Here is a 72089-nt window from a genome sequence, read left to right as displayed (position 1 = left end):
TGGACCAATCCTCTCCGGTTTTATTGTTGTCCTTCAAACGCCATAGTCTGAGAATACGAACCTTCAGTACACAGTCGTTGTTGGAAACATCCAAATCCTTGAATATGGTAATGTTTGATACTTCCATGTTGCTGTGTCAGAAAAATAAAGATTAAAGATTCAATAACTCATATTTATAATTTGAAGAAAATTAAAAAACCTTGAGAATGACACAAATATGAATGTTCAGGAAGGAAGTGAGAAATGTGAGATTTTCTTTATTCGGTTTTGTAGTATTTATAGATGAACATATTCTGTTTCAAAATTTGAATTGTTAGATTAAAAGGAAAAGCGTAATTATAGTAAATTTATGGAATAAAATTAGGGATTTCAAAAATGTAATTGATAATTCATATTTAGTTAATTTGAAAGTAATAACCGATTCTAATTAGGGGTTGATTAATAACACAATATCAATAATAAGTCATAACTCATAGCATACGAACGAAATGATATTAGAATTCATGTTTACAAAATTAGACATATTAAGTTGATTTTAGAATCAGTTACACATTAAAAATTGAATATTTAACAAATACCATAATTGCCCGAAATAAACATAGGAAACATATCAATATGATCACTATGAATTAATTAAATAAAATGGACGATTCATGTTTACAAAATTAAACAAACTAAGTTGAATTTGAATTCAAATTCAAATCCGTAAAAAGTTGTAAACTTATAGTAATGATATGATTTAATAAAAAGCAATTACTGTCAATCAAATTTGGAAACAGTTACACATTAAACAATTTAAAATACTAAGAAATACCATAATTTATTAGGAAACATGCCATCATAACAATTACATTCAAAATATAAGAAATATCATAATTTAAATTTTGTAACATTAAACATTACACATTAAACAGAGGAAACATATAAATTTACATAAACAATTAACAATTCAATCTGATAACCTAAGAATGTAAAATACTAACCTAGGTTAATAATCTAAACTATAGGTTAAAAAAATTTACATTAAACATTAACCATTAACCATAGGAAACATATCAATTAAACATTAAACATAGTAAGCTAAGAATGTAAAATAATAACCTAGGTTAATATGTTAATGTAATACTAACCATCGATGTGAAGATACAAACCTAACAATGTAAAATACTAACCATTTATGTGAAGATCTGAGTAACAATCGCCATGGATCTTCTAAAATCGTTTCCAGGATCGAATCAAAGCAATCGTTATTATCCAATACCGTCACTTGCCCAATTTATAATCTGATATCCGGTTTCGATTTTATATGAAGAACATAATGAAATCATTATCCGATTGATATACAATAATGACCGATTGAATGGAGGCTTTGGTTGATTAGGTTAAAATGTTTGGTATGAAAGAATGTGTGTATTGAATTGAAGATGAAAGAAAACAAAATTGGAAACCGGGTTTCTCTTTCATGGTTACATAACTATTTTAATTAAGTATTTTAATTATTAGTATTTTTGAATTATTTAACTGGTAAGAAAAATAGAGAAGTGGTAGTTATATTTGAAAGATATGGAAATCGTCCAATAGGAAAGGGCCATGTGGAGGCAAACTAATTTGTTTTAATTGTATAGCAGGATTTAAATATGTACTTGCTACGATGTTCTTTTTCCGTAATTACCATTTGACATAATCAGCTAAATCCTACTACGATACTCGTTATAAATATGTTCTTTCTAAACGATACATAAGGGGAGGCATGATCTTGTCACACATGTACGCACATTCATTACTTTTTCACTTACTCATATGTACATTATATACAAGTCTTATTTTATCACTCTCTATGATTTACTTTACTGTTGCACATGTTATGCCCAAGTCAAATCATGTGACATATCCTTGTAACGAGGCTAACAATAATTTTGTCACCATGGCCATTCGCGGTATCCAAAATTAAGGTCCATGTGTATCCATTGCAACAACCATAGTTAAACTTAAGGTCATACTTGATAGCCTTTTAATGATTTTATTAAGAGGTTTTATCTTAATAGGTAGGTTATAAAACATACTGATTGATACAGAGGCTATCTTTTAAAACATTATGTTTAGGGTGCGTTTTAGCAAATAACAGAAGAGATGTAAATGAAGAAATGTGGGACATTTCAACAACTTGGGAGATCAATGGTCAACATCACAATTTTAAAAGGTTTTAAATGTGAAATACTATTCATATTTGCTTGGACAATATAGTGCCATCTAATTTCGTACACATGCGGCATGCCTTCCAAAATAATATATTGCACGGTCTATGACAAATATAATATTTTTGTTTTCTAATAATAACAAGAGAAATTAATGCCTTCAATTATTTAAGATTCTACTATTTACTAGCTTATACATAACGGTTAACCATGTAGTTATGAGTTCGAGTCTCATAAACGGTATCAATTAAAGTTGCAAGAATTAGCACCTAAGGATACAAGATTCTAGTGGCTCTGATGTATGACAACAGTGAAATGATCGAACTTGGGAACCTGTAAAACAGAACACTGCCAGAACCCGTTGAGAGAAAGATGGCCTCTTTCTCCAACCACCATACGATGTCAGAATAAGAAATTGAGTTTGAGAGTAAAAAAAAACACAGGATTCAGATAGTAGATTGCAATTACCTCACTTTAGTTACATGCTTGGGTATTAATACCCTTTTTGGTTAGAACTCCGTTTTCAAATGTGTCAGTATTCGTTACGAGTGGTCCCTACTGAATATTATCTGAAACATGATGTTGAGCATATGGATCCTACTCAAATGTTAGGTTTGCATTATTGACGATTGTACTTTGAAAGTCACGCCTTGCACGTAACTTTTGTCAGGTTTGTTCGTCTTGGGATGCAACGTACCATTGTATATTTTGTGTTTCGTCCCAGATGGGACGTAACCTCTTGGTAATGGTACTAAACGATATATATCGAAGTAAAAGTATCTTGTTATTTACTATATTTAACTTAATAAAAAAAGTGGTTGCTCCTGATAAGGGTCTAAATTTCACAGTGATCGGTAAATAATATAAAGGACTACATAAAATGGGTATATGCTTATACACTGAAATATATATAAAAAATAAATGAAAACACAACTCACATTCAATGTCAACCACTTTAATTTATCCAACTGATTAAAAGTCAAACCAGTAAAAAACATTATTTTTAAGCAGCACCTGCACCATCATCATCGAAGATTCTAACAACTCTTGTCACGTTGAAGTTGCATCATGTCAATATTTCTTTTAATCTAAAAAGTTTTTGAGCTTAGGAGTTAGGTAGGTGGTCTCAATGTTGCGGACATGAAATGTGTAATTTAGAGGTGTTCACGGTCTAGTTTGGTTTAACTGGTTATGCTTCGATTTAAACGGTCGACATTTAGTTTCAATAATTTATGAAAAGGTACCGGTGATTCTATGAATATGTTCTTGTTACAAACAAAATATGTGTTCGCTAAAAGGCACGTATTTGATTCAAAACTTAGCTTGACATGTACAAATTTGATCTTGGTTGGTCAAAATCTGGTCAAAATCGGTTTGGCCACCGAATATGGTTGGGAACCGATTTGGAGGTGGGGGGGGGGGGGGATGTTCAGCCCTATCCGAACCAGTTTAGATTGGGTAGAATCCGATTTGGGACAAAAAAAAAACCACGTTTTTTGGCATGCATTTCAAATCGGGTTGGGTCCAAAACCGGTTTTAGGAACGGGACTGCGAACTGGTATATGAGTTGGTGGGTTGGCTTGGTCGTGTCAAAACTAGTTTGAGCCAAACTGGTTTTTTTGTTAAGGGGGGCAGGTTATAAACCGGGTTGACGGGCCCAAACCCTTTCTTTCGTACAAGCTCTACACTTAGCCACTTACTCAACTAGGAAAACAATGTGTGTTACTTTGGAGTTGGGCCGAAAAATGCAGATGTGACAAATCTATATCTAAAGCATGAGAAGATTGGGCCCATACTAGGTTAAATGCCATATCGGCCCAGTCGAAAGATTCACATTTTTTAGGCCTATTAAGATTTAAGAGCATTATTCATTTATTCATAGTTGCTTTCGTATCTTCATTCATTCATAACCTGAAATTAAATAGGTTCATGATACCGATTTAATTTTCTCTAAAATTTCGAGATAGAGGACGTTTAGAGACCCTTATGGGCATGCTTTGAGGGAGGATGGGGTGCGATCGCACCCCTAGTTTGTTTTTTTAGAAAGACCAACAAATATTATTAATTCACTAGCCACGAAAAAACATTACATGAGTCCATCAAAATACAAATACACAATCACCAAAAACAGGAACAAAAAAAACCTCGCACCCCCTAAATATTAAAAGTTCTCCACTCTTACCAAGTCACATGGCCAAGTTTCCCCTTGGTTCTCACCCAAATGTTGCTAACATTTTATTTCCGCCTATCGAATCCATTAACCGAACCTACAAATTATCATGAACCACCACATTCTGGGTCTTTCATAAGCTCCAAATAGTAACCTGAGTAATAGCATGGAAAACCTTAGCCTTCTTTTTAGATATCGTTGCATATTTCATATTTGTATGCCTCAAGAAGGTCACAAACTTGAAACACATATATATCGGACACTTTACACCATTGATAAATAACATGTCACATATCTTGAGCAAGATTACATGACGTGAAAATATGTTATGTAAATTCATTTTGTTCACCACAAAATGAATCTGCATAAAACATCCTTTCATATGTCAGATAGTCTTACTCAATAAGTGTAGAATGTTGTTTCTCAATGATAATTTGTTTTAGTATATATGCGATTTATAACGTGAAGCAATCATGTTTTTAATAAATGCTTAAAATAGACGTGGTTATTATAATAAATAAAGTTTGAATACAATATATAAATCACAAGTAAAACGTATTTACTAGAAAAAGATAGACGCCATGTTAATGCCGTTATAAACGTATAAAATGTCACATTATTCAGGCTCGAAAAGAGATGCAGAATATTAACGAGATACTACAACGTGAAAAAAAATGGGTCATCTACTTATTACAACATAAAGTTGACGTGTCTAAAAGAATCAGAATTCGTAATCAAAAGGGTGATGGTATTAAAAGTAGTTATTCTTGTACCTTAAGAGAATATTAATTAATTTAGTGTGACAAGTTGGTGTATATTATAGGATTATACTAGAATATAACTATTTAAAAAACTGAAAATAAATTATTAAAAACCAAACTCTCCGTATCTTCGACGACTGGAGATTCATATCGTAGGTCGAAATTTAAAGATGACCACTTTTGTCCATTAACGGTTATCAAATGTTTTTAACTAATTCAAATTCGATGCCTAATGGAAAACTAAAATAAGTTGCTCTAGTGATTAAAAAACTATATAAATTTATTCAAATTCTAAAAAGCTTTAATTTTTTGTGTTTGTAACTAGTTTGAATTAATGAATTAAGCAACTGATAAGAATATCATAACAAGTTATTTTCTAGGTGTCTTATATTCATATAAGCATAACCCATGTCTTAATTGATCTTATGATGATTGTGTATTTATCATTCTATCTTTTGATAGTACATGTAAATACACAATCTACATGTGCAGGACTCGCGTTTTTCTCATTTTACTCATAGCTCATGTAACATAAAAAAACCTGTCTCTTTGGGTCCTTTAAATTATCGAAACTCGTCCTTAAAATTGTTGCAACATACATGGCTAATGTGTCTGTGACAAAAATCCGTTCATATATCGATGTTATTCTCCTGTCACTGAATTTGAAAGAAACACAAAACATTCATGAAACTGATTAGAGACGAGTTCATCATTCACGCCAGCTAAAACCATCGAAAAATGCACGTTTGAGACTATATAACATATTTATGTTGTTTTAATCATTGCAATGGTTAACAATGCATAACGTGTTAACATTAAGACAATCATCATTAAGATATCAAGAGTATTTACAAATTTAAGTATGAAAATATAGAAGGATATCCTGACATTACGTTCATATTATGGGTTTGTAGTAAATCCATAAAACGAGTTACTGTTCAATTTGACACGTTTTTTGGTTTGAAATGAATTCGATAAATAAGCACTTCTTCAATATGAGACTTACTGACTTGTCCTATCTAATTTTGTACAGCAATTTCGTTTTCATGTCCATATTTATAATTTCCTTTTCATATTTTCTTGCAACATAATTTTTTGTAAAAATAAGTCGACAAACTTTTTTGTTTTCATTTGTCTAATAATATTAATAATTAAAATTAAATGAATGGTACTATAAAGTAAAAAGGGTCCACGAGGAAGTACGAAGGAAGATCGAAATGTAAAGTGGTAGTTTTGACCACATTTATGGCACAATAATCTCTTTTCTATCTTTTGCTACTATCAAAATTATCTACTACAAAAGAGAAATATATGTTTTTTTTTAATTTTGATATTTTCTTGCACAAAAACGTGTTAAATAAAATATTTTTCAAATATTAATATTAGAACATGCATCGAATAGACGAATATAATTCAAATAGCATGTGCTGTAAGTTACAATAATAAGCTATTAGAGTGTTTGTTATGAGAATCACCACACGCCTCGTGGCCCAAGTTTTGGTGGTACAACATCACTGACCACCGTGAAACTGAAGGGGTGCTCTCCATTTGCTCGTGAAATCTGTCACGTGCGGTGTTCATTTGCTTTGTGATTATTTTAATTTTAATTAATTATTAAACCAATTATTTCACTCAACCTCACTTTATAGTAACGCATATTTAAATTTCGAAATGTAAAAACCCCTTTGCCATATCAATATTTACTTTACGTGCGGAGATTTGTAACTTTTGCATTATCTTTTACATCCTCTCCTGTCACATATCCTATGTGAGGTTTTATAATGGATGTATATGTTTATTGTTTGCTAGTATTCCAAACAAAAACCCAAAAAATTGTGTCATGCTACATCACAAAAATATTTATTATTTAAAAATATTAGTTTTTTTTTTAAAAAAAGTCACTCGAACCCATTACATAATAAAAATACCACTCTGAAAACAAACTAAAACCAATCCAACCGCTAAAGCGAGCTAGAACATAACATCATCATCAAAAACACTAAAATAGTCTTAACACCTCTATTTGGGTGCTCTAAGCCTCTTTAAGTATTTGATCAATATAATTATTTTTACTCACCCCTTGTTAGAACCATCTTATCACAAAAATGAACTTCAAACAAAGAATTCCAACTAATGCTCAAAATTTATACACATGATTCAAAAAGCGAGTACAGATAGTGTGCATTCCGAAAAAGACTTAATCAAAAACCAGAGGTTTGATTTTATGTTTTGTAAGTCATACCAAATCGAATATAAAATTTTATTTATTTTTGAGTAATTTATCATAATTCAATAAAGATGTAGTTTAAAAATATTTAGCTTAAATATATATTTCTTAATTAACAAAATAATTAAAATTATGAGCAAATTTGTTTTCACCCCAATATATTCAAATTCAAATGATAAAAAAAAAAAAAGTAAAAAACCCAAGCAATTTTCAAAATTAAGGGGGTGTAAAGGGTGTTTGGGATTGCTTATTTTCATAAACTTATAACTTATAAACTTTTTGAAAAATAATAAGATTTTTGGGATTGCTTATATTTTGAAAGAAAAAGTTCCATAAATTATACCTTTATAACTTATTAACTTAATGAAAACTTATAAGGAGCCAAAATAAGAAATCCCAAACACCCTTTAAAACCTAAACTACAGATTAATAAGCTCAAACCCGACTCAAAGTAAACCGTGCACATCTAAGATCTTACCCGATTCACTATTGAACCAAACAATAAACATAAAATTCAAAAAATCTCATTTTTGATTTAATCTGGAACAAACCCAAATTGCGGATTTTGTCCCTCTTCACTCGTACAAATCATAAGAATATCTAATCAGTAACGAGGGTAAATATGTACATTTTACATTTCAAAATCACATTTACGGATTCTTTCATCTCCATCTTCACAAATTCGTACAGTACAAGCACAAACAACAATACGCCCCAATTCAATCAATCAAACCCGTTGAGACAGACTCCTCCAAAACCCGGTCCCGTAAAACGTCTCCCACATCTCATTCTCCAACTCCACAAACTCCTCATCCACAGTCAACGCTTTGACCGCCAACAACTCCGCCGGATGTATCGCAAACTCCGTCCCGTCCACGCTGACGTCACCTCCGATCAACATCCTCCGCCGCCGCCGCTTCCTCAACGCCTTCCGGCACAACCCCGCCGGAACCTTGTACACCGCCAGAACGATAATATTCACCACCGTGCACGGGAAACAGCAGATCACCGCCGCGCACTCCGCCGTCGTTCCTCCGGCCACCTCCGCGAACCGCCGGCCACCGTTCAATCGTTGTTCTGAATCTAACAAATACTGCCGCCGCCGTTCCGTCGGAGAACGGTAGAACACGATCTGTTGCTTCGTCATTAATCAAACCCTAACCCTAACAATTTGTTTGATATCTGATATATCCTGAATTTACGGATCCACTGTGAGTTTATATTATTATTATTACTTAATATTATTATGATTTATGAGTGTGAAATATATATATATATATGTATATATTATGTGAAATGAAGACGTGTGTGTGGATATATAAATAGAGACGAAGGGTGACGTCAGAGATGAGTAGACGGTGGGGCCCACAGTGTGTGTGATTGGTGTGTGAAATGAGGGATTTTAGAGGAAATGGTTGGTGTGGCGTAACGGAATGGGATTTATTTAATAAATATTTTTGGATGAAAAATATTTAATAAGTCATTAATGTGGAAGTATTATTATTATTATTATAAATTTATAACTATTTGAAAGGAAAGTTAGTGGTATATGATGATTTCTATTTTGAACTTGAATTATTAACATGTATAGCCAAATACGTTGGAATTCAAATATCGGGTATTTTTGGAAAGAAAAGGTTTTATTAGTTTTATTAAGAAGTAAGGATCATTGACAGGGCCGTCTCCGAGAATTTATATGTCTTGGTCGAGTCAAAATAAAAAGGTCCGTAGACTCTAACGAGTAACAAAATATTATAAGCAAATAAAATAAAATAAAATAAAAAATTAGGCCTTATGTAAATGGGTTTTTTGTTTGGTTAAAACAATTAAATTTTTTAATAGATTTACTTGGTTATGATTTAGGTTGTGTATAAAAATAAATTTAAAAATGTCTCAAGTGAGAGTAAAACTTGCAACCTTTTGATTGGAACATAGATCCCTTTACCACTAGACCAACATAGTTATTTTATAATTAGAATAAAACATTAAATATACAGATTTCTTTTTCATAAAAATAGATATAATTTTTTTTTGCCCCTGAAAATTAAGTGCCCGGCCGATCGCCCACATTGCCTTATGCCCGAGCCACCCCTGATCGTTGATGTGGTTAATGTGAAAAAAGTAATCTATATGATAATATATCCAACATGAAATTTAAACAAATTTCTGGTGGATGAGCGTTACCCAGTTTTGCTGCTATTTATGTTTTGATTCTTTCGTCAAACATGCGGTTCATTGAAAGAAGTTATTGGGGTTTAAATACATGATTTGGTTAGGGACGTTCTATGTGGTGTTCTTACACAAGCATTTTTTTTTTTTTTGCTAAAATGGAGGCTTCTTGAACTTTTTTACGGATTCATTAGAAGAGAGATCTACTCTACGGTCGGCTGATTTCCTGGTGTTTGGGTGAGTAAGAGGGAAACACACCTGTATGGACCTTACAAGGGTGCTCCCTCTTGTTGGGCTCAGAGACAATGAGTTTCTTGCAGACCAAACGGTGTTGAAGGCGGGATTAGGCAAAGTTTCTAAACATGAGAAAACTTGTTTAGAGAATCAACATGTGTTTATTCCTTTCGCTTTAATACATCTGGTTTACTAACCTTAGGGGTTGTGGACCTTTCAACTAGTATTCAACGAGTTGTTTAATTATGAATGGTGAAATTCTAGGCATTTGACCCGTTTAAGTTAAAAGAATATGCGGGTAATGAGTCTCACCGAATTCGAATATTCGTTAAACGAGTTGTAACGTCTCATTAATTTGTGAAACCACCTCACCAACAAACAATAATTTCGCAAGTCATGGGTTTCACCAAAGCCAGATAGCTCTTTAACGGGTTATAACATTTAATTTATTTGTAAAACCCTTTGATCGTCAAACAATAAATTTCGCGAGTTAGGGGTCTCATCAAACCCGAATAGCCCTTAAATGGGTGTTACTGTTAAATGACTATTCGGGTTTGATGATACCGATAACCATTAATTTTTTTATCTTAAACGGTCAAACACATAGAATTTCTACACATTAAATGTATAAAATTATTTTATGAACTAAATGTTTAATTATTTTTTTAGCGATTGAAGTGACACAATACGATACCACAAATATAAAATTATTTAAAAAAAACGAAACACTTGTAAAACTTCAAATTCAATGCGTCAAGAAAATAGTTAATATTATCTGGCGCCAACACATCTATGTTGTTTTATTTTATCGCTTTTCAATTACTGACCTGATCAATGTTTGTTAAAGAAATTGGTACGTGAAGAATTCGGATATAATGACGAAATATATGTTATTGACTTTTCTTAACAAATGGTAACCATTTATTAAATATAAGCCGACATGGAGTCCTGGACTACGACCCTTCAATTATTGTGAAGCATAAGCTGATTATATAAAATGCATTTAAAAACAAGAACAATGACGCCAAGCTTTATAATTATTATTATACTATAAAAGTTATTGCCTTATTAATTATTTCGTTTAAAAAATATTGTGTCTTTGAACCAAAGACCTTTGGTCATAAACAAAATCACCTTTTCGATTTTAATTTGAACTTCGGCTTATCTGCTATTTGCCTATTTTATCCGTTATAGCTAGTGTATTAGTCCAAAAGAACTTCACTACGTGTTTGATGGTCTAAATATATATCTCAATATAACATTATAATTTAAACACGTTTACGATAACGATAACGATGTGAGGTGTCTCGTCTCACGTCGTACCTCATCGGCATAATTTGCCATGTGTCATTATTTAAACTAGCTACCACCTTTACGACGCTAGAGCACATTTACAAGCTTAACACTACACAGATTTAGACTTATAGCAATGATGTAAGTGATGTAACAAAGGCCTATAGCAAAAACATGTTGTACCTACATTGTTTGTCGTCATAGGTGAAAACATTCTCATTATTAATTAATCGGTAATAAAAGACAATCAAAATAAAATATAACCTATAGCAACAATGCTATAGAGTTTCACTAGTTTTAAAACCTATATAGCAACGATATGTCCTCGCTACAAGGCTGTCTATGCTGACAACGGCTGTCGTCAAGGTGTCGTCGCTATAGAGTAAATTCTTTCAGTTAATATCCGAAATGATCAGTAATCAGTTAAATAACAAAAATGACCGGTTTGATATCCGATCACGTTCTAAATCATTGGTTGTAGCTGTTGGCTGCAACTCCGATCACTAACTATTTTAGAGGTCGACATCTGATTTTCTAATAATATTGCTAATTGCTAAATATTCATTTGGCAAGAATATGCACACGTATAACTTATTATTCCATGAAACAAAAACTCGTGGTAGTACAGCATAGAAAAAAATTAATTAAGTTGAGGTTGACGTGGATGTATGAGTCATCAAATTATGATAAGATGGACACGTAGTTTTGGAAGCTACGGAAACAGTGGTCCTATTTGGTCAAACGTTTGCAAGTGGTTTGCAAGTAGACAACCGAAAGCCTGCAGCATACGGATTGTAGTAGTAAATACTAAATATATCTTTGTCAGTTTTCACCAAACCATAAAAAATAAAAAAGATATTACAAAAAGGTGATATAGTAATAGTAATAGTGTAATGGCCTTTAGAGCCGACCAAGTGTTATAAAATATAAACAAATGAAAATGTGCTTTAAGACAATATTTAAAGTTAACTTTTTATTTTTCTAGATTTAACAAATGATTAGGCTCATTTTTTTTCTTATTATTATTTTAGGGTGTGGTCCAAGATTCATTATAGTTTGTCAGTTTCCCAAATACCGGTCTCCACGTATGCGATAATGTTTTTTTTTTCTTTGAAGTGTGAAGTATGACGAAGAAAAGAAGAAGCATGGAACCATTGATTAGATATAAAAGCTATTGGTCTGGTTCATGCATCAAAAGGTTATTCTTTTCTAACTTCCATTACCTGCTTTTTTGTTTTCATTATCTGTTGGCTCAATTCTTGTTTTCCCCGAGTGTATGGTCCAATTCAAGAATTAAAAGAGGTTATTAATGAGTTGCTTAATCATCAAGGTGCTGTTTGTTTTTTCAAAGGTAAAATGTCTGCAGTCTGCGAACCATATCTGCAGACATCTGTAGCAGAAGAGGTGGATCAAACATCTGCAGACTGTAACAAGAAGACTATTTGTTTTTTAACATCTGCAGACTTCTAAAATAAACTGATATTTAAATAAAAAAGGTCTTCAACATCCAAATTTAAATAATAGTCAACAACACTAAAACAATATTCATAATACCACAAGAACATCTGGGCTTTGTAAAAGAACACGTCTGAATTAATACTGATTTCCAGGTCTTTTTCTTTTTTGATGTGCAGACCCCAAATAAAAGAACATAAATCTATTCTAGCAATTCTTATGAGAATCAATCTTCAACAATTCTGAACAAGAAACAACCTTAATGGTTTTGACTTTGCCTAATCGATATCGGCCTTCTTTCCATATTCTCAACTTTCTGATTCAGTAGAATCAATTCAATTAGAAGGTATCTGACTGCAGAAAACATACAAAGCCCAGATGTTCTTGTTTCACCAACACAAGAACACAATCGCTTGTTCCAAAGATGCGGCGGATCTGTGGTGGAGAGAGAGAGAGAGAGACAGATGCGGCGGCGTTGAAGGGTGGCCGGCGGTGGAGGTGAAGGAGGGAGCTAGGGTTTGAGAGGAGGAGGAGGGAGGATGAGTTGTTTTGTGTTGTCTAATGAAAAAATAAGAAGAAGATGAGAAGAGGTGGGAAGTGGTATGTACAATGCTTCTAGGAGAAGAGGACGCGCACACGTTTTTAAATGAAATGTCTTCCAAAAACAAACGCACTGCAGAGCAAAACGTCTGCGCGTGGTCTGCGCGACGCAGACAAAAGAGGTAGGGAAGTGCTTTTAATGAACAACAAACACCCCCCAAGTTAAGGTTATTAGGGGGTGTTTGGTACAGAGAATTGAATTGTAGAGAAATGGAATTGCAGAGAAAGGGAATTGGTCTGGAGAATGAGAATTGACTGTTCTGTTTGGTAGTACAGAGATTTCAGTAGAGAAATATAGCTGAGAATCATTTCTCTTGTTTGGTACATAGGAAATAAACAGAGAATTATATCAACTTTATCATTAGCACAAATATTTTTTTCATAACAAATATTTATTAAAAAATAAAAAACATATAAAAAGATGCATAAATTCCAACCAAAATATGCATTGATCAAACCAATTCACATACAAAACATAGTTTTTAAGCAAAAAACATCAACCATAGTTAAAACCAATTCACATACAAAACATACTTCAACCATACACAACTATCCCATTGAACCATCGGTATACAACTCGACCATCTCAATTTTCTCTTCTATTGTCAACGCAAGAAAAGAACGTCCTAGATCCACATCTTTACCAATCAAATGAGCTGCTTTGAACCGTTTTTTCGTAGTGATACCTGGTAAAGCTTTCAACTCATTACTAACCTTTTCATAGATTTCACGAGCCTCCATACCTTCTTTGCTAAGTTGTTCACCCACCATCTCCCCAAATCGAAGCAAAACTTCCTTGATATCTTTGCAAGACTCTCGATATATCTCATCTGCATCCGTGCTTCTACCTCTTTTGCGCTTGCTTGTTACACTTTCTGTTTGTCCTTCAGATCTATCAACATTTGGAACGGCTTCATCAACAAAATCAAAGTCTTCAATATCAACAGGTGAGCTTTTTTGCGTCTCTTGAACAACATCTTCTTCTCCAAGGTCAACTGCTTTACTACCAGTAGCTCTATCCTTACCGAATATGGTACACAATTTGTCATAGAAAAGAAATGACTTGTCACGAAAATTCACAGCACCTTTGTGAGACTACAAGACAATTACAAATAAATTAGACTAAAATTTTAAAATCTAAAAAATATATTTTTTAGAATATACCTTCACGTATTCATTCCAAACACTATCATCGGCAATAATACAACATTTTTGTTCATCCAAACCAAACCCACTTGTATGCACCATATCATATACAATGCTAAAGTGTGTCTTCCCTTCATCCTAGACTTTATATGTGGTTCTGCTTTGAGGCCAGAGTTAGGAAGACTTACATCTAGCAATTGTTGAACACCATTTAAATAACCTGGTTTGAATCCATTGTCAGCACCAGCATACTTTCCGGATGCATGTATCTCCATTAATGCATCAATTAGCTTTGCATCTTCATCATTTGTCCAGGTATGTTTGCTCCGAGTAACTCCTCTCACTATATTTGAATCTGCCATGTCTACGTACAAATGCATAATTATACAATTAAAAATCATAATTCATGTAACTACAAATACAAATATAACAAGAAACATTAATAAGAAACAAATAAAGTGCATAAATAAACATTAATAAGAAACATCCTTGGTTCTACAAATAAAAAATACATAATTGTCAAACATAATTAAGAAACATTGTTGGCACGCTGCGCACGCATCGCAATCCAACTATTAAACATTTCATTAGCAAGAAGGTCTCTACGATCGGTCCATTCTTGTGAGGGCTCGATCATAGAAATAACATTGTCATGGTCATTTGCAGGTTGTGTGTGATTTACTGGGATTTCGTTATCAAGAGGGTCTTCACTCATTGTTGTTCGTATGAAATTGTGCAATAAACAACAAGCAATGATGATACGTGGCATGGACTCTATGGGATGATATGAGTTATCACGCAAAATAGCCCATCTATCTTTAATCATTCCGAAACATCTTTCTATAACATTCCTGGCCGATGAATGTCTCATATTAAATAACTCCTTAGCATTCGTAGGAGGACGAGACCAATCGTTAAGATGATAACGTTGACCTCGATATGGAGTTAAAAATCCTTCACCATTTGTATAACCGGCATCACAAAGGTAGTATGTTCCTACAATTAACCATAAACTCTATGTTAATTATCATACTTAAATCTATGTATATTCTTTGAAAATTGTCTATCACATACCCGGAGTTATTTTAAGACCATTGGGTCTACTGATTGCATCACGCAAAACTCTACTATCAGCTGCAGAACCCTCCCATCCCGCTAAGACATACGTAAATAAAAGGTCTCTCGTACATACTCCGAGTTCGTTAGTACAAATCTGCCCTTTTCTTGTCCTATAAGGTTTTCTATCAATAGCAGGGACTTTAACTTTAATGTATGTTCCATCTAATGCTCCTAAGCAACCCTGAGTTAAAAGAAAACATTACTTACTAATTTATGTTAGCAAAAAATATCTTTAATAAAAAATGTGTTTGACTAACCTTAAACCATTTCCATCTTTCATCAGTTTCATTATCTGGCACTGGCACGGGTGACTTGTAGAGTTCTTTGTGTAATCGACATATAGCATTTAAGACTAACTTGAAATACTGACTTACAGTTTCCCCGGACCGATGAAATCTGTTGACTAGTATCCTATTCTTTGCATTATGAGCAAGGGTATGTAAAAACATAGCAACTTGCTCATCGACTAGCATGTTTTTACTATTCTTTAGTCCCCCTCTAGTTTCTAGCATATCACAAAGTGTTGTAAATGCATGTATATTCATTCTTATGTTAACAACACTCGTAACATCACTTTCATTAACCATCCTCACCATGTTTTCACGCCTATTATGGTAACTCATTAAATATTTTGTACGTAAAGTCATTGACTCAATCGACCGACGCAAATGATAAGTACACAACATCCACCAACGAATCGTAACATAAATGACATAAAATGCACCTATGGCAACTATTCTTTGTCTGGAAGGTGATCTTGCCATCTACACATAAAAATATAAGAAAATTCAAGAAAAGCAAATAACTCCAAAATATAATCCAAATATTAGCAACAAAGTGATCATGAAAGCAAGAAAAATGATTACAGGCTACTTTATTCACTAACTTGCTGAATGTTGTTTAATTGCCAATGTTTACATCAATATATATGTTATTTTGGATGAAATTGAACATCCAAGTTTCCATGTGAGTTACAAGTCAATGTTATACAAGATCCCTAAGGTTTCCATGTGAGTTACAAGTCAATTTCTAGATAAAAATGGTGTAAAAAGTGATGATTTGTTGATATGTAGAAATCTGAGTTTTTTGGTCAGATTTGAGTTTGTAAATATAGATTTATTTATCAACAAAACAATTAAAATAAATTATGAAAATATTTTCACAGAAACTTCAACATCTCTAGGTGTTTATATATTTTTCTCAAATTTTTAAAATATGCATAAGGTTTTCAACTAAAATGCTAATTATCAAAGGTATCTAAAACTTACTGTTCAGAGTTTGTAAATGTCAAAATTTCTCAAAAATTGACTACTCAGGATTTGCATACAAGGCCAATTGGGAAATATTCTAGACACTTAAAATGTTCATTAGAAAGAGGAATGAAGTCTAAAACTTCAAAAACAAGAGAGTTATGCTCTTTAGAAGTGGACCTAAAATCTGTCAGTCAAAAACAGATTTGACCTTCGGTTTTATTTTTCACGTTTGGGTAATCAAAACTTCTCTAAAAATTACGAAACCAGTGGGGTTTGAAACTAGACTCTTTGAAATTAATGTTAGACTCAAGAAACGATCAATTTGCATCTGTTATGATCAAAATATTGTTTGAACAAAACATCAGCAACAGCATTCAAGCAACTCATGTAAACATTCAATTTATCGGTTCCAACATTCAACCTAGCATCTAAATATCATTCTACATAAAATTCATGATTCAAACTCATCAATTTCATACCATATAATGTTCAATTCCCAACTTAGACATCTAGGGCACCAAAGATTTCATCAAGAGTCGAATTAAACATAAACCATTGAAATCTAACATATCTAAATCGATTACCAACAACATACAAACATCCCACGATAACAATCGACATCAGCAGCTGAGTTTGGATCGAGGTTTAGGTCTGGTCGAGCATAAGAAAGTCGAAAAAATGAAAGTTTCATACCTAGGATCGTTGGAATCGAAGCAAGGATCGCGAATACGAACTCGGTTCTTGGATTGGAGATGATTTGTGGGTGATTAGAGGCTGTAAGTCGATCGAACAGCAGGGAGAGGCGTGAGTTTGCTGCTGTAGATCGAACAGCAGGGAGAGGCGTGAGAGAGTGAGGCTGAGAAATGAAACCCTAGAAATCCAATTCTCCGCTTTTTTTAGAGAAACAAAATCAGAGAAATGGAAATGGTTTATTTCCATTTCTCACCTCTTTCTTTCATAAACAAACAAGAGAATTCTTTCAAATTCCATTTCTCACCCCTCAATTCCCTCTACCAAACACCCCCTTAGTTTTCTCGTTAGTTAAGTTAGAGTCAATATTATAAATAGGGGCAACCGAGTTAGGGATTGTAAGGAAAAAACAAGAGAAAAACCGAGTCGGGGTTTAAGATATATTGTAATAAGTTTTTTGCGTTATATTTTCTAATTAATATTAAAGGAGAGTTAGTCGTTTAGTTAGTTTTTGTTTATCGATCGGGACTTGAATATCATTGTTGTAAATAAGATTGTACATATTAGAAAGCTGAATTGATTTGTTCATCAATTATATGTTAGAAAGCTATTATATCATCTTGATTCCTGAAATTAAATTAGAGAAGGAAATATAGACTAGTTTAAACTATGGATAATGTATCTAGTTTCCATAATTCCATGCAACTTTTATTGATCATCCTTGCCATTGCGATCCGAAGCATTTTCGATGAAGCATCTTTAAGTCGGCGTTGCTTTTTAGATCCACGAGGCGCTAGCCCCTAAATTTCTGCGAGGGAGCTGTCCTAGGCCCCGCCAAGGGGCATTGCCACCTTGGAACCCAGAACTCTGCATGGTCTAGGGGCATCACCGCACATAAATGTTGAACGGACGTGTATTCCACATCTCCACACTTGTATAAGTGGTTATTATAATTTATATGTTGATGTTCAAGTTAATTACGATTCCTCAAAATAGCCTGATGATACTAATATCACATTATCACCAACCCCTTCGTAAATGCGTAAGGAATTTCTCAATATGTATTTCTTTAACCATATTCTCTTGAACTTTTTCCATTGTTATGTCTATAATGTTTACTTGGTTTTATAACTTTTGAGAGCCCTTATGTTTTGTTGCACTTGCATCTAACGATCTTGTGTTCCAAAGTAAAACAATAATTGGTTTTTCTTTTCTTTTAAATTTAAATGTATTTACAACATCAAAACACAATGTTTAATACATACACTCATTTAAAATAGAAAACACAACACTATATAATAAAATAAATATACAATTTTCCCTGTCATTGATATTCCACCACAAAAACCACCACCTTCTTTAACGATAAAACATTTTACTGAATATAAATTGAATTCCTGTAGTTTATGATCCCTTTATACATAACCTGCCAGTTGAGAGGCATCGTCTTCCTGCATTTCTTATTGTTGCCGCCATGCTCCATGGTGGAAACCACCAAGTTTGGCGTCAACTTCACCGAGTCTACTTTTTTTCCGGCCAATAATTCTTCATCAAAAAATCTCACTTTCTTCTTTGTTTGGCTCTTGCATGGACCTATAATGCATGCAATATAAGACTTTTGATACATTTAAATAGTGGGTGGGTGGGGGGGGGGGGTTGGAATAAATATTAATTAAAAAAAACAATTTAACTTAAAGTAACTTAAGCCTATTTTTATAACTATTTAACCAACTTAACCTCAATCGTTTTATAACATATATGGGCAACTATTTATTCAGAGCTTGAATTAACTTAAGCCCACAGTAAGAATTTTGTTTATTGTTATCACAATTGTCATTGATATTTAAACAAAAATATATAGGGGCCTATATTTTGGCATAAGTGGCTTAAGGAGTAGTGAAATAAAATATGGTTTTAGGCCCACACCTATTTAGGGCCTTAAAAATCTAGAAAATAAAATATTATACGTAGGTAAGTATGTTTTTAAGATTGTTTAACAATAGGCTTTGTAGTCTTTAATTATATATGCACATAGAGACATAGGATTCACATGATCAAAAGTAATTTTTTTCTTATAAAAAGGCCCTAATTTATTATGCGGTTTAATAGGCCTCCTCCAAAAAAATTAAGACGACCTTGCTTTTTTGTACTTGTATGGGACATCTAAAATCTCTAAGATGACCGTGGATTCAACAATCATAATTAAAACCATAAAAGCGTGTCATAATCATGCATGCAAGTCAAGAACAAATGACCTTGTCTAGGAACCCTCCCTTTTGAAAATAACGAGCATATGTATATGATCATAAAGTGATAATGAAATTGGTCATAAAACCGAATACCCAGTTCAAATTCTATCTTTCTCATGAAATCGGATAGAAGACGTTTATGAATTTGATGAGCAAGAATCACAACACTTCCGGATACAACGAAAACCGTCATGAATCCTGTTCGTATATCCATTTTTTTCGACTCTCAAATAACCCGTCAAATCTTCGGGTATAAACCTACAAAAATGGAAATTGTTGGGGTTTAAAGAAATAAAGATCAGGGAAAATCATGATTGGGAATTGACGAACTTGCATTGCATTTAAATGGAGAATGGAGGTGATGAGAGGTTTGAAAGAACATGTTATAGGTTTATAAGGGGTGGTGGTGAAATGAGGGGTGGAGGTTTAAGAACCAATAACTTTTATATTAAATCATAGAGGTTTAAGAACCAATAACTTTTATATAAAATCATTTTTTGTTTTAGATATTGGAACACTATATGTTTTTGATTTGGTGGTCTTTTTATATAAAAAGCTTGTTTTATAAGGAGAACCATGCACATTGTTGAAAAACTGGATTGTGACCCTTCTATTACATTATGAAGAACTCCATTCTCGTAATGGTTGATCCACGTCCTATCCTAGTTCTCAGAGAACCACGATTACTTAGCTTACAAAGCTTGCTTAAAACGGATTTTTTTATTGATCGCACGAGCTAGCCATCGATCCAATATGTAATTTTTTATTACATGTATTTTTTATCTAGTTCATTGCTAGTGTCTTAATAAAATTCCTTTCACCGTTTTTAAAAATTTTCTACATGTCGTCAACATCCAATATCTAAACATAAATCGGTTTGATATATATAGAATAATCTAACTGGCTAGTCAAGATATTATCAATTTTAATCACAATACAATTAGATTACTTTTATTGGTTAGAAAATATAACCAACTATGACCTACTTGTTAATATTGGTCCATCAAGTTCATCATTTTGTAACCTGGATACCGAAATTGAAGCTGCAGTTGTGGTTAGATATTGCAAGTACAATAATGTTCAAAATCATTGCCATTGGCTCCACACGAGAACTTGAAAACCTCATGTATTCATACTAATTAATATGCAATATCAAACTCAAATTGACAAACAAACAAACACACAAATAATAGTAATACATTATACGTGTTCAATGCGCAACAGAGAATCAACATCAAAACAAAACGTTAAGGAAATATAGAAGCATCCGAGTCACCACCGCTGGAGAAGAAAAGTGCAGTGGGTTGATATGATCGGTCATGTATCTCATGTATCGGTGAAATAGAAGACAGGCTGGAGGGCAAGGTGGAGTAGCGTGAAGAAAGCGTACGAGGCTGAGATGAACGCGACAACATACACAACTCGGAGAACCATAGCCGATTGCCGGATTGTTGTTTTGGTTGTTCGAATATAATTATAATGTGAGGCAAGAGTCATGAGGAGTGAACCACTTCCCAATTAAGTAGGTTCCGGTTAACCACACATGTGTCGTTCATACATTTCATGTTTTGCCAACTTTCTCGTAAAAGAATTACTAAATTTAAGAATGAGTAGTTGAGTACACTTCTTAGTTCTTATAATATAGGTTTTAAATATTTATGAAGAAAATAAATCAATATTGTGATGAAACAATAAAAAAATTGTAAATGTTCTTGCAACATCTTTTGAACGGATACTCGGGTACGGTGAAAAATCGGCTACAAATCCTTTTACGAGTTTAGGATGTGTATGATATGAGGTGATATTCGTCTTTAAAACCGACACATACTTATTTTCCTACATTAAAATTAAATATATTAATATATTTTGTAATATTTAAAATAATCCAGGAGTCCTTTAAAGTTGTTAAAACTTAAAATTATTAAATGTATGGTTGTGGCTTATGGTAGAGCACTTACTTTATTAGTGAGATGTAGGAGGTTTAAACCTCACTATCATCAATTTATATGAGAGATATGAGGGATGACCTGGCTTGCCAGGGTTCGAGTCCTGATCTCACCCGGTTTTACCGGCTCCTCGCTGTCATGCCATTTGGAGGGCGTGGGGGTCGGGTTTTATCCGGTGAATCCCTCAATAGGTGGATTGCTAGGGGCTCCGTCCGTTCGGACTAATGGCTGGCTCTGGCTACCTTTAGCCAATGGGGGCCGTGTACGGAGTACCTGGCGTTACTTAGTTGGTCGTTCAAAAAAAATGTATATGCAGTATGTGATTGCTAAATTAGTAATTATCTGATATTTACCGGGCCAGCCCAATAGCGTTTAGAAATACGCTAAGTGTCATGGCTAGGGCCGTATCCGAGAAACTATATACATCGGCCGAGCCGAAATAAAAAGGCCCGTAGATTCTAATAAGTAACGAAATATATAAGCTAATAGCGTAAATTTTATTCAATGGATTATGAATAAAATTTTTTTTGGGCCCGATGATTTTAAGAAGGATTGAAATCCAATTATAATACATAAAAATTACCTTTTTAGATATATATTAAAATTTTTTACCCTCAAAAAAATTGTGCCTCGGCCGAGGGTGCCGCTCGCACACCCTCAAGGCTGGCCATGGTCATGGCCGGAGTGATATATTTGACTCGCATGCGGCCTTAGATAATAAAACTTTCATCCCAAAGATGTGATTCGGAAGCGATCAGGTGTGGAAATGAAAGATTCGTAACCATGTAAACATTTATCGAGTACAAAAGAAAAATACAGGCCATTATACAAGGTGAAATACGAATTTGAGAGGTGGTGAGTGCAAATGCGGGTTCCCAATTATATACATATGATGCCTAACAACAACACCATTTTAATTTAGAAATTTCGCATATAAAATTATCTATACAAAGTCTTGTTGATCTTTCTGGATTCCTCTTGGTTTGATATTTTGATGGAGTATACTCGGTCTCTCCACACCCTTTTCGTTTAGATTTAACCTATATCCCTATCCCGTTCTTGGAGTCTTGAACAACCCAAATCTGTCCAGAATTGTCTGCAATCGTGTTGGCTATAATTTTCCTGAAGACACCGCTTTTGACCATTTCATGAAGAGAAGACTATATTCAACATCGTTTTATCATCAATGGCTATGGAGGGTTGCGACTGAGAAGAAGCTCCATCGACATGACCTAATAGTTATTGATAGGTGAAGAGAGGTATAATTTTGATGTGGGCCCAAGTATAGAAGACCGGGCCATGACGTTTCTGGAGACCCAAGATCACACTTCCAGATGGGCTGCACGAAAATGAGCATAACTTGGGCTACGGCCTCCGTTACAATAAAAACTCCTGGAACTTAAGGAATTTAACAAAAACAAAGTTTATAAAAGATATATATTCTAATATTATCTAATAATTTCATTCATATTCTTCTCTCAAAATCATTTCAATAGTTACAACAGAACAAGTGTCAAAACACAAGCCAGGTTCTTCTTCTTGAAGAACCAAAGTTATTGAAAATCAGCCTAACATTAAATAAAAAAAAAATACATATCTTGACAACATTAAAGACTCCCATAACTTAGCCTCCGGGTTTGATGTTCTTTCCGAACTCACTCTCTTCCATCATATCCACAAACTCACTGTAATCAATCCTCCCATCCTGAAACAACAAAAACGGGTTAATCAAACTAGAAATTGAATAGATCATAACATATGTCAGACCAAGTAAAATATTTACATTATCCTTATCGATTTCATCCATAACTTCATTCATTGCTATATCATCCAAGCCGAATTTCTCACACGCTTGATGAAGTTCTTCCGTAGTGATGTATCCACTACCATCTTTATCAAAATATGAGAAAGCGGCTAGCAAATGATCCTCTTTCTGGACTTTGTTTAAATGAAGCATTGCTGCTATGAACTCACCGTAATCTATGGTACCATCATTGTCAATATCCGCCTGAAATGTTGGCATATATGAATTATAATGGATAGTTGTATAATAATAATAAGATAATAATTAAGCGTGTTTGTTTAAAGAATAAATCGCAAACCGCTTCCATTAATCTTGTCATTTCTGCATCTTTGATATTGGCACCAACTTTCTCCAAACCAATTTTTAACTCCTCTAATGTGATTTGATTACTTCCATCAGTGTCCATCATCTTGAACATTTCTTTCAAGCCCGCAATTTCCTCCTCGGATAGACTCATAGCAATAACCTGAAGCCAGATTAAAGAGTTGTAACTTAAAACTTATGAATATGAAAAGAAAAAAAAAAAGAAAGAAACGGAACCTCACAATATAGTAACCAAGTTTCCTGGGTGTTCTACTTACGTCACTCAGCTTTTTGTTTATCAAAAGTCACTTAACTTTCGTTTGATGTTCCAATTATGAATTTTTTAATAAGTACTATTTTTTAAAAAAATATAAAGGAGACAGATGAAACATAATTGCTTATTAGTTGCTAATAAATGATATTTGTTTCCAATTGACTTGAGGGAAAATCACTAAATAATAACCAAGTTTCATAATTGTTAAAAGAATCACTAAATAAGAACATTTGTAGAAACATTACATAGAATTGTAACAACTTACATTTTTGTTGAGAGTTACCCCTAAGAAAAATTGAATATGATGTGTTATTCGTACACAACTTACATTTATGGCTATCTTCTTGATCTTGTTCATGGCGGAGAATTGCTTCAAGCGCGACAATACAGCAGAATCAATAGGGTTATCTGGTGCCACGCCATCAGCCACAATCCAACGGTGGTCTAGGACATGTAACATGATATAAATAAGAGTTTGTGATCAAATAGTTATGAAAATAAACCACTAAACTCACTTAGAACTTCTTGTGCTGTCATTCTCTGTGAGACATCTCTTACAAGCATTCCTCTGATAAGATCTTTCGCGCTTTCAGATATACGTGGCCATGGCTCGGATTCAAGGTCAAGTTCACCTTCCAACACCTGTTCATATACCCCTTCTTCAGTTTCTGATTCAGATCACAAACATGCAATTTTAGTATATAACAATATAATCATATCCCATTTATAGAAGTTTCATAGGATATTTAAAATCTCACCATCCCAGAAAGGTGGAACGCCACTTAGTAAGATGTATATGATCACACCAGCACTCCAAATGTCACATAGGTTATCATAATGTTTTCGTAGCACCTCGGGTGCCATGTAATACGCGCTCCCAAGCGTATCATAGAAGATTTCACCTGTAATATAAACAAACAAACGTACTAAGTCTCACTCTTAGAAAAAACTACCGTACTAGGAGTGTGCATGGGTCTGTTTTGGGTTATGGAATACGAAAATTCAGTTTTTGAGTTTTTTAAAAACGTTCGTTTGGTTTTTTGTTTTCCATTTTTATAGTATCTTCCTTTTGGTTCCGATATTACCATTTGGGCTTGAAAACTATGGGATGAATAAAATAACCTTAGATAATGAAATTGATCCTAAAACTTTAGGCCTAATTTTTTTACTTAATAATCAATTAATTAATACACATTTACATAAAAAAAAATTGGGCTACTTAAAATCAATTTTTCTGTACGATTCTTGGTCGATAGCTAAACTAAAATTGAATTAAAAAACATAAACCAAAACTAGTAGGATACCGGAAGAGTGAGATAAAGACAAACCTGGTTTAAAAAATGCAGACAATCCAAAATCGATTGATTTAAGCGGCGAATCCTCTTCCTCATTAACAAAAAGAAAATTTTCGGGCTTCAAGTCTCTATGCATAACTCCTAAACTATGACAAGCTTCCACCACCCCAACAATAACCCGCGAAAGATCCGCAGCTTTCTTCTCAGTATAATGCCCTCGTTCAATAATCCGATCAAACAACTCGCCGCCAGCACAAAGCTCCATAACCACATAAACCGAAACCGCATCTTCGTAAGCACCCACGATCGATATCACATTCGGGTGTCCCGCCATATGGTGCATTATTTGAATTTCACTACGTACATCTTCTATCTCCTCTTGCAACACCAACCTTCTTTTCGGGATCATTTTACACGCGTACTCGTCTCCAGTACTCTTTTCGACACATAGAACCGTCGTCCCAAACTGGCCGTGACCCAATTCTCGTCCCAAAGTATAAAACTCCTTTATGTTCCCAGTTTTTGTTTGTAAAATTGTGAGAACATTTGGATTGCCGGCTTCGGGTGGTACTTCGGAGCCTTTGGACTTGCTTTTTCGGCTCTTTTTCGTGCTCTGACGTGGGCGGGTTTTCCGGGCACCTCCTCCTGTGATTGATTGGAAGAAACCGACTTTTGGAGGGCCAGAGTTTTTGTTTCCCATTACAAAAATATGTAGAATTTGATTAAATGTTGATCTACATTAGCTATTGTGGCCAGGATATTAAATTTGGTGATGTGGTTTTGATCAAATGGAATTAAGATCATTAATGTCTCAATAAAGAAAGTGATGATTTTACCTTGACTTGTTATTGATGGACCTCCAAAATTTATGGGGTGATGGGGTGATGAAAGCCATTGGTTTATTATGTTTAAAAATGAAAATGAACCTAGTCAAATAATCCTAATTTCTCTCGTGAAAACTGAAAAGAGGAGAAATGTTAATTACTTGGAGGAGAACATGGAGAAGATGACCGAGTTAGAAGCTGAGTTGACTCGGAGAACCTGACGTTGACTAGGTTACATAGGTAGGCAAAATGTCTATTTGACTGGTTAACATCGACAAAATGTGAATTTGACATGTCCACCCTAAAACTCGTTGAACTCCTCACTTTTTAATCAATACTCGATGGGATACGTGTCATCAGAAGCCAAAATAATCTGGTCTAACAAAAAAAAAGAAAAAAAAAATCTTGTTGTACCCAAAATAGATCTCGTGAAGTCAAAATAATCTCGTTGGACTCCTAAATAGTCCCTTTGCTCCAATAATTTAAAGAAACTAGCAACCTAATGTTTATATGACGCGTGGTAGAATTTGGTTGGTTAAAAATCCCGTCAAATAATGATTAAAGAGTGATCAAGTTGATTTATGTAAATAAAAATGTAAACCCGACTCAACAAACAAGTTAACTAATAAACCCTAAAGCCCGTTAAACTAAAACGATCTATTTAGTTCCTTAGGCCTGCAGGCTCGGTAATTATCCAACATGCCGGCATCCAAATCAAAATACACATAAACTTACAAGATCACAAAATTTTACCATATTAAAAATGTTTCAGATTGCAACCCTTACAAGAATGCTATTTATTCAACTAATTAAAGCTGGAAATCAAACGTAAGTCATGGCAGAGATATATATTCATATATTGAATAGGCCACAAATGTTGGTAATCTGGTCCGATTAGATATCAAATTTAAACACTTTCATATACTTATATCAACACAAAATTAAGCAAAATAACAATTGGCCCAAAAAGTAACAAAGATGTAATGGTGACGTACACCATCTCGGCATCTCCTAGATGTCGTTTCTTTTTAGCTCGGTAATGCACGCTGGGTGTAGACCTGAAATGTGAATATATGCTACCTCTATTTATAATCATGTGAAAGTTATCAAATGGGGCTAGTAAAAACATAAAAAGTAAAGAGTATTACAACTTTCAAATATGTTGAAGTGTACTGAGAATATGTTACAATTCATGTACAACATTTTTCATATCCATCCGTTGTGATGGGGAATCCACACTGCATGATACTCCAATCTTGATCATTGAAGTCAAACATTCCTCAATTTTCTCCACATTTACTTCCATGTTTTGCATAAAAATTCCATCCTCTTGATAAACATTTAGAATGTTAACATCAACAACATCTGCTATATGGTCTGGCAAGGCCATAGAAGCAAATTTATGAAGACTATGGCCTTCACTAAAGATGTCGTCGGTCGGCATTTTCCATGTCATCACCTCCAATAATAATATTCCAAAACTGTAGACATCCCCACTACTTGTCATCTCATTCCCGAGACCATACTCTATAATTCATAAGCATTTAATAAAGTTAACATTATAAGCAATTAAATATGAATGTTTATAAATATATAATTTATTACCAGGTGGAGCATAACCAATTGTTCCTCTAACCCCGGCCACTACTAGAAAAATGACCTTTAATGACACACATTGCATGTCATTAAAGGGGTAGATGACACATATATCCGTGTCAAGGAAGGCCCTGTCAAGAAAAGTTTATGACACGTATTTGTGCGTCATCTTTTTATGACACCCTTATGACATGTATTTGTGTGTCATCTTTTACATGCTTATGACAGGGATTTGCGTGTCATGAATTTAGGGTTAAAAATATATTTTATATAGAATTATTGATTTCCCTATCAAATGAGAATTCTCATAACACAAAAAAATATTCATATACAGAAAAATAATGCATTTCATACAATATTTAATAAAATACTAATATTTCATACAACATTCAAAATTAACTAATATCAATACATAATTTTAACAAAAAACAAATGGTGTCACAAAAGTCGACCAATCTTCACTAATTTTCTTCAATCCCGGTATCCTTCACTTTCATAATTTTGTAATATGTTCATTTTCCAGAATAAGAAATGCATACCTGAAAGCAATGAACTCCATTGATAAATATGAGATAAGAATCTAAAGACTTAGACAAGAGAATTTAACAATCGTATGCTCGATAATAAAGAACGAGGGGAATATTTTGTTTCTACAAATGTCATAGCTGACACATGTTGATAATCAAAAAACAGTGTTTTAAGTTTGTAGTAAAGAATGTTACCTTAATATATTTTCCAGTCCCGCCATATTGACTCCATGTAGCCTGCATTTTAAATGCACCATTTTGATTGTTTATGCATAGAGTTTATAATCCAAATCCTGAATATGCAAACTAACGGTTCTGGAATTAGAACCGGGCCCATCAAACTGAAGTGGGCCCGGGTTTCTGTACACATCTTCTATCAAGAACTTTGTTGCATTTTGTCTAAGCACCCTACAATAAGCAATAACAGTGATTCATAATAAGTTATTTGACTTTTCAAATTGTCAAAGTTGACTTACTACTTTGCCTCTTAAATCCACAGCAGCAGAATGAACAACCGCTTTTCCTATAGTCACGGAGCCAGAAGCCCGACCATATTCTTTTACAGCCATCATAGCCTATAAATTTCCAAATTGATTAAAAAAACAATAAATGTACGTTATATTTAAAAAAACATACAGTTATTGAAGCATCACCACATCGCCAAAACATGGTAACAAATATGTCCAAGAACCTAATTAATCATTACCTAACAGTTACATGACAAACATTTAATGTTCAACATAAAAATATAAAACTTAGTAGAGCTGAAAACATACATATGCATAGTCGCAATCAAATTTTGAAGGTCAAAAGTAAACCAACCCCTTGGACTGCTACGAAAAACACCATCAGATTTCAAAGTAGCACGATCTAATTCAAAAATTTCCCCCAATTGAGCGCGTCTAGCATATTTTTTGACAGTAACAGGATCACTATAACTGACTCCATTGAGTTCACCACCGTAGAACTCAACAGTTACACCAACTTGTTCGACACTATACTTAGATTCTGCCCTTCGAAACGGAACATCTGCCCTAACAATCCCGTCTCCGTCTACCAAAACGACCGGAAATGTTTCAAAAAAGGTAGGCATACGACGTACAAAAAGTTCACGGCCTTCTTTATCTCTAAAGATAGGATGTCCTAACCATCCAACCGCTATTCCATCCCCGTTATCCATTGAACCCGCCCTAAATAATCCCCCTTTTGCCGGATTATTTCCGATGTAATCATAAAAGGCTAATTTTTCAGGAATTTTAGCCCAAGCTTCTGATAAACTTTGATTTTCGGCTAATCCAGCACTGACTCTTCTATATATTTCTTGTTGGAAGTATCCCTGATCCCATTGATAACGAGTAGGCCCAAATAATTCGATAGGAATAGTCACTGAACCATACCACATAGTTCCGGCAACAACAAAAGCTGCAAAAAAGACAGCAACGATACTACTGGAAAGGACAGTTTCAATATTGCCCATACGCAATCCTTTGTATAGACGTTGGGGCGGGCGGACGCTAAGATGGAATAGACCTGCTAATATGCCTAAAGTCCCTGCCGCAATATGATGAGAGGCTATTCCTCCCGGAACAAAAGGATCAAAACCCTCCACACCCCACGATGGATTTACAGATTGTACTTTTCCTGTTAGCCCATAAGGATCGGACACCCATATGCCAGGACCATACAAGCCTGTTACATGAAATGCACCAAAACCAAAGCAAGCCACACCTGCAAGAAATAAATGTATTCCAAAGATCTTGGGCAAATCCAAAGAGGGTTTTCCTGTACGTTCATCACAAAATATTTCGAGATCCCAATATACCCAATGCCAGATAGCTGCCAAAAAGCACAACCCAGAAAACAAAATATGCGCTCCAGCCACACCTTCGTAACTCCAAATACCCGGATTAGTTATAGTCCCCCCCCCTCCCGTGATACTCCAACCGCCCCAGGAATTGGTTATTCCTAAACGAGTCATGAAGGGTATAACGAACATACCCTGTCTCCACATTGGATCAAGAACAGGGTCAGAAGGATCAAAAACTGCTATTTCATACAGGGCCATCGAACCGGCCCAACCAGCAACCAAAGCTGTATGCATTATATGAACAGAAAGCAACCGTCCGGGATCATTCAATACAAGGGTATGAACACGATACCAAGGCAAACCCATGGAAATACCCCTTTATGAAAGAAAAAAGACACTATGTAACTTTATTGCATTGTAAAAGACTATACTATGACTATGTTATGGACCCCCCTATTTAGTTTTAGTAAATTATTTCAATGCAAGGGTTCATATTTGTTCTATTCTGTTGGTAATAATGGAACAATTTTGTTCGTAGGAACAAAGAGAAGCAGATTTATTCTATACTCGATAAGTACCAATACGCAATGGGGAAGTGAATGCCATTTTCTATGAGCGAATGTGCCCATACTTGTTCATCATTAGAGGACACTATTCGTAATAATTTTCCCTTTTTTTCTTGCTTTCTTTATCAAATTTTCATAAATGATGAATAAAATCTTATGAATTGAATAAAATCTGATTAGGATAAAGTACAATATTATAAAGAAAAAGAAAGGCTTTGTTACGTTTCCACATCAAAGTAAAATATAGTACTTAGTTCTTTTTTATTTCATTTAATGCCTATTGGTGTCCCAAAAGTACCTTTTCGAAGTCCTGGAGAGGAAGATGCATCTTGGCTTGACATATAGTGCGACTTGTCAGATATATTTGGTCATATGGGATTTCCCCGTTTTCTCCTCAATCGAGATATCCTCTGTTTCGCCCACGAAAGATTCATTTCATCATCAAAATTTTGGAGCGTGAAGTGCAATTAGATCCGTTTTGGGGGGGATTCGGATTACTATTATCAATTAGAAGAATTTATGGTTGTCTTAGTTGGACTACTACATTGAAGTATCCAGGCTCCGTTAAAAAAACCAAGTGGTAATATATCTATTTCTATTTTATTTTATATCATAAAGTATTCCTTTTTTTAAAGAAAATTTTTTTTCAAACTATTATGTTAATCAATTGAGTAATATGCATGAATCCGTCAACCTTTTTTACGGAATGCATGAATTGAAAAAAAGGGGGGGATAACAAAAAGAAGTGGTAATGGGAACATTTGTACTATATGTGCAAATCAAAATCGGGCGGATCTTTACCCGGAGTAGAGCATAAACCTAAAAAGATTAAAGAGGCCCATTTAAGAACAAGAAAATGACATCGTGATTTGGAATGGATCTCGATGAAACAATCCATCAATGAGAAGTTAAGTGGATAAGTTTAATGAATTCTTTTTTTTTTACATTCGTTATAAGGAAAGGAAGACAAACTCATATTTAGTGAAAAAAAATCCTTTTATTATAAGTTAGAAGGAACTTCCTATGAAAAAAGAAAAAGTATTGGAATATACACATTGATTTTTTTTGAACCGTATGCGTTAAAAGGCGCCTGTACGGTTCTTAAGGGATACAATTTGACCCTAATCAACCGACTTTATCGAGAAAGATTACTTTTTTTAGGTCAAGAGGTTGATAGCGAGATCTCAAATCAACTTATTGGTCTTATGATATATCTCAGTATCGAGGATGATACCCAAGAGCTGTATTTATTTATAAACTCTCCTGGCGGATGGGTAATACCGGGAGTGGCTCTTTATGATACTATGCAGTTTGTGCAACCAGATGTACATACAATATGCATGGGATCCGCCGCTTCAATGGGATCTTTTATCCTGGTCGGAGGAGAAATTATCAAACGTCTAGCATTCTCTCACGCTTGGCGCCAATGAGGCTTTTATTTATTTGAGAGAAAAAAGAAGACTATGCCTTCGCCATATGAAATATGAATATGAATATTAAGTAATAATAGCATGGCACTTTGAATTCGATATAAAAAAAATTTTTTGTTTTCACAACATTAGCTTATGTATCGAGAGAGTAATATGATAAAAACGTATTTCCTATTTTCTTATTTTGGAAGTCCAGTTCAGCGTCACAAACTTTTTTCACACCAGAGGTCTCTTAACAATATTTCTATTTATGTTATGGAGCGAAAAAAAATTCTTTTTTCCTTAGTTTATTTATTATTTGATCAAATAAAAAGCAACTTTGGGATTGCTGAATGACAGACAAATCACAGACAAAAAAATATAATAAATATATATAGCAACGGAGCCATCATAGTATTTTTGAATTCCTCCGAAAGGAAGGGTGGTAAGTTGATCATTTACCGATCGGGGTCTGATCGATCCTATTTTTTATTTCTTTGATGGAAGGTAAGGGTCAATTTTATTGTAGAGCCGTATGCAATGTATAATGCCCGTACGGTTGTTCGATTCTATCTTTTTTTCTTGTTATTCTTTTATCTTTCTTTTATCTTCCCCTCATCATGAAAAAGAGAGAAACCTTTTATTATCTTATATCATCAGGGTAATGATCCACCAACCTGCTGGTTCTTTTTTTGAAGTAGCAACGGGAGAATTCATCCTGGAAGTGGGAGAACTGCTGAAACTACGTGAAACCCTGACAAGGGTTTATGTACAAAGAACGGGCAAACCCTTATGGGTTGTATCCGAAGACATGGAAAGAGATGTTTTTATGTCAGCAACAGAGGCCCAAGCTTATGGAATTGTTGATCTTGTGGCGGTTGAATGACAATAACCTGGATTTCGCGTCAATTCTGAAATGAACCCTGCTGAGTTGAATATTATTATTCTATGGAATCTTTTTTATTATTCTATTGAATAAAAGTAATTGATAATCATCCGGTTAGGATCGATCTAAACCAGCCCATTATGTATATGATTCAACATGCCAACGATTAAACAACTTATTAGAAATACAAGACAGCCAATTAGAAATGTCACAAAATCCCACGCGCTTCGGGGATGCCCTCAGCGCCGAGGAACATGTACTAGGGTGTATGTGCGACTCGTTTAGATCATGAACTAGAACAAAGGAAAGAGAACAATGTTCGAATATCAATGATCAAATAGGATATAACGGAAAAACAAACTAGAATTCCTATCTAAAAATGGATGATCCCTTTTATTTTGTATGAAATTTATGGTTTCTGTTGGTGTAAATCCACTCACCTCAATTCAAAATGAGAAGCAATTCTCCATTGGTAGCAAATGGTTATCTATTAAGCGGAGGAAATCTTAGTTAACATAGACCCCTCTTGCAAGAACGGACTAACAGGGTCAGTTACCCAGCCAACCTTCATAATTAAATACCGTTACTGTATAGGTAGAGCTTGTTGTGAAAGACCTATTACTGGATAATTCATGAGTAGAGCCGAAGAATGTGAACTATACAAGTTAGCAATAACATTGATTAAATGAAGTAAAGGCTCTGGTGTATAGAGAAGACCTCACCGTTGAAGAAGTAACCATAGAAACGATGGAATCCACTATTTCTTTATTATTACTTTGATTTTTTAATACCTAGTATAGTCAAATTTCGTATTTCGAGGTGAAATGTCTAGAAAAAATCAAAAATTGTGGTTGGGAAGGTTATAGTAGCCAAAGCCATTGAAATTCTTAGTTTATACATTGGAAAAATCAGTTTTGTTATTAATATACTAGGAAAGGGGCAAAAGAATAACTGAAAGAAAGGAAATCTAGGAAATCTATTAGTTATTCGTTAAAGTTTCATTTATTCAATGACCAGAATTAGACGGGGATATATCGCTCGGAGACGTAGAACAAAAATTCATTTATTTGCATCAAGCTTTCGGGGGGCTCATTCAAGACTTACTCGAACTATTACTCAACAAAAAATAAGAGCTTTGGTTTCGGCTCATCGGGATAGGGATAGGAAAAAAATCCATTTTCGTCGTTTGTGGATCACTCGAATAAATGCAGCAATTCGCGAAAGGGGGGTATGCTATAGTTATAGTAGATTAATAAATGATCTGTACAAGAGACAGTTGCTTCTTAATCGTAAAATACTTGCACAAATAGCTATATCAAATAGGAATTGTCTAAATGAGATTATAAAAGAAGTAAGTTGGAAGGAATCCACCGGTTAAACGGAGTTGCCCGGAGAATGAACTCCGGGAAGGTCGAATAAAAAAGAAAATAAAAATGAATAGAATATGAGAAAATATGAGAAAAGAAAGTAGTCAAAATAAAAATGAATCAACGCGTTCAAAAAAAATTTTTCTTCTTCCCAGATTCTTCTTTTTTTTCTTATGACACGAGAATTCAATCCGGATTCTTGGATTTTGACCACAAAATAGAAATCCGCGTTTGAGTTCGGATGGGGGAGAGAACCCCGAGCTTGATAGCCCAAAAAGTGACAGATGGCAGTAAATTTCTTCCCTTTGTATCTTCCTTCTTTCTGTTAATATGTTGCATAGATAATGAGTTTTTAGAAAAATTATGATGATATACAAAGTTAAATAATATTGTACCAGTTGCTTGCTCAATTCTGCTTCTACAAGTACAGCAAGAAGCTTTTCTGTTTCAATGAACGTTAAATTTCAAGAATCAATTGATACAATGCCATAATATACAACCTTTTATAATGATGCTAAACCAAGTACCTGTGACTAATTATATGCAAACCTTTTATAATGATGCTAAACCAAGCCCAGTCATCTGTTGCAGGATAAAGAAGAAGCTGTGGTATCAAAGATCATATATGACTAATTATATGCAGAGTTTAGAGTCATCTAATCAGACTTTATATTTAAAAAAAAGTTCAATTACTTACTATAAATCAAAAAACAAGTTGAAATTATTATTTACCAAAAGGAGATCAAGCCCGTTTGCATCCAGATTAGGTACAACAGTTGAAACCTTCTGAGGTTTCTATTGAGGATACTCATGCCAGTCCTTGAGCTTGCTTACTCCTGGCCAAATTTCCTCGTTCGGAGTACCCAATAACCTGATCAAGAAACCAGAAATTGAATATGATTTTACATAAAAAGAAAAGTTATCATTTATTAACCTGAAAATATGCAGCAACTATACCTCAAAAGACGCAATCTTTAGTTTGTGTTAGTTCCTTCTGTGTCTCCATAAACAACTTTCATATTTCCTCCTTTCATTTTAGTAGGAAGCTGCATGAATAAAATAAGCAAGGATTTAGTCAAAAACTTCGAAAAAAATAAAATTAACTAAATCAACCTTGTAATCAAAACATGATTAGGTGATGCTAACGGGTCTTGTTTGCAGGTCAAATCCAACACGAGCCCAGACTTGACAAGAATTTTAGTGAGTGGACATTAACACAACCTGTTTAAACCGAAATTTTATTCATTTCTTTTTTTTGCATATTAGTACTCTAAAATTTCAAATTGACAACCAAAATTAAAAACATATTTAAAATAATACATTTATTCGCATTTCTCTATAATATAAACTATTAGCAAATAATACCCAGTCGGTGTTAATTTATGGCATAAAACTCATTAAAAAACTAGTAAGTATAAAACTAAACATGACAACTTGGATCTGACCCGTTTAGAATAAATGTGTTTGTGGATTCGATTTGAAACCGAACCGATGAGCTATAAAACTTTATGGCATATAAAACTTTCACCTTTAAAGGAAATTGTTACTATATATCAGACATCAAACATCAATCTTAAATGAGCTATAACAATAATATGCTAAAGCATAGCCTTAATCATTAAACATAACGTATATTATACTTGCATATTTAACAATGATCTAATGACCAGTACTTGAAACTCAATTATAAACCTCACTATTGTACTAAAAATACCTAATCTAACAATCAATCAGAACATTCACATTCCAAAACTTAATAACAACACACAAACAAACCTGATAACAAGAACAACATGATGATTATGTGGCTGATGAATATCATGTCGCAAACCTTCGTCTTAGCGGAAGCTGTGCCACTAGAAACACCTAAAGTATATTCAAAATAGCAAAAATTAAACCTAAAACTGTAACAAACTAACAATTGAGTAGCTGAATGATTGATTAATCGATTTAATCAACGTTAATGAAGAAAAACGTACCGATGACGAATGACTGTTTGATTGAGTCGGCAAGTAGAGAGGAGGAAGAAGAAAGAAATCGGTAATTCTCCGGCATTCGGAGTCATCGGAATCAAAGGCTCCGTTGAAGTAGAGTTTTGTTCGTGTTTATAAATCGAAACTTTAATTCAAAGGAGCAGTAATTGAAGGAATCAGAGCTTCGATTCATAATCGAAAGCAGTAGTCGAAGAAATTAGAGCTTGTTCTTCGTGATTTGAGCTCATAATCGATTGGATCTCTAGGGTTTTCGCTTCCAACTAGTGTGTTGTAGTCTGTATTGTATCCCGTGTTTATGGCGTCGAAAAATTATAAAGTGACAGTGTTTAGTGTCTTCAGTGTTTAGTTTTTTTTTTCAACTTTTTATGATAATGACATCCAAAACTATGTCATTATTCCTTTAAATTTTAATAAGATGACGTTATATTATGAAATATTTTTTTTTATGTCATTTATTCATAGAGTGTCATTAAAAGCGTGTCATTAAAGGTTCATTTTCTAGTAGTGGGTTGAGCTGTTTTGATGTACAGTTGTTCCAAGAAATCTAGCTAAACCGAAATCTCCAACATGAGCCACCATTTCATCATCAAGTAGAATGTTGCTTGGCTTCAAGTCACCATGAACAATGCTCGGAATGCAATGATTATGAATATAATCAAGTGCAGATGCCACATCTATAAGAATATTTATAATTTGAAGAAGGCTCAATCTCGATGTTGGATGCAACCAATCATGTAAACTTATTTCAAATATTCTAGCTTAAGCCGTTCTAGAAAACTAGGAATTTTCCCCGATAAATTGTTACGAGAAATATCTAGTTCCATTAATCCTTTCAAAGAACTAAATGATGGTGGTATCGTACCTTGAAATAAGTTTCCTTTAAGGGACAACGATACCATGCTACCACAATCACCTAGGCTACTAGGAATATTACCTGATATATTATTATCAGATAAATCCAAAGCAGTCAACATCTTGAGGTCTCCAATGTTGGCTGGAAGTGAACCAGATAGATTATTTTGAGAAAGATCCAATTGTATGGATAGAGATGCAAGTTGAAGAAGTTGTGCGGGTATTTGCCCGTCAAGTTTGTTGTCATTAAGGTACAACTCTATAAGATTATGACAATTTCCCATGCTTGATGGAATAACCCCTTCCAATGTGTTTGAAGATAAATCGAGTGTGATCAACGATGATAAGTTTCCCATGACATCAGGAATAAGTCCTGAAAGTTGGTTACTATTTAAAAAAACAGATTCTAGATTTAGAAGGTTACCAATGGTTGAAGGGATGTTTCCTGTGAATTGGTTACGTCTTAATGATAACCTTTTCAAGCCAACCAGATTACTAATTGAGATAGGGATGCTTCCATGTAGATGATTTCCTTCTATATATAAATAAGGGAGTTGACTAGAAAGATTACCTATTGATCTAGGGAGTACTCCTTGAAACTTGCAATAAGAAATATCCAGCATCTCTAATGTTTGGTTTTTTAAAGAATCAATGAACTTCATTTCGTCAGATTCATTGCTTCCAAAGTTGTTAAAGCCGATGGATATAAAACCAATATCTTTTAGTTTTGCAAAGTCGATTGTCAACTTCCCACTCAGCTTATTCCTTGCCATTTCAATATCTTCTTTCGGCTCATGATGTTGGGGTTTACGCTTTTGTAGCGTCGAGGGCTCAGTCTTGGAAGCTACAGAATCACATCTTAAGGAATAGCGGAGTTGTCGACCTGGACTCAGACTACGTGCATGCCCTGGAACGCCTAAATGGCACTCTCCCAGACTTTGACATTGGCGGTTTCTCTAATATGGACACCGTCCCACCAAAGCCTCAAAAAACTTTGGCGAATGCCCTTTTTGGCAAAATCGCTCAGAGCCTGGGAGAAGTTTTTGAATTGTCCCCCCGACAGAAGGCGGTTATTGAATGCTTACAAGGTCCTCATGCCCAAGATTTTCTGACCGTTATCCCGATTGATGGCTTGGGCCAAAGCATGTATGCGGTCGAGTATAGGGCCATTCTTAAGTACCGTTTGATGGTCCCAATGTACCCAGAAGACGAAACATGTCCGATCTGCCATAAGGCTTGCCTGGATAAATTCGGAGAGCATGCGGTTCATTGCAAGGAGATGCCTGGGTTCAAATACCGACATGATTGGGTGCGGGACGTTCTTTGGGACATCTTAAGGCGAGCTGGGATATCAGCTAAAAAGGAAGCCCCCCGTAAACTTCCTTACAGACCCCACGGAAGGGAGATCCACTCTACGACCGACAGATTTTCTCGTCTTTGGTTGGGCCGGGGGAAAACATGCTTGTGTTGACCTCACAGGGGTATCTCCCTTAGCTGGTTTGAGGGATAATGGGTTTGTAGCTGGGCAAGCAATGAAAAGGACTGAAACGAAGAAGGTGGAGAAACATGCTAAAGCCTGCGAAGAGAACCAACATGTTTTTATCCCTTTGGCTTTTGATACCTTTGGCTCATTGGCACCGGAAGCTATCCGTTTTCTAACCAGGGTCCAACGGGTTGTGCATAGCAATGTGTCAACTCCAAAGGGGCAGGGGTATGTCTTTAGCAGGTTAGGGTTTGCAATTCAGAAAGGGGGTGGCGGCGCAGCTTGTTACCCGCCTACCTGCTATGTTGATGTAATATCTATGTTTCTATATAATGAAAGAAGTAAATCTAATTATTACTCAAAAAATATTAATTCTATAATAGATTCATTTAAATAAATGAAATTGTAATTAATGTGGTGTAAATTAAATACAACGGTCACGTTCATGAGACAACTTTGTGATGAATAAGTCTTGTATTCATTTATCTCTATTCCATTCACTTGTCAAATACTCAAATATATTGAGTTATATAGAAATTAATATGTGTATATGTATGTGTCAAGAATCGTTGGTATATATGAGAGAAACTTGTATTTTAATGTTAAAATCTAAAGGATTTGAATAATGAGAAAGGTAAGAAGGATGAGTGTGTATATATTAAAGCAGAATATATAATTAAAATAAGATAATGTTAATTGAGATGGTAGATGAATATACGTAGATAGCGTGATCTGAATAAGTCGTTTTCATGTATCAATTTTTTGGTGAGGGTTTGGTTTTGAGTGGTTAGACTATATTATTATGATAACTGTTCTCTTTTATTACCACTAAACTAACTATACATATACAAAGACACAACTCCAATAGTTTTGTCTTTGAACTTTTGTCATCACACCTTGTCCTTTGAACTTTTTCCACCAAACATTTACACATTTACCGATTTATATGTAGAAAACATATATTTGCTCTTTTATTAGCTTTTTACCAAAAACCTGTATAAGCTATGTATGTATACAAAATAGTTACACCGTATATATATATATGTATAATCCTTGTAAAATTATAAAATCTAAAATTAGAATCAAAATCCGGAAAGTAATTTTTGGAACTACCAAAAATTACAAACCATAAAATTTGAATTGTAGTCAAATGCTAATTAAGGCAGGACATTATTATTAAATAAAATTGACTAATCATTACATTTTAATAACCAAATCGATAAAATTAAATGACGATCAAATTATAAGAGGAAACAACATCATAAATACAGTTATTTTAAAATTTAAAATTTATAAAAATACTTAAATTCTAAAAAAACATATAATTGGTTTTAATTTACAATCTTTTAATATAATTGAGGTTTTAATTTACACACCTTTTAATATAATTGGCTAACATAATTGACTAAATTAAAATTGCAGTAAAACAAATAGGTTTTATTTATAAAGATTCTAAAATTCCAATTAAATTAAATTATTTTATATTAAATAAATATTGACACAAATTTCAAACAAATATTAGGTAAATAAAAATGAATAAAATATATAAAAATAGAAAAATCAAGAATTAACATACATTCGAACACATATTTGATGGAGAAGATGGACATTTTGAAAATGGAGAAAACGATGATCGTATCTGCATCAATTAATCGGAATAACAAATTAGGCTTGTCTATGTACCGAGGAAGACGAAAATCGTTGTTGCATCCATTGGGAGGAGAAATTAATACAACAGATGTATTGAAGATGACAGTCATCATTGACGCACCAATTTCATGGATAAACAATTTACGAACAAGAGTTATTGAAGAGAAGATGATCATGAATGTAAAACAATAGTGGCCAGATAAACAAATTAGGGTTGATAGAGCGATAACAAAACAACGGGTGTAATATTTGTGGGTATCAGCTAAAACGGAAACGGGTCGCGCCTCTTTTGGATTTAATATTTAGAATAAAATTAATAGTGTATATGTGGAATTAAAATAAATGGAAACATGGTGAGTTGGATGCATAGGTGGATAGACTAGTTAATTGACATGTGAATAATTATAATGCTTTAATAGTATTGTTAGATTAGATTAGATTAAGGGGCAGTTTGGCTGAGCTTATTTTTTTTGCTTATTGCTTTTTGGAGGAGCAAAATATCCAAAATACCTCTCAAAAAGCACCAAATTAAAGCTTTTTTGCTTTTTGGAAGGGATTTTGAACATTTTGCCCCTCCAAAAAGCAATAAGCAAAAAAAATAAGCTCAGCCAAATAGCCCCTTAATATGAATACTTTTTACATTCAAAGCTTCACAAGGCTTGTATTTGGATTATTGTTGGGTGTTCTATTTAAAGAACTTGATATGTGACTTTCTGTAAATAATATCTTTATTTGAATACGAATAATTTTAGTGACTTTCCAATACAACCCGATCCATATCTTTTTAATGTTTAGTTTTGTGAAATCTGACCATAAAAAAAGATGAACATACAAGAAAAAAAAATCATGAATGCTTCAAAAACTAAAGACTACATAACAAAATCTTAACAAATCATATAAGGGAAAAGACAATAACATACCCGCACAAATAAACAAAAATACGATTGTCTAAAATTAAACAGTTGTATTTTAAATCCTGCACAATTTTAATATTCTTGCTACACAGTCATACTTTGCAATACTGCGGTATTAATTTGGATTTCGCACGGTTTTAATTTTTAATAAAACATAGTTGGAAATAATGAAAACAAATTAAAAGTAGTCAAAATCATGCCTATTTTGGGCTTTGCCAATGAGCTGTGATGGAGTGGTAACGAGTAAGGAAGATACTTGGTGTTTCATGTGACTCTTGTTTGATTCCTGTCTGCATCATTTAGTTTCAGACTTTCAGTTGTATCAGGTGATGGGTGATGATGGGAGAGACCAGACAAATAGTTAGATTCTTGAACTGAACATGTTTGATATCAATGTACTGTCATGTTTTCAGGTGAATGTTCATGGACATTGACCTTATGTGAGGATTTTGCCCACCCATAAACCGTAACTACTGGATTGCCCAAAAGAATTCCTCGTAAAGTTATAAGTGGATCTTGAACATCCTAAGTTTCCTTCCACCAAACTTTTACACAAGCAAGTAGAATAACAGTTTATATAAATAGAAAAAAACTTTTTGCTTTATAAAATATTCAAAACTTTGACTTATTTTATAAGATATTCAAAGTAATTTGCTTCTGAACATGGTCAAGTGATATTTAATTAATTATCATTTTTCATTGGATGATCTTGTACTTCTCTATCACTTGTTATTTCATCGATTTTAATCTTAGCTTTGTCGATGATTGACTTCTCATTACCTTTAAGGACGATCCATGGTCGAATGCTCGAATTATACATGAAGTATACGCTGACGATCACTTGCTTAAAAAACCCGGTTGATCCATGTCTTACCGTGGCATCCAACGTCATGGCACTGTCTCATATTTCTTGATTATTTTGATATTTTGTTACGACTTTTTTGTTTACTACATCATCACTGGAATTAAATTATGAACATATAATCATGTGTATCTTACATTTATATTGCATGCTCTTAGTTTTTTAATATCATAAAAATGATGCATTATATATAGTATAGATATATGCACCACCGCCAATTTCGTTTAACTGTCACAATATGAACTTCAACACTATACACATCTCAACATGAAATTCAACAAAACAATACGTCTTGCAAAGTAACAAGTATGTAGTGGTGACATAACAATCTCCTAGGTGTTGTTTCTTCAACTCCAAGCAAGCTTGGTATTACACCTGAAATTAAGAATGTGAACATGGAGTCGGAGTGATAATGTTAGACTAATGATATAATGTATAAAGTGGTCAAAATGTTTGCTCCACATATTTTTTTGAGCCAAAAAAATGTTATATTAGTTGACTTATTCATACAAATTATTTTCAAAGTAATGGACATTGTTAGTGTAAATCTTGTGTAAGTATAGTTAATTATCATACTTACATACCTTGGGTTTTATTAGTTAGTTTTCTTTACTAGTTTGGGTCTAATAAGGGTTTGTATATGTTAAGACTCAATTTGATATCGATTATTTCTTTTAATCACAAATGACGATTCTCAGTAAGTAAAAAAGTTGAAACATTGTACCTCAATATTTTGAAGTGTATCAAGAACGTGCCGCAATTCATGAACAACCTTTTCTATATTCATCCGTTGTGGTGGGGAATCCACAGAGCATAGTACTCCAATCTTGATCGTTGCCGCCACACATTCCTCTATTTTCTTTGTGTTTGCTTCATCGTTGAAGCCATGCCATCTTTTATAATCCTTTAAAATGTTAACATCAATGACATCCGTTACATGGTCTAGGAAGGCCATGGAAGAAAATTTATGAAGGTTAAGGCCTTCAGTAAACATGGCGTCGGTCGGCTTCTTCCCTGTCATCGTCTCTAGTAATAATATTCCAAAACTATAGACATCCCCACTACTTGTCATTTCCTGGCTGAGTCCATACTCTATAACTTATAAGCAATTACTTTAGAAAAATAGGCAATATACTAAAAGTACATACAAATGTCCATAAATAAATAAGTATTACCTGGAGGAGCATAACCAATTGTTCCTCTAAAGTTGGTTGTGCTGTTTGGGTATGAAGATCCAATAAGTTGAGCTAAACCGAAATCTCCAACATGAGCCACCATATCATCATTGAGTAGTATGTTGCTAGGCTTCAAGTCGCCATGAACCACGGCTGGTATGCAGTGATTGTGAAGATAATCAAGTGCATATGCAACATCCGTAAGAATATTTATTATTTGAAGAAGGTTAAGTCTCGATATTGTCGTACTTTCACTTGAATGCAACCAATCATGTAAACTTCCATTAGACATGTGTTCATATACCAAAGCTTTAAAATCATTTCCTTGAAAGTCAACACCTGAACACGAAGTTATTATCTTCAGTAAATTCCGGTGTCGAATATTCCGCCATGCTTCACACTCCCTAATAAAGCTTCTTTGAGCTCCTTGATTTTGAAGATGTAGAACCTTGACTGCAACAACTCTATTGCCATATTCATAAAGAATCCCTTTATAAACAGAACTAAAACCACCATTTCCAATCAAATTGGATTGGGAAAACCCATTGGTAGCCTTGAGAAGTTGATTGTATGAAACTTTTATGAATTGTTCACTTGTTGACGATTGAGAAGAGTGGTTCTTTCTTTTCTTCTTACACCAAACGGATGCTACACATGTTACGATGAATAGTGTAGATGCAATCAAAATGATTAATACGAATAGAGGAACTTTCTTTTTATGTGTCTTTGTTTCTTCGCATTTTGGTAACCCGAGTTCAAAGATACCACCACAGATCCTACTATTCCCTAAAACCGAGTATGCACTTTCGTTGGCGAACACACCTACCGTTGGTACTTCACCCTCAAAATTATTATATGACAAGTTCAAATATTCTAGCTTAAGCCGTTCTAGAAAACTAGGAATTTTCCCCGATAAATTGTTACGAGAAATATCTAGTTCCATTAATCCTTTCAAAGAACTAAATGATGGTGGTATCGTACCTTGAAATAAGTTTCCTTTAAGGGACAACGATACCATGCTACCACAATCACCTAGGCTACTAGGAATATTACCTGATATATTATTATCAGATAAATCCAAAGCAGTCAACATCTTGAGGTCTCCAATGTTGGCTGGAAGTGAACCAGATAGATTATTTTGAGAAAGATCCAATTGTATGGATAGAGATGCAAGTTGAAGAAGTTGTGCGGGTATTTGCCCGTCAAGTTTGTTGTCATTAAGGTACAACTCTATAAGATTATGACAATTTCCCATGCTTGATGGAATAACCCCTTCCAATGTGTTTGAAGATAAATCGAGTGTGATCAACGATGATAAGTTTCCCATGACATCAGGAATAAGTCCTGAAAGTTGGTTACTATTTAAAAAAACAGATTCTAGATTTAGAAGGTTACCAATGGTTGAAGGGATGTTTCCTGTGAATTGGTTACGTCTTAATGATAACCTTTTCAAGCCAACCAGATTACTAATTGAGATAGGGATGCTTCCATGTAGATGATTTCCTTCTATATATAAATAAGGGAGTTGACTAGAAAGATTACCTATTGATCTAGGGAGTACTCCTTGAAACTTGCAATAAGAAATATCCAGCATCTCTAATGTTTGGTTTTTTAAAGAATCAATGAACTTCATTTCGTCAGATTCATTGCTTCCAAAGTTGTTAAAGCCGATGGATATAAAACCAATATCTTTTAGTTTTGCAAAGTCGATTGTCAACTTCCCACTCAGCTTATTCCTTGCCATTTCAAAATCTATCAATCTCGAACAGTTTGAAATGGATGGTGGAAGAGGTCCAGTTAACTGGTTACCCCACAACTGAAGGATGACAAGTGAAGGGAGCATTATGGTTGGAGGAAGGCTACCACTTAGTTGATTATCAGCCAAGTTAATAGTAGTTAAGTGTGAAAGGTTATAAAAGAAACGAGGGATGGTTGCGGATAAATTACAATGGCTGCCATAAATTTCTCTTAAACTTTTCCAATGGCCTAGGGTGTCGGGAATGCTTCCACGCAAACGATTTTCTTTAATAGCAAAAACTTCAATTGATGTAATATTCCCTAATGAAGGTGGAATTCCACCAGTTAACTTATTATAATGAAGTGTAAGAAAAGCGAGTTTGGAAAGGAAACTTATCTCTTTGGGTATGGTTCCAACTAGCTCGTTATAGGAGAGACCAAGAGCTTCAAGGTTAAAACAACGAGATATGTTAGCTGGAATAACTCCGCTAAATCCGTTTTGGTACAAATAAAGGAAACGTAGTCTGGAAAGACGGCCGAGTTCATAAGGGATAACTCCTTGAAAGCTGTTGTTAGCAAGAGAAAGACGGTGGAGGAAGCTGAGGTTCCCTGCATGAGGAGATAAGGAGCCTTGTAGACCTTGTGACTCAAGTACAACACTAGTCACTCTTCTATGCCGCTTCCCACACGTTACACCAGTCCACTCACAGAAATGAAGGGAACCGTTCCATGAGGTTAGAACACCATGTGGATCTTGAGTGACCATTGACTTGATCTTGAGCAAAGCGTGATAATCAGTCTCATTTCCGCCTCCATATGAAGTTGTGATGATCGTGAAAGTTAGAGATATAGTAAGAACGAAAAGTAGGAAATGAGTAGGAGGGGAAGATAATAAGCAAACAATTGGTTGTTTTGAATTCATTTTTGGGAGTGATTAAAGTGAAACAATTGTTGGCCTTTTATAGTCAAATTTTGAATGTTTAATTTCGTCGTCAGTGAGCTGAAGTGCAAATAGGCCGGCCGTCTCCTGTGAAATGATAGTAGTCAAGACAATGCAATAATTGCATCTCCACAAATCTCATATTTTCTAAGTCAACAAGACTTTATCCCTCTTGTGGCTGTGGTGTTTAAAATTCATATTTTCATGATGAATTATTGAAATAAACATCCTAATTAAGACGTCGTCATATTTTTAATGTGAATTAATGAGATAAACATCTTGAGTAACACGTCGTTTACTAAGTCAACAAGTCTTTAACTTCTCTTAGGTTGGTTGTTGTGGAGAAGGGTTTGCTAGTTACTTAATCAAGTCACTGTCAGTTAGACAGTAGAGCTTTAACTAACCTACTCGTTAAGTGTAGGTCCTCTTTGGATGGATCTAACAACTTTACTCGGATCAATCCGTGTTGTTAGCTAGCGGAAATCACAAACAACACTCGGATCTCGGATCTTAGTTTGTAAGAAAAATAAAGATTGTTTTTATTATTATTATTATTATATTACTAGTTTGTTTTATATATATACATATATATATATTATATTATATTTGTAGCCTATGTGTGTGTGTATATATGTATATGTATATATGTTGTGTCATATATATATATATGTGTATATGTATACGTATATTTATATGTATATGTATATATGTGTGTGTGTATATATATGTATATGCAAAATGAATCATAGAAATAACCCGAACCAACCCACCCATTCTCTTCTTTCGGTCAACACCATGGTTCGCAAAACCAACCGAACGTGAACTTACAATGGAACCCGATGAACCTAAACTAACCGAGCTAACTGTTTCAATTTCCCGACCCGAACCTAAACATGTACGCCAACCGAGCTATATGTTTTTTTATATTTTTAGTTATGTATTTTTTTTAATTATGTATTTTTTTTGTATTTCTTTTTAATTTTAATGCATTTTATTTAATTATTTAAATAAATTGGTTTTTATTTAATTAGTTTAATTATAAAAAGAAAATAATAAAAAAAGATATTGTGGGCCCAACTTGTAGCTCCTACACCATTACACATCAAAAACAAATTCGCCCATTTTGCTGACTGGGCGTTACGTGTCACAATTCGCCCCCAATTGTAGCCCCTCCACTACACATAGCCTTAGGATGCTAATGGGAATCTGCATACCACACTTAATAGGTGATGAGTGTTTTTTTTATCTTTTATTTATTTACTTATTTTTGCTTTTGCATATTTCAGTTTATTTATATGTACTATAGGTTCTTCTGAGTTCTGGTTGCTAATTACAAGGTCTGATTAAACTTGAAGATTAATTGAAAAAAAATACTAATTAGTTATAGTTGTCTCCGGGAAATTTTGTTATTTATACATAAAATAATAATGTATATCAACTCAATTTTTAGGATTTGCAAGAAAAAAATGGCACATGCTTTTTCTTTGCAATAATTATATTTATTATTGTAATCATGTTATCAACAATTTTATTTAACTTCATGTACATACTTAACCTTAATCTTTTTAAAGCTTAACTTTGACCGACGGTTTATAGTTAGTAATTAGATGTATATGGTTGTATTAACTGGCTAATGTCTGAAAATTGAAGAATTTCAGTTCAACTTCAACAAAAGTTCAACTTAAACATGCTGTTCAAGCTAAATGACTTTCTTAACATGAATATATATATATAATAGCTAGGAGCTAAAGTTTTCAATCTGAATTGATGTTCTAAACTTGATGAACACATAAAAATATGCATGTGATAATCTAAGTATAAAAATATATATGCTTAATAATGTAAAATTCAAATGACTTAGTTAAACACCTAAGAAATACATGTAAGATTTATTTTCACAACATTCTTTCCCAAGGTGTAACTTAATGATATTAAATCAATACTCTCGTTGTACGTCTTGGCCTTGTGCCTTACGTTAATAATAGATCCACTACCAACATAAGGTGAAGATGACCTGATCTACTAACATAAGGTGAAGACGACGTGGTCTACTACTAACATAGTGGGAGACGACTAGATATAATTAAAGAGCAATCAGGGGACGTGATAGGTTGGGAATAACATACCGTCGACGACAGGATAGCCTAGATAACACATCGCCGACGACTGATTACGATCATGCCTCTTTTTCAATTAGTTTGCTAATATGTCCATGGAAATATCAAAGAGGTTGCCGACAACGCGATCGATTGGGGACAATTTTGGAAACTAAAACTACAGGGGACAAATAGGGAATCTATTTCTATATATTAAGGGGACATTTTGGGAATTTTTCCCTTTAAAATGTTTTGGCCATTAAATGCACTGTCTTCGATTTTGAAGTTTTTTTTAACAGTCATTTGAATTATTGACGAGTCACTAGTCCACCCGATCATCTTCATTTTCTAAGTGTGGAACCATGGAGTGTTATACTGTCAGGCCTCTGGAAAGAAACCTGTACATCAGTTCGCCACATCACTCCTGACTCGAAGAACACCATTCGGAGAAAACTCATCATAGGTAAGAAAACATTATGGGTATTGCCTCAACCTTTTCATAGATGAAACTTAAACCCAAGACATTTCTCTTTGTAAATAAAGTCTTTCGGTACCTCACCTCAACCATTTGAGGTAGGCATTGTTGACAGCTTTAAAGTTTTTTTTAACAGTTATACACACTCATCTAATCCCAACTCTTATTTCTAAACTTTCCCAAGACAAAATCTACTCCAATGCTAGATTTTGAACCCTAACGTTTACTCTTAAAGGCAAAACCCTTTACCACCCGGTCAAGGCTGGAATGATCAACAATTTTAAAGTTATTACCCTTTTGAAATAACACATTATAAATAAATAATATTTTCAAGATATTTTTGAGTTTGAGTGTGACGTCTGTAATCAATGTTTTAGGTGTAGGTGATAAGGAAGACATTAATGGAATTAAATTCAATAATTCATCTGACGACGACCGGAAAATATCAGAACAGCCAGCATTTATAGATCACTGAATGCATAAAATGTCGATGATTATCCTTGTGATCTTTAAGTTTATTTCAAAAAAATGAACTCCAAGTGCAAATCATCTCTCTCTCCTACTCATTTCCTCTTTTATGTTCTTATCTTTCTAATTCTCACCACTCTCTCATCTTCCTACGGCGGAAATGAGACAGGTCTTCATGCTTTGTTGAAGATTAAGTCGATGATCACTCAAGATCCATATGGATCTCTAGCCTCATGGAATGGTTCGCTTCATTTCTGTGACTGGACTGGTGTTACATGTGGGAAGCGACATAGAAGGGTGACTATGTTGCGACTGGCCTCGCAAGGTCTAGAAGGCTCGTTGTCTCCTCATGTAGGGAACCTTAGCTTCCTCAATGTTATTTATCTTTCGAATAACATTTTTCAAGGAGCCATCCCTAATGAGCTCGGTCGTCTATCTAGGCTACGTGCTCTTTATTTGCACAAGAATAAATTCAACGGGGTCATTCCAACTAACATATCTAGTTGTTTTAACCTTGTACATGTTGGTCTTGCAAATAACGAGCTAGTTGGAAGCATACCCAAGGAGATCAGTTTCCTCTCCAAACTTTCTTTTCTTTTCCTTCAATATAATATGTTAACCGGTGGAATCCCGCCTTCCTTAGGAAACATCACATCAATGAAAATATTTGGTACTTTTGGAAATCCTTTGGGTGGAAGCATTCCACACACCTTAAGCCGTTGGAAAAATTTAGAACAAATTGTTTGTAGTCGTTCTAATTTATCCGGAACTATCACTCCCTTTTATAACCTTTCACTCCTAACTCATATTCACATGACCAATAACCAACTAACAGGCAGTCTTCCTTTAGCCTTTGGTGCAATGTTCCCACAACTTGTTTCCCTTTGGTTATGGGGTAACCAACTAACCGGACCTCTTCCACCATCCATTTCTAATTGTTTAAGATTAAGTAATCTCCAAATGAATGTGAACAATTTTAGTGGGAAGTTAACAATCGACTTTTCAAAGCTAAGAGATATGTATTTTATAAGCATAGGTTTGAACAACTTTGGAAGCAAAGATGCTGATGAAATGGGGTTTATCGATTCTTTGAAAAATTGCACCAAATTAGAGATTTTAGATATTTCTATTTCCAATTTTCAAGGAGTCCTCCCCGGATCTATAGGTAATCTTTCTAATCAACTCCATTACTTATCTTTAGCACAAAATCAACTACATGGAAACATCCCTATATCAATCGACAATTTAGTTGGCGTGAGTAGCTTACATTTAGCAAACAATCGTTTCACGGGAAACATCCCCTCGACCATTGGTAACCTTGAAAACATACAAGTTGTTAGGTTAGACAAAAACCAACTTGTAGGAAGAATTCCTTATGCTATAGGGAACTTATCATCGTTGCTCACGCTTTCTTTATCTTCAAACAAGTTGGAAGGGGTTATTCCATCAAGCCTTGGAAATTGCCGTCGTTTATTAGAGTTATACCTTGATGACAATAGCCTTAATGGCAAAATACCTGCAAAACTTCTTCAACTTTCATCTTTATCCAAAACTTTTTAAATCTTTCTCAAAACAACTTGTTTGGTTCACTTCCAACAGAGGTGGGATACCTAAAGATGTTGACTAATTTGGATTTATCATACAACAATTTATCAGGACACATTCCTAGTTGTTGGATTTAATGGTCGGTTCGGGTCAAGTCAACGCGACCGACTCGATGTGACCCGGTATGAGTTACACCGGGGTAACGAAACACGTAAACCCAATTAAACGTTATTTGGGCCCGACACATTCAATTAAATGCAATGGATAATGGTTTAGGCTTTGAGTTTGTAATTGGGCTTTAAGCCCAATGGATTAAAGATGATAAACCCTAAAACATATCCATATATAGTATACTATATATATGCATATGATGTGCTTAACATCATGAACAACAAAAAACCCTAGCCACCATATATATACATTCCGGCGCCGTTTTCCGGCCACCGGAAAACCGCCCCAAGCTGTCAACCACCACCCACTGTCCGATAATCACCGGAACCACCACCAACACCCTATACAAGCTTCCGGCAGTCTCACTGCAAGTTTTCCGGCGTTCGTTTGGTGATTCCGGTGGTCCCGTTTTTCCGGCGACTTGGATTCCGGCGAATAGTGGTCACTGTTGGGTTCTGTTGTTGCTGTCCACCTGCTTACCGAGCTCCGCCGTCGCCGTCTGCTGTCCAGCCACCGTCACCGTCGCTGTCAGCCGCCGCCACCGCCATCAGACTCGCCGGAGTTGCTGTTGGTTGTTGTTGTGTCAACGTCTAGCTTCTTTTTCGTTAGCTCGCGGTGTGTCGTCCGATAACCGAGGTATATCGAAAACTAATCTATGGTTGTTTATTATTGTTTATCGTGCTCGTATTGTCGTAATCGGATCCAGGTGTTGGGTTTTCGGGTTTTTGGGTCGTTTAATCGTTTAACTTTCTGCTGCGTTTTATTGTTCGTTTAAAGGTATATATTAATATTGATTAATATTTATTGAAACGAAAATAATTAACTAAAACGGGTTAAAATAAGTTGACCGTTTTCGTTCCGAACCACCGTTGAAACCCAACACTAGTAGCCTTGGTGATTGTGGTAGCCTCACAGGATTGTTTCTTAGAGGAAACTTATTTCAAGGTATGATGTAAGTTCATTGAAAGGACTGTTACTCCTTGATATTTCTTATAATAATTTATCAGGACAAATTCCAAACTTTTTGAAACAATTGAAGTTAAAAAGTTTAAACTTGTCATAATGATTTTGAGGGTGAAGTACCAATGCTTGGATTCTCTGTTTTGGGGAATAAGAGGCTTTGTTGAATTAGGGTTACCTAGATGTCAGTAAGGAGGTAAAAAACCAAACAAAAATGTTCCCTTTGTTTATAATAGTCATTATAGTTGCATCCTCCCATGATATGTTTATCATGTGTTTTGTGTAAGCAAGAGACAACTATCTCAGTCATCATCAGAGAGCAATCGGTTCTTGAAAGTTTCCTACCAAAAGCTTTTCAAGGCTACAAATGGGTTCTCTGAAGCCAATTTGATTGGAACTGGTGGTTTTAGTTCTGTTTATAAAGGAAGCCTTAATGAAGATTATGATATATTTGTTGCAATCAAAGTTCTGCATCTTGAAAACCAAGGAGCTCAAAGAAGTTTTATGAGGAAACATTCGACACAGGAATGTGTTGAGGGTAATAACTTTATGTTCAAGTGTAGACTTTCAAGGAAATGCTTTCAAAGCTTTAGTATACGAGTTCATGCCCAATGGGTTTACATGATTGGTTGCACTCAAGTGAAAGTAAATCAAGTCTATATCTTCTCCAAATAATAAATATTCTTATGGACGTAGCATGTGCACTTGATTACATTCACAATCATTGCATACCAACCGTTGTTCATGGTGCCTTGAAGCCTAACAACATTCTACTTGATGATGACATGGTAGCTCATATAGGGGACTTTGGCTTAGCTCGCTTTCTAGAAACAACTTCATACCAAAACAGCTCAACCATGATTGGAGGAACAATTGGTTACCTTGCTCCTGGTAAAGCTCTTATATTCATTCACATTGATATTTACTTGTATTGCTACCTTTTAAAAGTAATTGCTTATAATTTGCAGAGTATGGTCTCGGAACTCAGATAACAAGTAGCGGGGATGTCTATAGTTTTGGAATTTTATTACTCGAGGTGATGACTGGGAAAAAACCGACTGATGATATCTTTAACGAAGACCTTAACCTTCATCAATTTGCTTCCAATGGCCTTGCCGGACCATGTAACAAATGTTATTGATGCTAAAATTGTACACACTTATCAAGAGAATGAAAGTAAAGAAATAAATGTAGAGAAAATAAAGGAATGTTTGGCTTCAACAATCAAGATTGGAGTATCATGTTCTATGGATTCTCCACATCATCGTATGGATATGAAAAACGTTGTAGATGAACTACAGCGTATTCTGAATACACTTCAAAATATTTGAGGTATAGTGTTTAGTATTCACGTACTAAGCTTTAATCCTATCCTTTTTTATGTTGCTAAATTTCATGTTGTAATAGTTGAATAATATTTTATCTTATTGGAAATATATTCTAAAATCTTAACCTTAAAGATGGCAATAATCAATCGAAATGCCCTTACCATAATGATAATGCATGATCATGCTAAAGAGACTGTAGAATGTTTAGAGCAAAATTTGCAATTTTCATCCATTTCTAAATATTAACTAATAACTAGTGTGCTTGTATCTGTGCGTTTCAGTGAAGACTCGCGGGCAGTATTTGCTAAATTCTTTGCGGTAACGGTTCAATACCTAGTCCATGGTATTGGTAAAGTAGGAAATTTAGTAACCATTAACTCCGCATATGCATAAGACATAAAATTCCTTCTTGTTGATCTGTAATTGTAAAACGGGATAAAAAAACAATGGTCAAATTTAGAAAGTCAATTATACGTACAGATAAAATCCATTATAATATTCAATTTTAGTCTTGAAAGTAAATTTGATAGGAGTCAACTCTTAAAACTAATTATTTCTTTTAATTTTATTTTTATTTTAAGTATTTACATGCGCTGAAAAGACATTTTAATAAACTACTTTCTAAGACATGTATTTAACTAAAAAAAACAAGATTACTAGTTTATATAGCATGTAGTGTTTGAGCTAGCCTTGTGCAAAGTTGTTAATTTGAATCTCAAACCCACCCAGATTTGATTTTCGTTCTACCGTGTATTACGTTGGAAAATTATGTTCTTGTGATAACACAACATCTGTCAAGTGTTGCAATCAAGAACAAACCATCTAAAAGCTCTACTAACAGAATACTCAATACAGTGAATTCGGATAAAGTGAATTCACTGAAGTGGTTGGTTGGAAATCCAAATCATCCACCATCATTTTTTAATGGTTCATTCGACGACTATAAACATGACACTGAACCCAAGGAGGGGTCAAACACTAACTGACTTCAGATTTTATTTTCTAAATGCACTTTTCTTTTAAAAATCAATATTATTAATTAAAAGAACAAGCCCTGCTTGCGGTGCGCACATATGATGTATATATGTGTGAACCCTCGGGTGGGCAAAAGTGAAATTGCACTAATTTTGACGTTATTTTACTAATCTCGTGAAAATAACGTTAAAAGTGACGGACGGTTAATCAGGCATCATGTAGTGGCGTTGATAGCCGAAAGACAAGGGTACATGCACCGATCAGCCGGTGTCCCGATGATTGAGTGCTATGTGCCTTATGTCCAAGGCTTGATGCAAAACTACTATCGAGCCGGGGGTCTCACCGGAAGCAGCCTCTCTATCCTTATGGGGTAGAGGTAAGGCTGTCTACATCTTACCCTCCTCAGACCCTACCATAGCTTTGCTATTGGTGGGATATACTGAGTACGATGATGATGATGATGATATTAATTAAAAGAACAAAGGATGCATCTCACAAATAACAAGGATGGGTCAAACAGATATCGACTACAGATTTTATTTTCTAAATGTACTTTTTTTATGATGAATATCATTAAAAGAACAAAAGAGGCATCTCACAAATAACAAGAGCCTCGATAAGTATAAAACAAACGAAGGAAACAAACGAACAGGAGATTGGAGTAGTGCACCTTACAAAAGGAAATTATCAAAGTTAAATTTGCATCACTTCTCCTCCCAATCCAAGAAAGTCCTTTTGTTCCTATGTTTAACCCATAAAAAAGACCAGATTTTATTTCATTTATCACCTTTGCCAACGAGAACACTCTACCGTCAAAGATCCGTTTATTCCTTGCTTTCCATATCATCGAGAAAACCCAATAATAAGTATTGCTTCTACTTTCTAGTGATTATCTAAACGACTCAAGGGGTGGGTGTATGGACTTCTTATTTTTGTTTATTCAGTCTTTTGAAGTTATAATTAAGAATAAGTTGTTACATTTTGACTCATTCACGACTCTTTGATAAGTTTCGACCATTAAATGCACCGTCTCCGATTTTAATGTTTCTTTAACGGTCATTTGGATTATTGGCGGGCCACTAGCCCACCCAACCATCTTCAGTCTCTTAGCGTGGAACCATCAGGTGTTATATCGGCACGCCTCTGAAGGGAAGCCCAGACATAAGTTCGCTCCATTAGTCTTGACTTGGAAAACACCGTACAGAGGAAACCCATCATAGGTGAGAAAACCTCATATATAGGCAACGGCTCAACATTTTCATAGATGGAACTTAAACCCAAGACATTTCTCTTTAAATAAAGTCCTTTCGGTTCCTCACCTCAACCGTTTGAGCTAGGAATCATATTTTAAAGTTATTTTTTTACAACTATATACACTCATCTACTCCCTACTCCTACTCCTACTCCTACTCCTACTCTAAGAGAAAATTTACTCCCATGCTATGTTTTATGTTTTGAACCCTAGTCTTCACTCCTAATTAAGGCAAGAACCTTTACCACTCAGTTAAGGCTGGAATGGCCGACAATTTTAAAGTTATTATCCCTTTTGAAATAACCCATTCAATAAGTCATCTGGTGGCGACCGAAAGATATCAGAACGACCGGCATGTTATCACTGACTGCATTGTCTCCATTGACACATTCAAAAACAGATTATTAAAGGGCAGCGATTATTCTTGTGATCTTTAAGTTTATTTCAAAAAATGAACACCAAGTGCTTATCATTTCTCTCTACTACTCATTTCCTCTTTTATGTTCTTATATTTCTAGTTCTCACCACTATCTCATCTTCCTACGGCGGAAATGAGACAGATCTTCACGCTTTGTTGAAGATTAAGTCGATGATCACTCAAGATCCATACAGAGCTCTAGCCTCATGGAATGGTTCGCTTCATTTCTGTGACTGGACCGGTGTTACATGTGGGAAACGGCTTAGAAGGGTGACTTTTTTGCGACTAATCTCGCAAGGTCTAGAAGGCTCTTTGTCTCCTTATGTAGGGAACCTCAGCTTCCTCCGTACTCTTTCTCTCTTTAACAACAACTTTCAAGGAGAAATCCCTCATGAAGTCACTCGTCTTTCTAGCTTACGCTTCTTTTCTCTTTACAATAATAAATTCAGCTCGTCATTCCAATTAACATGTCCAGTTGTTCTAACCCAGACGCACTTGTCTATCCAATAACGAGCTAGTTGGAAGCATACCCAAGGAAATCGGTTCCCTCTCGAAACTTGCTTATCTTTCACTCGGTTATAACAAGTTAACGGGTGGAATGTCACCTTTCTTGGGTAATCTTACATCAATGGAATTATTCTCTTTTTCGGGTAATGCGTTGGGTAAGAGCATTCCTGAAACCTTAGGCCGTTGGAAAAATTTAAAAGAATTTTATTGTAGTCACTGTAATCTAACTGGGGTCATCCCTCATTCCTTTTACAACCATTCCCTCCTAACTATAGTTACCATTGCTGATAATCAACTGATCGGTAGTCTTCCTCCAGCTTTAGGTGTCATGCTCCCTAATCTCTTTATCTTTCATTTACCGTTTAACCAACTAACTGGATCAATTCCATCCTCCATTTCAAATTGTTCGAGATTAGCGTCTCTTGAAATGGGTTTTAACAGGTTTAGTGGGAAGTTAACAATCGACTTTGCAAAACTAAGAGACATTCAGATATTACAGTTTAGTGATAGCATGTTAGGAGGCAAAGAAGTTGATGAAATGCAATTTATTGAGTCTTTCGAAAATTGCACCAGACTAAAGAAATTGGATCTTGCCTATTGCAACTTTCAAGGTGTACTCCCTAGATCAATAGGTAATCTTTCTATTCAACTCGATACTCTGTATTTAATTGGAAATCATTTACATGGAAACCTACCAAAATCAATCGGTAATCTAGTTGACTTGGAAATGTTATCATTAGAAGGTAACCGATTCACAGGAAGCATCCCTTCAACCATTGGAAACCTTCAAAAGATAAAAGTCATTTATTTAAATGAAAACCAACTTTCAGGGCAGATTCCTAATGTTATGGGAAATTATCATTGTTGATTACACTTTCTTTATTTTCAAACAAGTTGGAAGGGGTTATTCCATCAAATCTGGGAAATTGCCACAGTTTATTAGAGTTGTATCTAAATGACAATAAACTTAACGGAGAAATACCCGCAACAATTCTTCAACTTTCATCTTTATCTATAGCACTGAATCTTTCTCAAAACAACTTGTCTGGCTCAATTCCGACCGAGGTGGGAGACCGCAAGATGTTGAGTGTTTTGGACTTATCTGAAAATAGTCTATCCGATACTATTCCGAGTAGCCTCAGTGGTTGTATTAGCCTTTTAAGTCTGTCTCTCAAAGGAAACTTACTTCATGGTATGATACCACCATCATTAGTTTCCTTAAAAGGCATTGGAAAAACTTGATATTTCTCATAATAATTTATCTGGTCAAATTCCTCGATTGTTTGAAAGTTTTTGGCTAGAATATCTGAACGTGTCATATAATGATTTTGAGGGGGAAGTACCAATGTCGGGAGTGTTCGCCAATGCAAGTGCGTTTTTTGTTTCAGGGAATAATAGGCTTTGTGGCAGCTTTGTTGAACTTGGGTTACCCACATGTAAGGAGGCAGAAAAACAAAAGAAAAGGTTTCCTCTATTTGTAATATTCATTTTGATTGCATGTACATTTTTTGCCATAACATGTTTGGCATATGTTTGGTGGAAGAAGAAAAGTAAAAACCAGCAGTCTCATTCTTCAACAAGCAAACGACACATGCAAGTTTCATACAAACAACTTCTCAAGGCTACCTATAAAATCACAATGGTTCTGGTTGATTTACATATCAATCTTACAACCCATTAAATACAAATTACTAGACTAATAATAAGGAGAGAATTACTCCACTAAAATAAGAAACTATTGACTATGTAATTACATTGAATACATTGATGGAGTAGGAGGATATTGCTCCATGAAATATGCTATTGCCTAATACCCCCCGTCAATGCAAGTTGGTGGCGGACCAAGACGAAGCATTGTGCGAAATTTTTTAAACAACGGTTTGGGCAAACTCTTGGTGAAAATGTCGGCGACTTGTTTGTCGGTCGCTATGAATTTTGTGTGAAGCTTGTCGGCGGTTACCAATTCACGAACGAAATGATAATCAATGTCGATGTGCTTGGCTCTTTTGTGGGATATTGGATTTTGACTTTAAAATAGAGCACTCTTGTTGTCACATAACAGTGTCGGTCGTCCCGGTGGAAGAGCATGAAGTTCCCGAAGAAGGTGAGTTAACCAAATAATTTCTGCTGCCATATTTGCCATGGCACGATATTCTGACTCACAGCTGGATCTGGACACCGTTGGTTTATTTTTAGCGCTCCAAGATACTAAGTTCCCTCCTAAGTAGATACAATAGTCGTATGTGGATCTTCGTGTGTCGATACATCGAGCCCAATCTGCATCTGAAAAACCTAGTAAAGTAGTGTTAGGTGGACGAGCAAATGTTAAACCATGTGATAAGGTGCCTTTAACATAACGGAGAATCCTTTTTACTAGCTGAAAGTGATCGGTTGTGGGATTTTGAAGAAATTGGCTAGCCTGGTTAACGGCATAGGAGAGATCAGGACGGGTGATTGTGTGATATTGAAGAGCGCCCACGAGAGAGCGATAATGAGTAGGATCATGGAATGGGTTGCCCTGAGAGGTGAAAATATCTTTAGATGTGAGAGGAGTGGCAACAGGTTTTGAGTCAAGTAAACCGGCTCGGGTGAGGATGTCGTGGGCATATTTGGATTGGTTTAAAAACAAACCCGTTTTGGTGTGATGAACTTCGAGTCCAAGAAAGAAATTTAGAGGGCCAAGGTCCTTAATTTTAAATTCTTTGTTTAAACATGATGTGAAGTTGTTGATGAAATGTGCATTATTCCCGGTGATAATGATGTCGTCAGGGACGGATTTATTTAATTGAGTACCGGGTCAAGCGAACCAGGTGTTTTTCGAACCGTAGTGGAGCATTTAATAGCGACTTTTTTAGCGAACCAGGTGTTTTTCGAACCGTAGTGGAGCATTTACTTGACCCGAACCGTTAAACCAATCCGAATTGTCAACCCGACCCAATTTTTTTATACGCGTTCTTATATATTTAGAGCATCTTAAAATAGCGAACCAGATAAAAAAAAATTCTAAATCCGTCACTGGATGTCGTCAACATAAACGAGAAGATAAATTAAGATACCTTGGTGGCTGTAAACGAACAAAGATGTGTCGGCTCGACTGTTGTGAAAGCCACAATTGAGAAGAAAGGAGCTTAAGCGCTGAAACCAAGCACGTGGTGCTTGTTTTAAACCATAAAGTGCCCGTTTGAGTTTACACACATAGTTGGGTCGGTTTGAGTCTTCGAAACCCGGCGGTTGTTCCATAAAAATGGTTTCAGTGAGATGGCCATTGAGAAAGGCTTTGTTGACATCTAATTGCCGAAGGGACCATTTGTTAATGGTGGCGAGGCTAAGAACAACCCGGATAGTGGAAGACTTGACGACCGGACTAAAGGTGTGAGAGAAGTCTAGACCCGGTATTTGAGTGAATCCTTGGGCCACAAGACGTGCTTTGTAGCGATCAATGGACCCATTAGATTTATCTTTAATTCTATAAATCCATTTAGAACCGATGATGTTGGTGCTAGCGGGTCTAGGAACAAGAGTCCAAGTTTGATTAGCATGAAGAGCTTTTAGTTCGTCATGCATTGCTTGAATCCATTTTGGATTTTTGAGAACGGTTTTGATGCCTTTTGGAATGTGGAAAGAGAATAAAGAGTGATGTAGAGGATGAGTGATGGTTTGAGAGAGATTAGCAAAGTGTTTGGGTTTGGAGATTCCGTCCTTTGCACGAGTGGTCATAGGATGCGAGTTAATGGGTTGGTTGTTAGTTGTGGTTGTGGATGATGCGGAAGGTGGAGTTGGTTGGTCAATTGGGTTGGATGGTAGCGAGTTAGTTGGGCTTGAGTGAGTAGAGGGTGAGTGGGCCGTGGGTAGAGAGAGGGATGGTGGGCTGGGTGGAGGGGAATTAGATGGGCTGGATGTGTTTGTTAGGCTGGATAAGGGTGAGGGAAGTGGACTGTTGAGGGGTTCAGTGAGAGGGTGAGTGGGTGGTATGTCATCACAGAAATGTGTGGTTGGGTTGACTGGGTTAGAGGATGTTGGTATTGTTGGTGAGGGTGTGGGAGGGTTGGTGGGTATGTGTTCTTCAAAATTGGTAATGGGTAGGTTAGTAGTAGTTTTTTTTTGTAGAGTTTTGGTGAAAAGGGAAGATGTCTTCATCAAATTTTGCATGTCGGGTTGTGTAGATACGACCCGAGGTGGGTTCAAGACACCGAAAACCTTTATACTTTGGACTATAACCAATGAATATGCACGGAACACTTCTTGGTTGAAGTTTATTTTTTGTGTAGTCTCTAAGGTAGGGAAAAACAAGACAACCAAAAATACGCATGTTTGAGTAAGTGGGTGGTTGGTTGAACAAAACTTCAAACGGAGATTTATCATCAAGAAGTTTTGTAGGTAGACGATTTATAATATAGGTGGTGGAGGTGAAGGCATCAAACCATAGGTTGGGTGGAGCTTTGGCATTGAACATCATAGCTAGACCAGTTTCGGTTATGTGACTGTGTTTTCGCTCGGCCCTCCCATTTTGTTCGGGTGTATGAGGGCACGATAATCGATGATGTATGCCATGTTGTTGAAAACATGTTTGCACTTGGTGATTAGTGAATTCGGTGCCACCATCACTTTGAAAAACTTTAACATTATATGAGAATTGATTTTGAACAAATGTTAAAAAAAATGGTGAGGATGGTGAAGAATTCGGACTTGGCCTTTAATGGATAGAACCAAGTGAAACGAGAATAATCATCGATGAAGATGACATAGGACCGATAGCCATCTGTGGAGGGCACAGGTGCGGGTCCCCAAAGGTCACAATGGATGAGGTCCAAAACATGTTGTGCGCGTTTCGGATTTTCAATAAATGGTAGATGTTTTGCTTTTGATAATTCACACGATTCACATAATCCTGGTTTAGGTAATATAGAGGTAACAAAAACACGACCAAGTTTGTTTAAAGTAGAAATTGTATCAAAAGAAACATGTCCTAGGCGACTATGCCATTTATTGAATGAAGCACGAAGGTGCGATGCAGAAAGCGCATCAACGAGAGACTTGTGACCTTAGTTGAGAACATAGAGACCATTTTCACACGTGCCTTTAGCTAGAACCTCCGCTGTTTTTCGGTCCTGGATTTGAAAAAAATTATTAGAAAACAACACATCAACCGGAGAGTCATTCGTTAACCTACTAACTGAGAGTAGGTTTTTTGTTAAATTAGGAACGACTAAGACATTTTGTAAAGTTATAGATTTATTTAAATTAGTGTTCCCAATGTGAGTGGCTGGTGATGATTTTCCATTCCCAAAAGTAACACGAAGGCTACCATTGTGGGATTTAGAATTGTATAAACCATGATTTGAGGGTAACATATGTGTTGTAGCAGTTGAGTCTGTCGTCCAATCAGGAGAGTCGGAGGCTATATTACACTGGGCATGAAAAGCCTCGGCGAGATTGGCATCAAGAGGAACCGATTTTTGGGCAAAAGAGGCAAGTTGAGGACAAAGTATTTGTATAATGACTGGTTTGACGACATAGTTGGCAGTGTGGAGGTCTTTTGGTGTAGGAAGAAATACGCCCGCGTGAGGATGAGGCGTGGCCTCTTCCACGAGATAAAGACGGGCGGGTGTGAGAAGTTTTATTCGGGTGGGCATAGAAGGCGGCCTGAGGGGTTTGAGAACCATGTAATTGTTGAACAAACATCTCTTGATTCTCCGCGTTAGCCAAGAGATCTCGAAATGAAGGAGCGGGGTGAATGGCTCGTTGAGAAGTGGAAAAGTTTTCAAAAGAAGCGCCTAGTCCACGAAGGAACGAATGGAGTTTGTCCTCGTCACTCATGGGATGCCCTATAGCAGCAAGTTGGTCGGCTAAAGCTTTGAATTTGCAACCAAATTCGGAAACCGAAGATGTTCCTTTTTGAAGGGTTCGAAGGGAGTCTTGGAGATTGTGGATTCGTTCAATAGAGGAGTTACTATAAGCATCGGCTAGGGCTTTCCAAACGGCTTTGGCTGTTGTATGACCAATAGTTTCGGCCATGGCTTCTTCGGTTAGGGTAGAGTTGATGAGGAGTAGGACCTTATGATCGGCTATTCGCCAAGAAAGAAATTCGGGATTGGACACAGTTGTGTTATTGGTAGTGATAGTTTCGGGTGGAGATGGGGTGTCGCCGGTTACATGGCCGATAAGAGTGAGGTAAGAGAGGACTGGAGTAATTTGTTTCTCCCAAGGGAGATAGTTGGTGGAGGTTAACTTGATGTTGATGAGATGGCTAAGAGAATGGAGAGGAAGAGAGGTAGGGTCGACAGCCATGGAAAGGATCTTGAATGTTTTAGGCTAATACCATATAAAATCACAATGGTTCTGGTTGATTTACATTTCAATCTTACAACCCTTTAAATACAAATTACTAGACTAATAATAAGGAGAGAATTACTCCACTAAAATAAGAAACTATTGACTACGTAATTACATTGAATACATTGATGGAGTAGGAGGATATTGCTCCATGAAATATGCTATTGCCTAATACTACCAATGGGTTCTCTAAAGTCAATTTGATTGGAACCGGTGGATTCAGTTCCGTTTATAAAGGGATCCTTGATGAAGATAAAGACATATTTGTTGCAGTCAAAGTTTTGCATCTTCAAAGTCGAGGAGCTCAAAGAAGCTTTATGAGGGAGTGCGAAGCATGGCGTAATATTAGACATCGAAACTTGCTCAAGCTAATAACTTCATGCTCAAGTGTTGACTTTCAAAATAATGATTTCAAAGCTTTGGTATACGAGTTTATGCCTAATGGAAGTTTACATGATTGGTTGCATTCATATGAAATTAAGGACATTCAAACTAAACCTTCTACAAAGAATAAACATTCTCGTGGATGTGGCATCCGCACTTGATTGCATTCATAATCACTGCATACCAACCCTTGTTCATGGTGACTTGAAGCCTAGCAACATTCTACTAGATGATGATATGGTGGCTCATGTAGGAGACTTTGGTTTATCTCGATTTCTTGAAACAACTTCACACCAAAATAGCTCAACTAGGATTATGGGAACAATTGGTTATGCTCCACCAGGTAAATTCATATATTTATATAGATGTTCATATTTACCTAAAATATTACTTTTTTCTAAAGTAATTATTTATATGTTGTAGAGTATGGTCTTGGGAGTAAGATGACAAATAGTGGAGACGTCTACAGTTTTGGAATATTATTACTAGAGGTGATGACTGGCAAAAAACCAACTAACGACAACTTTGATGAAGACCTTAGCCTTCATAAATTTGCTTCCATGGCCTTGCTAGACCAAGTAACGGATGTTGTTGATGCTAACATTCTTTACGTTTATCTAGAGGATGAGACTTTTATGCAAAATAAGGAAGTAAATGAAAAGAAAATAGAGGAACTTCTGGCTTCAACGATCAAGATTGGAGTGTCATGTTCTGTGGTTTCCCCACCACAACGGATGGATATAAAAACGGTTGTTCACGAATTGCACCATATTCAAGATGCACTTCAAATATTCATGGCACGGTACGTGTTCTCTTTTGTACTTATGGCATTAGAAAATTTTAACCATTGTGGGATAATGTACATGTTGTTTCAGATTTAGAACCAAGCTACCATCATCTGGGAGTTGAAAGAAATTGCATCTAATAGATGGCGTTTGCCTGTATTACATCTTTGTTTCTTTGCCGAGACATGATTGTTATTTTGGTTAAGTTCTTTTTAAAATTAAGTATATGAATTTTCTGGTGTAATAGATATTAATCATATTATATTACATAAAGTGTTCTTGAACATTTTAGTCTTAGGTCGTGGAGGAGGTTCAAACGAAAAGAACATGAGGCATTGAAAATTTTTCACTGGTTTTCTAACTCAACTGTTGTTCCTTGTTCCAAATGATTTACCAAGTAAAATGAAATAGATTATAAAAGAAATGAATTAATAATACAATAGATCCCTAGCCACTATCTTTTCGAATGTGGTGTGGTAGTAGGAAGTTTAGGGTTCTCAATAGAAACACATGTTCAATCCTCACATATAACATTTTGGGTGGGACATGGATAGCTCAATGAAGGAAGATGAGACCTATATGATCTCCAGTTCGATCCTAAGGGCGCCCGGGTTTAACACCAGTGGTCGTGGGTGGGTTTTCCTCGGAATTGGAGATAACTTGGAGGCGCTTAAGGGCTCCGTACAGTTGGGTTGGGCCAGATGACGATAGCCTTTTGCCATTATGTCACCCCGTATAAAGTACCTAGACAATTCTCTGTTTGTTGACAGTTAGATAAAAAAATCCGGAGCTACTAATTCATTTTGTTTCTTGTTTGTTTACATCCAACGTTTTGCTTAAACAGACTTGTATCACTACTTACGAAAACATATATATCTACCTCTAAATAAACTCCTATTTTAAGAAAAGTGGGTTATGTAACCGTGAAACTATTAGAACCTAGTTTATATAAATGTAGATCACTTTTCTCACCCAAAAAAAGTATATAAAAAGTCTAATTTATTTCGTTTTTAATCATGCTAACTTAAAACCAGTGGACTACACGGATTATTAATAAAAATAATATTTAATAAGGAAGCAAAATATAAAAACAATAAATTTATCATATATTATTAAGAAACAACCATTGCATAGTACAGTGATAAATAATTAATAATAATAATAATAATATCTGTTATTTACTAAAATTAAGCTCATCACATAATAATACCATGGGGCATTGGCCACCAAACCCATCACAAAGATAGAGAAAGCTAGAGGTGTATAAATCGGGTTTTTTCTAATACCCGGGTCGGGTATGAACCGGTTTCGGGTATGATCGGGTATTGAAAAATCGGGTATTGAGATAAATCGGGTAGGGTTCGGGTAGGGTATTGAGGAGAAAAACTCAACCCTATGTACCGGGTAGGGTATGATCGGGTTCGGGTATTGGAACCGGGTACGACCGGGTAATACCCGGTTTTGAATTTGTATTTTTTTATACATTTTTTAATTTGTTTAAAATTTAAATTTGCTTTGTAATGTATAAAAAAACGATATTACAAAAACTATAAATCCACTTGATTACAAATTATTTACTTAGTAATATGCATTTTACAAAAACTTAAACATAAAAGTTGTGAAGTAAACATAAAAATATACTATAAAAATTCATGTATCATTTCGGGTATTAGAAAAATGGTATCAGGTATCGGGTATAACCGAGTATCGGGTATTGGGTATGACCGGGTCCGGGTATTTACGGGTATAAATCGGGTACGGTTCCGGGTACGGGTATTGACCTCAAAATGCATACCCTATTTATACCCTACGGGTAGGGTCGGTTCCGGTTTCGGGTATAGAATACTCGGGTATAAAAAACCGGTTCCGGGTATTTTTTCGGGTCCGGTTCCGGATACGGGTTTTTTTTTCACCTCTACTAAAAGATATATGAGCACAGATTCAGTTGGGCTAGTAGAAGGCTAATGCATCCTGTATGGCTGTATATGCTATTGATTAGGGTGAGTAAAAACCAATTAACTGATAAAAGTACTTCGAAATAATCAGCCCAAACTAATAATCCAAGGTTTCTAGGATTATTCTAATAAAAAATTACGGTTCGGTTTAGGTTATTACCTCGTTCCAAAACCAAACTTGACCGCACTGAACTTGTTTGAATATTTGTTGTAGGATCTATGTCTCAAATTCATTATTTTGGGTTAATATTTTAATATCAAATTCATAAATAGGTGACAAAGTTTTTAAGCCAAAATTTATAGCCCAAATTTATTATTTTGGGCCATTTTTTCTACCCAAGTGTAAAGCCGAAGCCAACTCATAATAGAACCGAACACATAACACATACATAAAACTGAAAACCAAAACCGATCGGATTATTGAGGCCGTAAACTAAAATTGCGGTCTTGGTTCAAATTGAATCCTTGAATCCAAAACCGACCCATGCACACCTTTACTATCATTTGTGTTTAATCAACTTAATTGTCCAAAACTATTAAGATTAAGAACACATATTGCTAACTATGTTGCCATATGAACTATAACTAGTGTCGATACTTTGTTTGAAACGTACAATCAAGATTTATATTAACAAAGTCATACGCGAGTTGTGTTCATATCTTCATTACATTAGCCGCTGAAATGACTTCTGATCGTAATGTGTTTTAACCGGGTTTTGTAAGGGTCTATCCACCTATGTCTACTCATAACCTCAAAACTTATTTAATATCCAAAAACCCTTTTACAAGAGTTGTAATTATGAGTTATCACATGTCAACAATGTATGGTTATCAGTTGTATACGAATTTTACTTGAGTAATATTCTTTTGATTATTCCTCGTGCCCAAATAAACAAACACGCACGCACACACAAGTGAATCGTCGAGTGACACGTCTTGACCACTATTTAATTGGGAAGATCTAATTAGACGATATGTAGAGCAAATATAACCAAACCTAGTGGAGATTAGCCCACACTATCCCACATAGAAGATGCTAGAAAGTAAATGGTGACACTATGACATGTTCCTCTCTCCATGCCATAAAGAATCATCAAGCTCAACTTTTGGTATGAACTTTGATCATGGAATTGAAATGGTAACATAAAAAGACATAAAAGACCTTACCATAGTATGGAATTAAAAAAGATGTAAAGAGACACAAAAAGATGATGAAACCATTGGTCTAAGGAGATGCCAATTAGAGTGGTATTCTAATAAGCAATATGGCAAAGAAAAAGTTGGAAGAATGGCTATAACAAGATTCCATTTCATCAAATAAACAAATATATATAAGTAGAAAGAGAAAGAGAAGAAAGTTGAAATGAAGATGAATATGGTGGAGCACTATGAGTGAACATTCAATGCCTACACCACTTTTGCTAAATTATTAAGGGCATCTTTCAAGATTGATATCATTTGTGTGTTTTCAATCTTTTTCAGGAGTTAACATATGTATGCTTTTCCAACTCACCATACCTTCATTCAAATCCAATTACATGTACTTTGTACTTGATATATTGGTGTCATTTGCATAAGTTTGCACTCATATAGTCATATTGTATATTGTTCTTTAGTGATATTATTCTGAAAATGTATTGTAAATAATTGATGGTATCACCTGAGTGTCAAATGCATGTATATAAGTATATAACAAATAAAATGAATATGGAATAATATATAACATACATATATGATGATCACTTGGTAGTAGATCCACCCATGGCTACAATCATATGAGAGATTTTAAATTTAAACCAACACTAGAAAAAAGTGCATTGCATGGATGTCATGGTCATTAGAATAAATGCTCTCAAGCATGACACTAGTGTTGGGTTTTATACAAGATTATCAAAGTTCAAGTTAACCATATTTAACTAGAAAACGCAACGGAAGCTTAGATTTTAAAACTTGTTATGAACATACCATTATGTTAAAACTAAAACCCAAAGCCAAGGATCAAAATTACAAGAACAAGATGCTCACAAAATGTAAATTGTACCTTCTTATACCTTTAGAAGAACAAATGGGTTGTTGAAGGGGATGGTGGATGAATGACAAGCCTCCAAAGAAGAAGACCTCAAGAGTATGATACCCCAAGCTATTTGTGACAACACCAAGTTGTTTTGCTAGGATTTATGAACACAAAACAAGCTCACCAAGCTCTCTTTTTTCTGCTGCTGCTGCCGTGAGTTTATTAGAGAGGAAGAGAGAGATTTTTGAAGCTTGAATACACTTAAAAGGATTCAAAAACAAGACACAAATGCATGTGTTGTGAATGGAGGTTTATCAAGTGGTCAACTTAAGAAGACAAGGCTTTTGATTGGACCAAAAACCTCCACCCACATGGGGTGGACGGTTATTATTATTATTATTATTATTTTTTTTTGTTTTGTTTTAACCATTAAAACATCTCCATTCATTTTATAAAACTCATTTTTATAAAATGTACATACATTTATATAATTATTTAACCAATTAAATAATTAATTTTTATAAACAAATTATCTAGATAATTTATTTAAATCCTCAAGTGTGTTTGTTTAGAAAACCAATTTTCTAAATACTTAGTGTTCGGTATTCGTTTAAATGATCAAATCATTAAAAGAATACATTTGGTGTTGTCTAGCTTGTTATTGGGTATGACCCGACTTGGATCAAACACAGTTAGCCACATTAATATAAGCATGTGTCTCGGGCATACGTATTTCAACAATCTCCCACTTGCACGAGATACATAGAAAATTAATGCAAGTGGTGAATACCGCCTAACAACAGTTCACCACCCCTAATGTGTTTGACGAAGTGCCATTCAATAACATCATCCCTTCAAGTCCCTTACTTGATATGATTTAGGTGAATCTATCATTATATCCCTTTGTTACTAGATGTCATGTTGGATCTAAGAGACATAGGCGATCATTCTCTTTACAATTCAACTTTATCAGGCCTTAGACATCTAAACTCTCAACACATAAGAGGAACAAATTCCATCTTGACTGTATACGCCTCTCACTATCACTTTATACTCCACCTGAGCTCATCCTTATGTACCATCTTTTACGAATAGCGAAGGGCAGAGTCAAAGTGTAATACTTGGTGAAAATCAAGACCCAGTATACATCTCAGGTCTAAGGATAATATGAAATTCTCCTTTACTCAAAATTACTAATGATCAGGTCCATTGACTCCATGTAGTAATATTGAGAGCGGGTCAGTCCAATATTCGTATCCCACAAATATCTATGAACCTTGGCAGCAAACCTATGCTCCATATTCATTCCTTATGAATATCCACCAATCCTAGTTCATAATAGTCTTGCTTCATATTTGTTCCCACAAATGTGATCGACTACGGACTTTTAGAATAAGATAACTTATTCATGGATTAAACATGCAAAATTAGAATTTAACTCAAGATTCCATAATCATATAAAAGAGTTAAATTACAAAAGTCTTTTAAACGTAAATACAAAATAGATTAAATCCAATTACTAGAATATCGGAGTCCTAAGCCACTCGCATGACGCTCATGTTTCGGTCTTTCTAGGAGCTTCGTGAATGGATCCGCAAGATTTTGATCAGTTCCAACTTTGCGAATACATATCTTTCCTTTTTCAACTTCATCCCTTATGTAGTTGAATCTCCGCTCTATGTGCCTTGTCTTTTGGTGCGAACGAGGTTCCTTGATTTGTGCAATCGCACCCTCGTTGTCACAAAAGATTTCTAGGGGGTCTTGAATGGAAGAGACCACCCCTAGATCAGTAATGAATTTCTTCAACCATGCAGCTTCCTGAGCTGCCAATGAAGCGGCGATGTATTCTGATTCTGTAGTGGACAATGCTACCACTTCCTGTTTTGAGCTCTTCCAAGAGACAGCTCCTCCATTAAGAGTGAACACATACCCAGATTGTGATCGAGAATCATCTCGATCAGTTTGAAAGCTCGCATCCGTGTAACCTTTTATAGCGAGTTCCTCCTCACCAGATCCATATATCAGAAACATATCCTTAGTTCTCCTAAGATATTTCAATATGTTCTTAACAGCCATCCAATGACTGTTTCCTGGATTCTGTTGATATCTGCCTGTCATGCTCAAAGCGCATGACACATCTGGTCTAGTACATATCATCGCATACATGATGGATCCTATAGCAGAAGCATATGGGATTTGTTTCATTATCTCTTGCTCACCCTTTGAGCTTGGACATTGAGCTGAACTCAATATAGTCCCTCTTTGAATAGGTACCAAACCTTTCTTGGAGTTTTCCATCTTGAACCTTTTCAAGATTTTATCAATGTATGTACTTTGGTTCAAACCTATCAAGTGCCTTGACCTATCCCTATAGATCTTTATTCCCAAAATATAGGCAGCTTCACCAAGATCCTTGATGGAAAATCTACTTCCAAGCCAAGCCTTAACGCTTTCCATGGTTGGAACGTCATTTCCAAATAGTAGAATGTCATCGACATACAATACTAAGAAGGTTATTATACTCCCACTAGCTTTCTTATACACACAAGCCTCATCAGCGTTCTTGATGAATCCAAAATTTTTGATTTCTTCATCAAAACGATGATTCCAAGTTCTAGATGCTTGTTTCAATCCATAGATTGATTTCTTTAACTTGCATACTTTATTAGGATGTTTCGGATCGACAAAACCTTCAGGCTGAACCATATAGACATCTTCCTCAAGATATCCATTTAGGAAAGCAGTCTTGACATCCATTTGCCAAATTTCATAATCATAATGTGCAGCTATGGCAAATAATATCCTAATAGACTTTAGCATTGCCACAGGCGAAAAAGTTTCATCATAATCAACCCCTTGAGTTTGAGTGAAACCCTTAGCTACAAGTCTTGCTTTATAAGTATCCAAGTTTCCATGCATATCAGTTTTTCTTTTGAAAACCCACTTACTTCCAACAGCTTTGGAGTTGAGTGGTGGTTCAACCAATTCCCAAACTTGGTTGTCATACATGGATTGCATCTCAACGTTCATGGCTTCAAGCCATTTGTCACAATCATTCTTGGACATTGCATCACGGTATGTGGTTGGTTCATCCGAATCTACCACGTAGCAACCTTCTACAAAAAATCCATATCTTTCAGGTGGATTGCTAACTCTACCAGATCTGCGAACGTTTTGTGTGTTTTGATCAACCACTTGATCACTTTCAACAACCTCTTGTTGAGTGCTAGTATCAACCAATTCTGTATCATCTTGTGGTTCTTGATCCTCATCAAATTTCATTGTTCTATTATTAGTTCCTTCCTTAAGGAACTTAGTTTCCAAGAACTTACCCTTTCGAGCAATAATAACATTTTGCTCACTAGGATCATAAAAGTAATATCCTAAATCATCTTTAGGATAACCTATAAAGATACACTTAGTGGATCGGACTTCTAATTTGTTTGGGGTGTATTGCTTTACATAAGCTACACAACCCCAAACTCTTAAGAATGATAGCGATGGAGCCTTTCCATGCCATATTTCAAAAGGTGTCTTCTCCACTTTCTTGGTTGGAGCCATATTCAATATGCGAACAGCGGAAAGTAAAGCATAGCCCCAAAATGATAGAGGTAAAGTGCTTCTAGCCATCATCGATCGAACCATATCTAATAGGGTACGATTTCTCCTTTCAGACACACCATTATGTTGTGGTGTTCCAGGTGGAGTAAGTTGTGAAATAATTCCACAACTCTTAAGATGATCTTGAAAAACACCACTTAGGTATTCACCTCCTCTATCACTACGAAGTACTTTGATTGTGGTCTTGAGTTGTCTTTCTACTTCAGTTTTGAAGTCTTTGAACATTTCAAAAGCTTCATCTTTGTGTTTCATTAAGTACACATAACCATATCGACTATAATCGTCAATAAAGGTAATGAAGTATCTTTCACCATTCCTAGTCATTGGTCTAAAAGGACCACATACATCCGAATGTATGATACCCAATAATTCTTTTGACCTTTCAAAAGTTTTATTAAAGGGTTGCTTTGTCATTTTGCCTTGTAAACAAGATTCACATACATCAAATGAATCATACTCATTTGTTTCTAGAATACCATTCTTGCGAAGAGTTTGCATGCGATTCTTGCTTATATGTCCAAGGCGACAATGCCAAAGATAGGAATCACCCAAGTCCTTCTTGAGTTTCTTGGTGTTGACATTGTACATTGAACTACTATGTGACGCACCAATTTGATCTATTTCATATATACCATTTATGGGTATAGCTTTAAAATAAAATATGCCATTCATCAAAACATGAATATCATAATCAATAAACTTAAGATCAAAGCCACATTGTTTTAAAAGAGACACGGAAATAATGTTTCTCCTTAACTTAGGAGCATACAAAACATTCTTCAAAATTACTTCCAAACCACTTGGAAGCTTTAACAAGTAGTCTCCTTGGGCTTGGACTTCAACTCTTGCTCCATTGCCCATAAAGAGACTAATGTCCCCTTTGTTGAGTTGTTTACTTCTTTTGAACCCCTGCAACAAATTGCAAATGTGAGTTCCACATCCGGTATCAAGTACCCATGTATTTGAAGAAATAACATTTAGTTCAATATGTATAGTAAAGATAATACCTGAGGTATGCCCCGCATCCCTC

At 35.2% G+C, this 72089-nt stretch overlaps 5 protein-coding genes, 1 long non-coding RNA gene and 1 pseudogene across 6 annotated transcripts; 3 read left to right on the top strand and 4 right to left on the bottom strand.

Annotated features, from left to right (window-relative positions):
* Positions 1-8080: 8080 nt before the first annotated feature.
* On the bottom strand, positions 8081-8604 carry LOC143529065 (uncharacterized). Its single transcript, XM_077024940.1, has one exon. The coding sequence runs from the start codon at positions 8498-8500 to the stop codon at positions 8081-8083; it is 420 nt and encodes a 139-aa protein (XP_076881055.1). The 5' UTR covers positions 8501-8604.
* Positions 8605-23131: 14527 nt separating this feature from the next.
* Positions 23132-25956, bottom strand: LOC143529076 (calcium-dependent protein kinase 20-like). The gene is made up of 7 exons (XM_077024949.1): positions 25217-25956; positions 24647-24790; positions 24404-24556; positions 24217-24332; positions 23610-23777; positions 23291-23515; positions 23132-23212 (listed from the first exon to the last, which is right to left on the bottom strand). Exons 1-7 carry the CDS (start codon positions 25881-25883, stop codon positions 23132-23134), a joined length of 1554 nt encoding a protein of 517 aa, XP_076881064.1. The 5' UTR covers positions 25884-25956.
* A 4718-nt stretch (positions 25957-30674) lies between these two features.
* Positions 30675-32801, top strand: LOC143529086 (ATP-dependent Clp protease proteolytic subunit-like). Its single transcript, XM_077024958.1, has 3 exons — positions 30675-30847; positions 31630-31923; positions 32573-32801. Exons 1-3 carry the CDS (start codon positions 30777-30779, stop codon positions 32796-32798), a joined length of 591 nt encoding a protein of 196 aa, XP_076881073.1. The 5' UTR covers positions 30675-30776; the 3' UTR covers positions 32799-32801.
* Positions 32802-34796: 1995 nt separating this feature from the next.
* Positions 34797-36395, bottom strand: LOC143529087 (uncharacterized). Its single transcript, XR_013134591.1, has 3 exons — positions 36145-36395; positions 35123-35211; positions 34797-35036 (listed from the first exon to the last, which is right to left on the bottom strand). It is a non-coding gene; the product is annotated as an uncharacterized LOC143529087 (long non-coding RNA).
* Positions 36396-42127: 5732 nt separating this feature from the next.
* On the bottom strand, positions 42128-45754 carry LOC143529085 (LRR receptor-like serine/threonine-protein kinase EFR). Its single transcript, XM_077024957.1, has 3 exons — positions 43096-45754; positions 42645-43012; positions 42128-42295 (listed from the first exon to the last, which is right to left on the bottom strand). The coding sequence occupies exons 1-3, from the start codon at positions 45752-45754 to the stop codon at positions 42290-42292; spliced, it is 3033 nt and encodes a 1010-aa protein (XP_076881072.1). The 3' UTR covers positions 42128-42289.
* Positions 45755-48871: 3117 nt separating this feature from the next.
* On the top strand, positions 48872-50371 carry LOC143529075 (uncharacterized). The gene has a single exon (XM_077024948.1). The coding sequence runs from the start codon at positions 48872-48874 to the stop codon at positions 50369-50371; it is 1500 nt and encodes a 499-aa protein (XP_076881063.1).
* A 5103-nt stretch (positions 50372-55474) lies between these two features.
* Positions 55475-63598, top strand: LOC143529064 (LRR receptor-like serine/threonine-protein kinase EFR; annotated as a pseudogene).
* The last annotated feature ends 8491 nt before the right edge of the window (positions 63599-72089 follow it).

Source organism: Bidens hawaiensis, unplaced genomic scaffold (assembly GCF_021521415.1).
Source record: "Bidens hawaiensis isolate Kalapana, Puna unplaced genomic scaffold, B.hawaiensis_p1.1 tig00008460_1, whole genome shotgun sequence".
Taxonomy (NCBI): Eukaryota; Viridiplantae; Streptophyta; class Magnoliopsida; order Asterales; family Asteraceae; genus Bidens; species Bidens hawaiensis.
The sequence above is the reverse complement of the archived record's forward strand: the minus strand, read 5'-3'. Positions and strand labels throughout refer to the sequence as shown.

Excerpts from the sequence above, each read along its gene's own strand:
- LOC143529065 (XM_077024940.1), bottom strand. The coding sequence starts at position 8,500 with ATGACGAAGCAACAGATCGTGTTCTACCGTTCTCCGACGGAACGGCGG.
- LOC143529076 (XM_077024949.1), bottom strand. The coding sequence starts at position 25,883 with ATGGGAAACAAAAACTCTGGCCCTCCAAAAGTCGGTTTCTTCCAATCA. Across the intron at positions 23,778-24,216 it reads TCAAGAAGATAGCCATAAAT|GTTATTGCTATGAGTCTATC; the intron begins GTAAGTTGTGTA and ends ATCTGGCTTCAG. Across the intron at positions 23,516-23,609 it reads TGACAAGATTAATGGAAGCG|GCGGATATTGACAATGATGG; the intron begins GTTTGCGATTTA and ends CCAACATTTCAG.
- LOC143529086 (XM_077024958.1), top strand. The coding sequence starts at position 30,777 with ATGCCTATTGGTGTCCCAAAAGTACCTTTTCGAAGTCCTGGAGAGGAA. Across the intron at positions 30,848-31,629 it reads GCATCTTGGCTTGACATATA|CAACCGACTTTATCGAGAAA; the intron begins GTGCGACTTGTC and ends TTTGACCCTAAT. Across the intron at positions 31,924-32,572 it reads CTAGCATTCTCTCACGCTTG|GGTAATGATCCACCAACCTG; the intron begins GCGCCAATGAGG and ends TTATATCATCAG.
- LOC143529085 (XM_077024957.1), bottom strand. The coding sequence starts at position 45,754 with ATGAATTCAAAACAACCAATTGTTTGCTTATTATCTTCCCCTCCTACT. Across the intron at positions 43,013-43,095 it reads AATTGGTTATGCTCCTCCAG|AGTATGGACTCAGCCAGGAA; the intron begins GTAATACTTATT and ends TATAAGTTATAG.
- LOC143529075 (XM_077024948.1), top strand. The coding sequence starts at position 48,872 with ATGAACTCCAAGTGCAAATCATCTCTCTCTCCTACTCATTTCCTCTTT.